This window comes from Chenopodium quinoa, unplaced genomic scaffold (assembly GCF_001683475.1).
Source record: "Chenopodium quinoa cultivar QQ74 unplaced genomic scaffold, ASM168347v1, whole genome shotgun sequence".
NCBI lineage: Eukaryota > Viridiplantae > Streptophyta > Magnoliopsida > Caryophyllales > Amaranthaceae > Chenopodium > Chenopodium quinoa.
The window spans coordinates 10,938,723-11,010,811 of NW_018744239.1; the positions used below are offsets into that span (position 1 = coordinate 10,938,723).

General features: G+C 36.1%; 2 protein-coding genes across 2 annotated transcripts; both read left to right on the top strand.

The window, feature by feature from the left end:
* Positions 1 to 21,758: 21,758 nt before the first annotated feature.
* Positions 21,759 to 46,955, top strand: LOC110694497 (uncharacterized protein At5g08430-like). The gene is made up of 11 exons (XM_021871681.1): positions 21,759 to 22,195; positions 25,335 to 25,414; positions 27,615 to 27,802; positions 29,099 to 30,001; positions 32,365 to 32,460; positions 35,769 to 35,828; positions 43,001 to 43,051; positions 44,352 to 44,422; positions 45,374 to 45,558; positions 46,271 to 46,362; positions 46,645 to 46,955. Exons 1-11 carry the CDS (start codon positions 22,098 to 22,100, stop codon positions 46,915 to 46,917), a joined length of 2,097 nt encoding a protein of 698 aa, XP_021727373.1. The 5' UTR covers positions 21,759 to 22,097; the 3' UTR covers positions 46,918 to 46,955.
* Positions 46,956 to 56,248: 9,293 nt separating this feature from the next.
* On the top strand, positions 56,249 to 58,656 carry LOC110694390. Its single transcript, XM_021871559.1, has 4 exons — positions 56,249 to 56,448; positions 56,650 to 56,773; positions 56,894 to 57,289; positions 58,549 to 58,656. The coding sequence occupies exons 1-4, from the start codon at positions 56,249 to 56,251 to the stop codon at positions 58,654 to 58,656; spliced, it is 828 nt and encodes a 275-aa protein (XP_021727251.1).
* Positions 58,657 to 72,089: the final 13,433 nt, after the last annotated feature.

A 72,089-nucleotide genomic window follows, 5' to 3' on the forward strand; every position in this document is an offset into this window, starting at 1 on the left:
CCCCAACAACACCGGCCAATGAGTTTGAGATCCGTCGTCCGAGTATTATAACGTTGATTAAGAGGGGACAATTTAGTGGAGCTAAGAATGGGAACCCTCTGAACCAACTCAAAGAGTTCGAGAAATATTGCAACACGATCAAGGTGAACGGAGTCTCACAAGAATTCATTCGCTAAAAGCTCTTTCCCTTCTCAATCATAGGGAGGGCTTTGGAATGGTTGGATAAGGAGGTGAAGCCAAATTTGTTGAGAACATGGGATGAGGTCACTAAGGAGTTACTGTCTAGGTTCTACTCCCAAAAGAAGACGGCGGAAGCTAGAGTTCTTATTCAAAGCTTCAAGTAAAAACCTAGCGAGAGTCTCTATGAAGCTTGGGGAGAGGTACAAGGATTACTAAGGAGAGTGCCCTCGTCATGGGATCCCAACTTATCAAGTAATTCAAATTTTCTATGGAGGCTTGAATCCCCAAGGAAAGTCATGCCTGGATGCGGGTGCCGAAGGCACCATAATGAATTGAACGGAAGAAGAAGTGGTTGACATCATTGAAGACGTGGTGAGAAAGTATATGGATTGGCAAGATGGTGTGAGAGAGAGTCAACAAGTAAGAGTAGCTCCACGGTTTATTCCATTGATCATCTAAATGTTGGGTTTCGTAGTGTCCGACATTACGCGGAATGAAACCCTCCCAAAATCCGCACACAAATTAAAGTAACTAAGCATGCATATTAATTAATTAACAATCACATAATCAATTAACAAGGAGAGAGAAAGAAGGAAAGAAGATCTTACCCTTGACACGTGCTTCGCTCTATCTAAGAGCTCGTACTTGAAAGCGTTACCTCCGTAAATGCGTAAGCCTCCACTGGCTCGTACCCTCGAGACCCGACCCGAACGGTCCCTACCCCGAAGCTTACTCGAGGCTAGACCAAGAAAACTTATAGGGAAAGGAGATCCCTAAAAAATTAAGGTATTCTCTTCTTGGAGATCCTTAAAAGTTCACAACTCAAGTGTCCCTTCCCAATCCCAAATGATTGGTATTTATAGGGAAGGGAGCCTTGAATTCCAATCTCCCATCAATGTAGGAAATTTGGTAAAATGCACCTTATTCAATTTGTTTTTAATTCATAAATCAAATTGTAATGCAAGTGAATCAACAAATGCCAAGTGTCAAGAGGTGAGCAATGGGGTAAGGTGAGGACCACAAGCAGGGAGGGGGGGGGGACCAACCTCCCCTTGCTCCCCAAGCAACCCACCAAAACCGGTCTCCTCTTGAGCATGTGCTGGCACACGCATGAGCTGGCTGGAAGCCTTCCTTGGCTGCCAAGGCTGCCTTGCTGGCGCCTAGCACCATGGCTGGGCCTGCCAGCCAGCCCACATATGCGTTCGCAAAGCAAGCAGGTCACGCACGCTATGCGGGCTACTGCTGCTGCGTTACTATGTTGGGCAGTGCCTAGCTGTTGTTGCGTGTGGCCGAGTGCGAAGCCCAGCATGCTAGCACGGCAGCGAGTGCGAGCAGCCCATCACGCATGTCGCGCTTACTAGCGGGCTGCTGCTAGGTGCATCCCTCGCTAGCGATGCCCAGCGTGCTATGCTAGCACCTGGTGCGATTCTTGCGAGGGTGATGCCCGCCCTTGCGCGCCAGCTGCTTGATGCCTTCGCCAAGGCCTTGGCTAGCCCAGCCATGCTTGCTGGTGGTAGTGTGCGTGCGACTAGGCGCACCAACCCCGCAAACATGCTCGGCCAGCAAGCCTAGCACACACATGCATGCTTAGCTTGTAGCATAGCCATGCGATGCAGTTCGTGCCCTATGCTAACCTAGCCTTCGCATGGCTAGGCCTGCGAAGATACAACTTAACTTGAACTTGTCATTTGCTTGATTTCTCATTTCGTCATATTCTAATTCGACTCAACTTACGACGCTCGGTTTCGATGCTCTAAGATCGATATCCGATGTCTTTGTTTGTAATACTCTAATGACTCATCTAATACTTCGGATTAATTCGTCGCCTCGGATCGGTTACTCGATTGGGGTGTGACCCGAAGCGGCCTCCAGCTAGGCATTCCGATCACTTGACCCCTCTGAATAATTAGCTTTCTAATAATTCCGAGCCCTCTATCGAAATAATACACTTGTTTGAAGGACACGATTCCTTTCAATCTCCCACTTGTCCTTCCGGACAAGTGCCCTGTCAATGTCTAGCCCATGTCCTATGTCACTTAATGTCTCTTCATGAACTTTAAGGTAAGATTCTTCGTCATCCTTATTACGTCCATAAGTGTTTCTTGATTTTTGAGTTCGATTGTCAATAAGCAGACACGACCATGCATTTTCACATTCTCGCTCTTCGAGAGACCTTGTAAACAACAAAGACATGTTCCCTATTGTTAATAGAGGGACATTCCCCATCTTGTATTGTTAGCATCCCTTACTAAGAGGACCTAGCCGCCCGAGGGTTACTGTTATAATCCCCATTTACGGTAGACGTTTGACAACATCAAAACGGACTAGTACTCAAACAAGAGAACTTACAAAATTCATGGTCGAGGAAAAAGGTTCCGATAGCTATAATGAGAAATATACTTATGATGATTTTAAATCTCTTTAAGTATTCTCATAGGTCGATCCGGTATAGTTCCAAACCAATACCTGTGCAAATGATTTATGACAATCATGTCCTTGTAGCACAAGAAACGGGGCTAAACCATACTATACACTAATCTCAAGTGGTCATTAATCGTCCATCATTTAAATAACCTTGATTAGGGATAATTTTCGATTAAAATATTCAACGTTCACTTAACAGGTATTCCATTATCCAAGACATTGTCTTGATACCCTGTTTTGAATATTCTTTGAAATCGAATGCACTCATTATTTAATTCTAAACCACAATTAAATAGAAATGGAGTGATAATAATTTTGTAGAAAATTAAATTACTCCAAAAACGAATGGTTCAACATTAAATCCTCGAATTTAATTAAAACACATGAACAGGGAAATCAAAGCCAATCTTCAACGTGCCTGATTCCCATTGCCTCAACGTGCTTGTTGTGCTTTACTTGAGGCAAAGGTTTAGTGAGTGGATCGGCTACATTGTCATCCATTCCAATCTTACAAATTCTGATTTCACCCTTGGACTTCCATTCCCTTATCAAGTGAATCGCCTCTTGACATGTTTGACCTTCTGATGTTCCCTTGGCTCCATGGCTTGAGCAATAACTGCATTGTTATCACAATAGAGGTCTATCGGACCCTTGATGGAGGGTACTGTTGGGTTTTGTAGCATCCAATACTACGTGGAATGAAACCCGCCCAAGACCTGCACACTAATTAAGGTAACTAAACATGCAATCACATAATTAAACAACAAAAGAGAGAGAAAGAGAAAAGACAATCTTACCCTCGACGCGTGCTTCGCTCGCTTACGAGCTCTTACTTCAAAGCTCTAGCCTCGCAAGTGCGTAGGCCTCCGACGGCTCGCAACCTCGACCCGACCCGAGCGGTCTTTATCCCGAAGGTTAGTTGGGACTTGACCAAAGAAAAATAGAGTATTACGAACTTAAAGGTTTTCTCACAATAGGGAGATGCCTTATTGAGTTCAACTCAAGTGCTTTTTCCCAAACCCAAAACTTGGGTACTTATAGGGAAAGGAGCCTTGATTTCGTATTACCCATCAATGAAAATTGCATTTTTCCCAATTTATTTTAATCTAAAAACAAATCTAAATGCAAAATAAATCAAAAAGCGCCAAGTGGAAAATGGTGAGCAAGAGTAGGTGAGGACCACCAAAGGGGGGACCAAAACACCACTTGCTCCCCAGCAAGGCCACCAAGAAAACGGTCTCTACTTTGATCGGGCTGGCCATGCACAGCTTGCTGCCAAGGCTGCCTAGCTGGCGCCTACCACCTTGGTTGTGCTAGCAGCCCAGCCCGCACACACAATGGCGCAACACGCAAGCCACGCAATGCGAGCTGCTGCTGCTGCTGCGTTGCGTTTTCTAGCGATGTGCGAGGCCCAGCTGCTGCTGCTTGGTGCTGCTACACTAGCAAGCACGCACAGCCATAGCACACGCACGCATAGCTTGCGATGCTTTGAGATGTGTTGTGCGATGTTCAGCATGCTACGATGGCTGGTGCTGCTATGCTAGAAAGCACGCACAACCATGTACGCATAGCCACAACACACACACGCATGGCATGCAGCTTGTGATGCTCGTGCTATGCGATGTGCGATGTGCGAGTGCTGGGCAATGCTTGGCACGGTAGCACGCATGCGGTTTGGGACCTCGCCAAGCATAGCACTAGCATGGCTAGGCCAATGTGATGCTACGGCTACGTCTCGTCAAATTCTAAATTCGACTTAACTTGCGACGCTCGGTTTCGACGCTCTAAGCTCGATTTCCAAGGTCTTTGTTTGTAATACTCTAATGACTCATCTAATCCTTCGGATTGATTTGTCGTCTCGGATCGGTTATTCGATTGGGGTGCGAACTGAAGGGTTTAGTCAAGATTAAGCTGCAATATTAATTATACATTAGTATTACTGATCGGAAGCGGCCTCCACCTAGGCATTCCGATCACTTGACCTCACTGAAGAATTAGCTTTCTAATAATTCCGAACCATATAATTGAATAATACACTTGTTCGAAGGACACCATTCCTTTAAATCTCCCACTTGTCCTTCCGGACAAGTGTACAATTAGTGTATAGCCCATTTCCTATGTCACTTAATGTCTCTTCATGAACTATAAGGTAAGATTCTTCGTCATCCTTATTACGTCCAGAAGTGTTTCTCGATTTCTGAGCTCGACTGTCAATATTCAGATGATTTCTAAAGTCCATCTAAGCACGACCATGCATTTTCACAGTCTCGCTCTTCGAGAGGCCTTGTAAACAACAAAGACATGTTCCCTATTGTTAATAGGGGGACATTCCTAGTCTTGTATTGTTAGCTTCCGTTATTAAGAGAACCTAGTCGCCCAAGTGTTGCAGTTATAATCCCCATTTACGGCGGATGTTTGACAACATCAAAACGGACTAGTACTCAAACAAGAGAACTTAGAATACTCACGGTCGAGGAAAAAGGTTCCGATAGCTATCATGAGAAAATACTTATGACAATTTTAAATCTCTTAAATTATTCTCATAGGTCGATCCGGTATAGTTCTAAACCAATACCCGTGCAAATGATATATGACAATCATGTCCTCGTAGCACAACAAACGGTGTTGTAAATCATACTACACACTAATCTCAAGTGGTCATTAATCGTCCATCATTTAAATGACCTTGATTAACGATAATTTTTTATTGAAATATTCAATGTTCACTTACCAGGTGTTTCTTTATCCAAGACATTGTCTTAATACCCTGCCTTGAATATTCTTCAAATCGAATGGACTCATTATTGCTCCAAAACCATATTAAATGGACTCACTACTTTTAAATGGACTCATTATTTAACTCTAAACCACAATTAAATAGAAATGGAGTAATGATAAATTTGCAGAAAATTTAATTGCTCCAAAACCGTATGATTCAACATAGTGTTTTACATTAAGACATCAAGTTTAATTAAAACACTTATATAGGGAAATCAAAGCCAATCTCCAACATGCTTGATTCTCATTACCTCAACGTGCTTATTGTGCTTCACTTGAGGTAAAGGTTTATTCAATGGATCGGCTACATTGTTGTCCGTTCCAATCTTACAAATTCTGATTTCACCCTCGGACTTCCATTCCCTTATCATGTGAAATCGCCTCTTGACATGTTTCACCTTCTGATGTTCCTTGGCTCCCAGGCCAGAGCAATAGCTCCATTGTTATCACAATAGAGGTCTATCGGACCCTTGATGGAGGGTACAACATCAAGTTAACTGATGAACTTACGAATCCAAACTGCCTCCTTAGCTGCTTCCGAAGCTGCCAAGTATTCGGCTTCAGTTGGAGAATCTACAGTGGTGCTTTTCTTAACACTCTTCCAGCTAAACGGTGCTCCATTTAGGAATAATATTTACTCTGACTGCGACTTGGAGTCGTCTCTGTCAGTCTAGAAGCTCGTGTCGGTATAACCTCTAACAACCAAATCATCACTACCACCATAAACCGGAAACTTATCCTTGTTCCTTTTCAGGTACTTTAGGATATTCTTGGCTGCAGTTCAATGCGCCTCTCCTAGGTCTGATTGGTATCGGCTCGTAGCACTCAAGGCATACGATACATCCGGCCTAGTACATATCATGGCATACATGATCGATCCAATAAGCGAAGCATATGGAATCTGAATCATCCTCTCTTGCTCATCAGGTGTCTGTGGACACTGCTTCTTACTGAGAGTTATTCCATGTGACATGGGTAGGTGCCCTCTCTCTTGGCCCCTTCCATGTTGAATCGTGCCAGTACCTTATCAATATAAGTACTTTGGCTCAATCCAATCATCCTTTTAGATCTATCCCTATAGATCTTGATGCCTAATATGTACTATGCCTCTCCCAAGTCTTTCATTGAAAAGCACTTTCCAAGCCAGCCCTTCACGGACTATAACAATTTAGTGTTGTTTCCAATGAGTAATATGTCATTGACATATAAGACGAGGAATGCGATGTCCCTCCCACTGACCTTCTTGCAAACACAAGACTCAGCTGGATTCTTGATGAAACCAAACTTACTAATGGCTTCATCGAATCGCAGATTCTAACTTCTGCTTGCCTGCTTTAGTCCATAAATGGACTTCTTAAGCTATCATACCTTCGCGGCGTTGCTTGGATCAACAAAACCTTCCGGCTGTGTCATGTGCACAGTTTCTTCCAAAATCCCATTAAGGAAGGCGGTTTTGACATCCATTTTCCATATTTCATAATCATAATATGCGACAATTGCTAGGATAATCCGGACGGACTTAAGCGGGCGACTGGCAAAAAGGTTTCATCGTAATCAACGCCGTGAATTTTCATGTAACCTTTTGCCACCAATCTAGCTTTGTATATAGACACATTTCCATCTTTGTCGGTTTTTAACTTAAATATCCATTTGCAACCGATAGGTTTGTAACCTTCGGGTAAATCAACCAAGTCCCAACTTGATTTTAAAACATGGAGTCCATCTCGGATTTCATGGCCTCTTGCCATTTTGAAGAGTCGGGGTTCATCATAGCTTGTTTGTACGTCGTTGGCTCATCTCCATCCATAACTAGGATGTCTTGATCTTCGGTTAAGACAACACCAAGGTATCTTTCTGGTTGAGATCTTGGCCGTTGCGACCTACGCACGGTAATAGGTTGAGCATTTGCATTGTTGGTTCGACTTTGCACATTGTCGGTTTGACTCTGACCTATGTCAACAGCTGCTTCTAAAGCACTTTGATTGTCATTTTTGTTAGGTTGACTTTGTTGCTCGTCCTCTCGAACTTCATTGAGTTCGATTTTTCTCCCACTTGTCATTTTAGAAAGGTGTTCCTTCTCCACAAAGACACCATCACGAGCAACAAACACTTTGTTCTCGGATTTGTTGTAGAAGTAATACCCCTTAGTTTCTTTTGGGTATCCCACTTAGAAACACTTGTTTGATTTTGGGTGAAGTTTGTTAGAAATTAATCTCTTGACATATGCTTCACAACCCCAAATCTTAAGAAAAGACAACCGTGGAGGTTTCTTCGTCCATAATTCATATGGAGTCTTTTCGACAGCTTTTGACGGAGCTCGGTTCAGAGTTAGTGCCGCGGTTAGAAGTGTGTGTCCCCAGAAAGAGATAGGAAGTTCACTAAGACCCATCATTGATCGGACCATGTATAACAAGGTTTGATTCCTCCTTTCGGACACTCCGTTCCATTGTGGAGTTCCAGGAGGTGTTAACTTTGAAAGAATACCATTTTCTTTCAAGTGATCGTCGAAATCGTGGCTCAAATACTCGCCACCTCGATCCGATCGAAGTGCTTTGATTTTCTTGCCAAGCTGATTTTCCACTTCACTCTGAAACTCTTTGAATTTCTCAAAGGATTAAGATTTGTTTGACAGAAGGTAGACATAACCATATCTACTATAGTCGTCCGAGAAGGTGATGAAATATTGATAACCTTGCCTTGCGAGTGTACTCATTGGTCCACATACATCCATATGTATAAGACCCAATAAGTCACTAGCCCTTTCTCCTAACTTGGAGAATGGTTGCTTTATCATCTTGCCTAATAGACATCCTTTGCAATTTTCAAACTACTCTAAGCCGAATGAGTCAAGAATACCTTCGTGAAGAAGTTTCTTGATGCGTTTGATGTTAATGTGGCTAAGACGACAATGCCACAAGTAGGTTTGATTCGACTCAATGGTCTTAGCTCTTTTGGCGATATCATCAATATTTGTCTAATCATATGAAAAATATTCAATTTTCATAGAACATATAAGCAAGACATTTCAAAACAACCATTGTTATAGTCTTTGTGATCTATGTAAACCCGGTGTCCAACACCATAGATCAAAATATGTTTAAAAGCATGATAAACTAGGATTAGTTAATTACAAGCCATAGACAAAAATGTGCCTACAAGCACGACCGAAAGACCATCTTTATCGTCCGCTCGTAGCTACACATCCACTTGTGAATCCCTCTCACTTGGTTCCTTAAAAGGGAACATAAAGTGAGTTATACATGGTATCCAATACCTATGAATAGCTTTATACATAAGTGTTAAGGAAGATACCTGAGGTAGATGAAACATTCCACTCCTCCTCATCCTTTCAGAAGATCATGCATTCCCTCTTATAGTGGCCTTGCCCACCACAATAGAAGCATCGCATCTTCGCTTTGTTCTTGAACTCCCTCTTCCTTGCTCTTAAAGGCCTTTTGGTTGCTCCATAGGAGGTGGCTTAGTGAAGCAGTTGCACCACCTCTCTTAAAGAGCGTGTCTCCTTTCCCGCAGCTATATGCGCCCTAAGTGCATCATAGCCCGAGTGGAGTGTGGCAAGAAAGATATCACCCGCCATCACATCCTCCAATGGGATTCCGAGAAGCTCCATGTGCTTGAAGAGCCTAGTCATTCTAAGCACATGAGGTCGGAGGGCATACCGGGTCTCAATTTGGTATTGTAGACCCTTGACCAAAGCCGGCCCCTCTCCTTAGCAAGATAACCTTCTTCCGGTGGCTTTATCTTCATGTTCGAGAGTGACCTAGTCACATCAAACACGAGTCCATCATAGTTGCCATTGAGACTCTTGGTGACTCTCACATTGACAACGTCCTCAAGCTCTTTCAGTAACATGTCCGGAAAATAGAAGGAGAAATTTTCCTTCCATTCTTCCGGGATGGAATTAGCTATTAGTCGTGAGACTTTCTTGCAATCGAAAGACCATGCATCATGAGCATCATCGCTCATGCTTCCCTTAGAGAAGAAGCTTCGAATGGGAGTATCAAGGATGTACTCCATGGAACAATTCCGAAGAGTTTTCCGGAGTTCCTCTTCCCATTCCTTGAAGTTGACCAAGTTAAGGCTAAAAGCCAACTTGTTGGAGAGTTCCGGGTACATAGAATTTGAGTTATTTGCAGACATGTTTCTACAATTGAAAGAATTTGAAATGAAAAACCATTCATAAACCAATAAGCTTGAAATTTAAAGCATACATGCAAATTTTCAATCTTTTTGAGCGTTTTATCCATGCATTAATATTAGTCCCTTTTAGGCGAGAATAAAACGATTCCGAGATCCCAAAAATCAAAAAGTGATTAAGCATCCTTTGGCTTGTCTTCACACTTAATATTTTAAGGTAAGCAATCCAATTGCTAATAGCTCTAAGCTACTCTTGGTTCGATAAAACGTCGCATCTAATGCTTCCATGACATTTTATCTCCATTGCCACGACATCTAAGGACTCCTTACTGATATCGTTGAGCTTAACCAAGACCAACTTGTATGCCTAGTATACCATACGTTCCTAGGAAAGTAGTGATGCCTAGGTTTAGCGTAGCCCATCACTATGCGCATTAGGTCGGTAAGTGTTGTTCTTGGAATGACAAATTCTTAGCTCAATTTTATAAGGACCTAGGGTTTCTATGATGGTTGATTTAAGTGGACTTAATTAATCATCGCAACGTTTGAAATCCTAAACATGCTTCTATCATACCATTCAATCATATATAAACACAATTAAATATTTAGAACAAAAGTAAAAGATGCATTTAGCAACTAGCATGACCCCTTGAGTCTTCAAATCTCCATGGATCTTTGATGCAATTTCTTGGCTTGTCTTCTTAGAAACGTCGTCTTTGAGAGATCTCCACCAAATATGCAACTACTAGTTACTATGACTAGCATTAATCTAAATATTAAGGTCCAAAAATACGCAACGGCACGCAGACCGTATTTAGATTTACAAAAATACATAAAGGATCGCAATCCGTATTTACTATCCTAGTCGGGCCACACTAGTTGCCATTTTCACAAAACCTGTGATACAATGTATACATTCCATTCATCCATTCACTGTGTGTGAATGGCCCATGCATTTTACAACGAAAACAAGTAACAATGCTTAACACGCGCAAACTAGTAACAAACTTAGGTGGTTAATCTGATTAACACGCCTAATTAAAACTAGTCAAAGTTGTTAACCGATTATGTGATTAATATGCAATAAATTAGCTCAAGTGATTAACGAACTCCCACTAAATTCTGCATCCAACTTAATTAATCCAATTAATTAAGCCAGTTAACCCATATTTTGCCAAATTATTTTGCAGGTGCCGGAGGAATCGAGGCCTAGCCTTGTTAAAATAATTAAATAAATAATTAAAATGGCCCCAAATAATGCAAAGTTATAGCCCACCAAATGGCCGAGTGCCTAGCATCCAAGCCATGGGGCTAGGCTTGCTAGGCACCAAGGCCTTTGTCTATGCGTGCCTAGGGTGTTGGCCTGCCCAGCCAGCAGCGCACCCCACGCCTGTTGGCACCAGCAGCCTCGCAGCATGCTACGCATGCTCGCATGCTGCTGGCGCTGGCAGCTTGTGGGTGGCCTGCTAGCATTGCTGGCTTGCTGCCCCTTGTGGCGCACCAAAAACCGCAGCCTATGCACACACTACACACTTGCGCATCAACGAGGCAAGGCAGCCCACAGACGCACCTTGGCAGCCACATATGGGCTGGGTGAGCAGCCCGGCTAGCCTAAGGGTGTGTTTTGGGCGGTTTTGCCTCTATTTGCGTGCACTGATTTTAATCCCGATTTGTGTGTGGCATAAAATTGATTCTAAATTTATTTTAGAACCAACAATGAGCAAGAATGAAAATATAACAAGTCTAAATTAAATAAATTCAATTTTTTATAGTGCACAAACCAAAATTATTTAAGAACCATTCTTTAAATCAATTTTCGGTTCATCATGATGCTACAAAAATGAAGGGCTATACTCACAATTAATTTAACCATACATAAATTAATAATGAGATTTGAAAAAATTAAAGAGGTTCGAAAAATAAACCCATTCATCTAATGAAAAATTTCCAACACTAACTTGTGTATAATTGAAAATTTACATCTTCCATTATGAAGATTAATTAAATTTCAATCACAAGTTTTGAACTTTAGGACTTTAATCAACTAAAAAATGATTAAATCCAAAAATTAGTTCAACATGGAATTTAGAAATCAAAGTTCCAACCAAATAAACAATTAAAGATTGGATCTTTAACATATTAGGGACTTCAAAATTACACATTCACCATAAACATTCACACTTGAAGCAATTAACTTATTAAATTGTGAAATTTCAAGTTTATGTGAAAAATGAGCTTACCAAATCAAGCACCAATTATGACTTCATAAACATGCTTAATAATGTTTATTATTGCAGTAGATTAGTGATGCAACCATACATTTAATCTACCTTTAACATGCCATAATTAATCAAGGTTTATAGATTTAAAATTTTTTGTCAAAAACGAAAAACCCCTCAAAAAACATGTTTTTGGGTGGATTTTGGCTTTTGGACAGCCTTCAAAGAGGGTCAAAAACGATTTAAAACATCGATTCCACCCAAAATTCACTATTTTTGGGACGAAATCTGGGTTCGATGGCCAAAATTAGTATAAATATGAGATTAAAACTAATTAAAACGAGCTCCTAATCTAATTAGAAAGCAAAACCAGAAATTTAAATCCATTTTTAATCACCTCAATTAATTATTAGTTACAGTAATTAAAGTGAGTGCGGCTCCGATACCGCTGTTGGGTTTCGTAGCGTCCAACACTAAGCGGAATGAAATCCACCCAAGACTCGCACACTACTTAAGGTAACTAAACATGCAATCACATAATTAAACAACAAAAGAGAGAGAAAGAGAAAAAACAATCTTACCCTTGATGCGTGATTCACTCGCTTACGAGCTCTTAATTGAAGCTCTAGCCTTACAAGTGCGTAGGCCTCCGACGGCTTGCACCCTCGACTCGACCCGAGCGGTCTTTATCCCGAAGGTTAGTCGGGACTTGACCAAAGAAAAACTAGAGTATTACAAACTTAAAGGTTTTCTCACAATAGGGAGATGCCTTATTGAGTTCAACTCAAGTGCTTTTTCCCAAACCCAAAACTTGGGTATTTATAGGGAAGGGAGCCTTGATTTCCCATTCCCCATTAACGTGGGAGAATTGCATTTTTCCCAATTTATTTTAATCTAAAAACAAATTAAAATGAAAAATGAGTGGCAAATGGTAAGCAAGAGTAGGCGAGGACCACTAAAAGGGGACCAAAACACCACTTGCTCCCCAAGCAAGACCACCAAGAAAACAGTCCGCACTTTGACCGGGCTGGCCTCTCACAACTGGCTGGCTGCCTGCCTTGGCTGCCAAGGCTGCCTAGCTGGCGCCTGGCACCTTGGTTGTGCCAACAGCCCAGCCCGCACACGCAATGGCGCATTACACAAGCCACGCAATGCAGGCTGCTGTTGCTGCTGCGTTGCGTGTGCTAGCGATGGGCGAGGCCCAGCTGCTGCTGCTTGGTGCTGCTACGCTAGCAAGCACGCACAACCACAGCACACGCACACATAGCTTGCGATGCTGCGAGCTGTGCTGTACGATGCCCAACATGATGCGATGACCGATGCTGCTATGCTAGCAAGCACGCACAACCATGCACGCATTGCCACAGCACACACACGCAGCTTGCGATGCTCGTGTTGTGCGATGTGCGAGTGTTAGGCAATGCTTGGCACGCTAGCACTCATGCGGTTTGGGATGCTCGTACTTGTCGCTTGCTTGATTCTACGTCTCGTCGAATTCTAAATTCAACTTGACTTTCGACGCTTGGTTTTGACGCTCTAAGCTCGATATCCGACGTCTTTTTTCGTAATACTCTAATGACTCATCTAATCCTTCGGATTGATTCGTTGTCTTGGATTGGTTATTTGATTGGGGTGCGGCCCGAAGGGTTCAGTTAAGATTAAGCTGTAATATTAATTATACATTAATATTACTGATCGAGCGGCCTCCACCTAGGCATTCCGATCACTTAACCTCACTAAAGAATTATTCCAAACCCTCTATCGGAATAATACACTTGTTAGAAGGACACCATTTCTTTGACTAAATGCCATCAACAATTTGGCATCACAAATCTCAAATCTAGGAAAAGAGATTACTTCCATCAAAGCCAAGTTGGAGAGTGCTTCTTCACAAGCACCTATTCTTCCCTCCCAAATTAAGGGGAGAGGTACATCTTTTAACCTTACTCCTCATTCCTTTTCTAATAATATGCCTAGTGGATGCTTGTTTTGTGATGTGTGTGGGTCTTATGACCATGATTCTTCTTCTTGTCCTAGTGCTTTTAATGATGCATGCAATGATTTTGATGGTTGTGAAAGTGAACAAGTGAAATTTGTGCCTAATGACCATGGACCTCGTTTTGATAATCAACGCAATCATGGGCAAAGGAATTACCAAAACCAAGGGGTAATTTTAAAAATTATAACCAAGGTGGAGGTTATAGAAACCAAGGAAATCAAGATTTCCGAGGAAACTATAACAACCAACATGGTTATGGTACTTAAAACTACCACAACCAAGGGTATGGGAACCACAACCAAGGTTATGGGAACCAAAACCAAGGTAGGGGTAATTGGAACGATCAAGGAAGGGGCAACTTCCAAAGAAACTCACAAAGTGGCCCTCCTCTCGGGTTCGTTCCAAAGACTCATGCTCAATATGATAATTCCTTTGCACCAAATTCACCATCTTGGTCTACCTTGGAAAAAGTTATTCAAAACTAAACCAAGTTGCTTACTACATACATAGGTGTGAGTGACAACAAGTTCAATGAGATGATGACCCACAACAAAATGCTTGAGAACCAAATCACCCAACTAGTCAATGCTTTGAAAGACTATGCTAGTCCTTCTTCTCTACCTTCACAAGGTCTTAACCTAAGAAACCGGTGTATTCTATCACCACTAGAAGTGGCAAGATCCTAGAGGAGAGTGTTTCTAAGAGGAGTCAAGAGAAAGAGAGGGTGAGTGATTCATTTGATGATGATGATGAGCATGATAAGTGTAGCAAGAAGAGCGAGAGTTTTAATGAGAAGACTAAGGAGAAAGAGAGAGTGCAAGATGAGGTTATCAAATCCAAACTTCCTTACCCCCAAAAATTCTTGAGACATAAAATGGATGAGCAATTTGGGAAATTTATTGATATGCTTAAGGAGATTCATCTTTCTATTCCTTTCACCGACGCTTTGACACAAATGCCAAACTATTCCAAGTTCCTTAAGGACTTTTTGAGTAGCAAGAGAGAGTGCAACATGGTTGACTCGGTGAGTGTTGGGGAGTATTGTAGTGCTTTTATCCAAAATGACCTACCCCCAAATATGACAGATCCGGGAAACTTTTCTTTCCCTTGCAATATCAATGAAAAATTGTTCCAAAATGCACTTTGTGATGTAGGTGCTAGTGTTAGCATCATGCCATACTCCGTCTTCAAGAAGCTTATGCTAGGTGAGCTACTTCCTACCACCATGACCCTTAAATTGGCCGACTGTTCTATTAAGTTCCCTAAGGGTAGGATTGAGGATGTTCCCCTCAAGATAGGTGAGTTTACAATTCCCGTTGATTTCATTGTGCTTGAGATTGCGAAAGATGACAATATACCCATCATCTTAGGGAGACCATTCTTAGCCACTTCGGGTGCTTTGATTGATGTGAAAGGTGGCACTATAAATTTGTGTGTTGGTAATGATAAGGCGAGTTTCAAGCTCAAGTCAATGCATGAGTCTTTATCTTACGTGCAAGGAATCATGTGTATCGATTCACTTCCTTAAAATGACAATGCTTGCACATTTGTGTCCTCTACTAATGACATTCTTTTAGCTTGTGATGATGCTCTTATAAGTATTGATAGCAAGATGGTTAGTGAAGATGCCAAGAAGCTCTCAAGGTTTAAGGATGAGGATAATTTTGAAATGCCTTCATGATTTGAGCTTTCTTTGAAGGATTATGAGGATGGCTTTTTAAGTGTGGATGGCGTGGAGTTTCTAGCTCCTAAGAAGAAGAAATCGAGAAAGAGAAAGATAATTTCAAAGAAGAAGAAGAAATTGAAGACCAATGTCTTTGGTTCAATTCAAGCGTTTCCCCATGATGAGTCTTGTGATATGATTGTGCCTAAGATTGGCAATGATTTTGTTCCCTCCACCACTTTAGACAAGGTGATCTTCTTTGACCCTCCGTGATTCGGAGGAAGGGTCAAGCTAGGGACCTTAAACTAGCACTTCCTAGGAGGCAACCCGACCCTATAACTTTTCTCTTTTCATTTTTCTTTTACTTTATTTTCTCTTTTCTTTACTTTGTTTTATTTTGAAGTTACTAACATGTGTTTTGTGTATAGTTCATTTTGTTTTCTTTTTCTAATCTTGTCTTGTAGATCAAGCTTAGCTTTCTTGGAGCTACATGGAGGTGTAAGCTTTCTTTTACTTCTTTTTTTTGCTTAGCTTGGATCGCTTGGTGAGATCTTTCTCTTTTCCTCTCTTTGCATAGTATAGGTTTAGATTAGGACGAGTTGAATGGTTCAAGGTTGTTTACTTTCAACTCCTTGAGGGTGTTTGGGCCCATTGACGATGTAGTCGCATGGCCATTTGTTTGTCGATTGGGATTTATATGATTTTGCATGCACCTTTGAACTCTTATTCTCCTTCTCTTCTTCTTTTCTTTTCTTTTCTTTCTTTTTCTTTTCTTTCTTTATTTTTGGTTAACCATGAAAATTCCAAAAAAGATTTTTGTTTGAGGCAAAGTTTTGTATTTCTTGTTGTGTTTTCTTTTGTTTTGGACATAATACCATTTGGACTTGTATATTTGGATGTTTGCCTTCCTAAATGTTAACGGTGTGCACGGTTTGAGAGTATGCTTGGTTGATTATAGAATAGAGTATGCTAAGGTAGTGTGTTTAGAACTTTTGGGACCTTGAAGCCCTAGTCTAGTTGTTTGTGGTAAGAAGGTGTTGCTTCCTATAGTTGATTTGAAGCTTATAATGAGTTATTGCTACAACCATGTGAGGTTATTTCTTCTAACCTTTCACCTATATTGCATGAGAGGCACATGGATCCTTGGCTACCTCTTACTTTATCTAAAACTTGACTTTTATCTCCCGAGATCGCAACCGAACCATTTGGGAAGGACAACGACATCTTTTCGGGGTGGTTATTTTTCTTTTCTATGTTTAGTTCTTATATTTTTGGTTTTGGGTTTACATTGCCTCTTTAATAGCCATTTGAGCCTTTACCTTCTTTTCTAGCCATATATCTAACTCTCTTACCTTTTGTTTCATTTTTGTTTCCAAGCTTGGTTTTAGTGAAGCATGAGGTCATTAGTTTGGTGATTTATGGGAGTATATGTATGGTTTTTGGTTCTATTGACTAAGCAAGCATGTGTTGTATATAGTATGTGAATAAAGGAAAATGCAAGTTGAAAAAAAAGCCGTCCATAGTCAAAAGAGGCGAGGATAAAGTGATGAAGTGAAAAAAAAGAGAAACAAAGTAATGCAATTGCAAATGCTTTGAAAAAGAGAGAAAAAAAACAGAGAAAAATGAAAAGCACAAAAATATTTTGATGTAGGTGTGATCTCCCTAGTTTAGAGCATTGAGGACAATACTCCATTTAAGCTTAGGGGAAGCGTGTCTACGCTTTTTGTATATAGTTTTGTGATGTTTCTTTGAATAAGCTTGGAAGTGTTGGTATTTTTATTTAAATTTTGGTGATAACTTGATTATGGGACTAAGAATTGGCCATTCTTTTGCTTCACAATTAGGTACACCACCAAATTTCAAATTTTAGCCTAACTTTACCCTTTTTGCCCATGCGTTACAAACCTTCAAAGATCTTTTGACCCGGATGGTTGAGTCACAAGTCGGTGGAGGGAGATAGAAGTCAAGCCTATGGAGCGGGTTTGCATAGTCAAGATGTCGAGTAGCCCTAAATCTCTTTTTTTTTCGGTTCCTTCGAGGAATCATTGAGATGATCGTTAAAGGTGGATTTGAAACTAGTAGGGAGGACGCGGTAAGATTGTTTGAGATGAAGGTGAATTGTGTCTTATAAGTTCTCTATGCTTAGCATCTTTTATGTTTCAATCAACCTTGGATATCTTGAAATGTGCACTCCCTTACTTGTTTAGAGAGATTTGCATCCATTTGTGCTTGAACATTTGCAAAAGTCCATTTCATTAGCATGTGTTTTCCCTTTTTCTTATTTTTCATTCTATTTTCAAGCTTTGCCTCGTTTTATTTTGAGAGTTATGGGTTAAGCTCTTTAGGATACCCTTATGAGAGCATCACTCGTCCTCTAGGGCGTTATAGGGGTTCAAAATGGCTTGTCACTAGAAAAAAGGTTGACCGTGATTCCTACATTAGTGATTTAGTGTATATTCTCATCTCTTTTTCTCTCTTTTCTTTTTTTTGAATAAGCCCTTCATTTTCCTTGCTTGCTTTTGTTTTGCTCGAGAACGAGCAAAAGTTAGCTTGGGGGAATTTGATGAGTGTCATTTATGGCACTCAAATGGTGATATTTTATGATGTTTTTTTTATTTCTTTTTATAGTTTTCTCTCCCTCTTTTTGCTTAGTTTTGATATTTTGTTCCTTAGTTTGTCTTTTCTTTGCTTATTTCGTATTTTCTCCTATTTTTGTAGATTTTCTCGCGTTTCTCCTTCAATTGCTCTACTTTCTTGATTTGTAGGTGTAAGGTAAAGCCCGAGACCCATCACGATGATTTTTCGGGTTGAAAAAGGCTCAAAGTGCAAGGTGGAAGCTCATACACAACTCACAAGGCAAGGAAAGGCTAGCTCCAAGACTTGGTGATTACGCTCTCATGCAACGCTTGTATGAAATTATGGTGTTGAACCCACCGTAAACTCCATTGCGGGACTACCACACCTAGTGTGGATCACGAGGAGCGCACCATTCACATGAAGCACGCACCGAAGAAGTGTCCTGCTCCAAGTGCGTGGACGCGCAGGAATTGGATCGTCGCGCCATGACAAGGCTGTCGTGCCACGGCAAGATCTGTCCCGCCACGGCAACTCCTGCCGCACCACGTCAGTCTTGGTTTGTGCGGGCGCGCCACTCTGAGTCCTGATTCCGTACCCTGATTATCGCGGGCGCGCAAGCTCGTGAGAGGGCGCGCCTGGCTGGGTCTATTTCAGGATATTTGCCTTATTTCCTTTGTAGTTAGTTATACTATAAATAGCTTTTCTCCTTTTTCTTCATTAAGCATTTTTTTAGAGTTATTTAGTTCTTAGATTTTAGAGAGAGAAACACTTGGATTCTTGATTTGTACTTCAAATTTGCTCTATTCAAGCTTGGATTTCCTTCATTCAATGATAATTAGTGAGATTTTCTTCCCTTAATTCTTCTTTATTGCTTTAATTTTTTCTTTGATTCATGAATGATTGTTTGATTTGTTGATTTGTGGTTAGTAGCTTGATTGTTTTGAATTTCTTCTTGATTAGTTGAATATGATGATTATTATGATTTACTTAGCTTTGTTCTTCAAATTCAACATGCTTAGTGAGTAGATTCTTTGCTAGGGTGAAGGGGAAGCATGCATGAATGATGGATAATTGCTAATTTTGGGATTTTGATTGATTAAATGTTGTAATTAAATTGATTAGTAGATTTGTGCATGTGTTTGGCTTGATAGGAGTGATCAACCTTGATTTCCAAGCAAGATTGCATTGTAGTTCCTAATGACATGACCACTTGATTTAGGGATTGCATTTATTGATTGATTTTGAATTGTTATTCTCTTTGATTAGTCATTCATAAAGGAAACCTAGTTTGACTTCTAGGAGATAACCTTTTGAACTCTTTCAACTGGGATTACTACTAGTCCTTGCAATGTTTTGATTGATTTGATTTCCCCCAATTGGCACTTCTATCTTGATTGCATGTGGATCCTAATCCCTAGTGTTTTGATATTGCATTTCTCTAGTGATACCATAGCTTACATAACAAACACCTCTCTTAGCTTTGAAATAGCTTGACCCTAGACTCTAGCAACCTTTCCCCCATTCCTCGTGGACCGACCCTTGACTTACCCCTATACTCGTGTTTAGGATTAGTCGAGTGTTTACAAATTTTGTTGATAGAGTATTAAGCATATAACGACATGTTTAAACCCTCTATCATATACACCAATTGAAACAAGGGCTTCTCAGTTTAACCACCGAGATGAAATTACCTCCTGTTCATAGAGGTTGAATAATCGCTCCCGTTGTTGTTCAGATGTAATGACGATCGTTGGACAATGGTCCTTGAGTTGCAGAGATTCGTCAATTTGTGGCCTTGAACCTGAACTATCCTCACCTCGTTGAATTCTTGACCGTTTGCTTGCCATGATAATTGTGGGTCTGAATTTATTTTGTTTCAAAAACAAGAATTTTTTTTTATAAAATATAGTATGAGTCAAGTTATATGACATTTCCATTTTAAGAATATTAGTCAAGCAAATAGAAACAGAGAAAGTATTTGTATATATATTTTCCCACATTATTACTGTTAAAAACTAAATTTATGACATAAGACCAAAAAAACAAAAAAAAAAAAAAAAAACTCGGAAAAAAAACTAGTTATTATGGGGCGCGCGTTAACCGTCTTAGTAATGAAAAGAGTACTCTTTTCGCGTTTTAATAAGTATGACATTTCCTTTTTTTTTAATAAAACTATATTTTAATATTATATATTTTTCTTTTTATGGTCCCTATCCAAACTCACTATTATTATTATTATTATTATTATTATTATTATTATTATTATTATTATTATTATTATTATTATTATTATTATTATTATTATTATTATTATTATTATTATTATTATTATTATTATTTCTTTTTTCTCACATTTATTATTTTTCAATAAATTATTAAATCTATTATTATTTTTATATTTTTTTAATACTTTAAGTACCCCATTTACCCTTTTATTTTATTCAATTTTCCCTTATTTAGCTTGGATGAAGTATTATTCCATTGAAAGTTAGTTGACGCCTTGACGGGTCCAGCTACTACTCATAGAAGACAAATAAGGAGTATAACTTTATCGGCTTAAGAGCATCTTTATTGGTGAACCCAAATAAATGGTTCATGGGTCACTATCGCCATTTCTCTCTCATCCACATCAACCCAACAAACCATTTACAATATTCACTCTTAACAATGAACACTAAACAATGGTTCATCATCAATACTCCCTACCCCACCTTATTTTATTTTTGTAAATATAATTTTTTTTGTTTCATAATTATAATTTATTAACCCGATGTCAATGTAATTAATTGACGTATTTAATATTTTAATCATGATTACTAATTAAGAAATTATCGCATTTTTTTATCAGCTTTTTAAAAAACTAATTCTTGTGATTAATATTTTTTAAACAACAACGCAGCTAATTTTAATTAACAAAAAAAAAGAGGTACAAATCGTGATTACAGTTCTACAACTATAATCTAGTACATTTTATTTAAAAAAAAAACTACACATCGTTTTGTAAGATGTCCTTAGGGATAACCATTTGTTGTAAACCTAGTTGCCTAAGTTTTCGTTGTTACCAAATTTATTCCATATATGTTCGACCAAGTCGTTTTTTAGCTACAAATGAGTCTGTTGATCCTCAATCTCTGTTCAACGAGACAAGTATAAGCCGATATCCACAATACGATCAGTACGGCACTCGGTAGTGTCCTCATTAGCGTTGCCTCTAGCATTCATAAACTCATTGGTATTAACGTTATTTTGATACGTCTCTCGTTCATCTTCAACGATCATATTATGTATTATGATGCAGGCGAGCATGATATTGTGGAGTATGTCGGTATCCCACGCCAAAGACGGCTTTTTAATAATGGCAAAACGAGCTTGAAGGATCATATTTTGACCCAATTTTTTTTTCTTCTTTCTATTTGTTTTGGGGTTGGTATTAGCATCCATAATTATAATTTATATTTGGAAAAAATAAAAATTTAATAATAATAATAATAACGACAATAATAATAAAAATAATAATAATAACGATAATAATAATAAAGGAAATAATAATAATAACGATAATAATAATAAAAATGATAATAATAACTATGATAATAATAATAATAATAATAATATTAATAATAATAATATTGGTAATTATAGAGGGGATTTTTGAAGAGAAAAATATAGTAGAAAGAAATGGATTTTCAAAGTTGAAGAAAGTATAGCAATATGGGTGTCTATTTATAGAGGGGAAAAAAATAGAGCCGTTGGTAATTTTTTTTTTATTTGTGTTTTGTAAAATATATCCGTTGCAAAATTACAACGGATTTATTCAGCAGCAATCGACCCCACAACCATTCACTATGAACAATTATAGAGATCACCATTAAGCCACCCATTCACTTGTTGACTCATTGTGAACTATTTTTTTGTTCACCCAAGGCTACCCTAAATACCTTTTCTGAAACAAATAAAAAAAAAAACAAAAAGAGCTTTTTCTCATCCTTTCTGAGTGTGACAACAGCTGTTGAACCTTTTTATTGCCAACACCATTAAGCATTTACGCACTTGCACCAACGTCATCATCGCCGGTCTTTAATACCACATTCCGCCGGTGAAAATGGTGAGGAAGAATCGCAGGAGGAAAAAAGAAGAAGTATCTGAAGATTGGTGTTTTGTTTGCAAAGAAGGTGGAAATCTCATTCTTTGTGAACACAAGTAAGTTTCTTTAACACTTTTTTTTTTTTTTTTTAAAATGAAATTGTTTAAATACCCATTTTTTTTGATTGATTTTGTAAACCCACATTTTAAATTGTATCTTTTGTTGATAATTTGATATAATCAAGGTTTTTCAATAATATAATAATGGGTATGTTTAGAACGTGTTCTATTTTAATGTTGTTTAAGAATGGAGGAACCCCATATCATCCTATTGGCGTGAGATATGGTGTGTATAATAAGTGCTTCATTTATGGCGTTTTATAATGTTTATAATTTTTTTGCAAGTGTTGAACTGTTAAGTCAGCTGGTATAGGCTAGGTAATACCCAGTAGTGTGGGTTTACAAAGCTTGTTGACTATAATATTGATTCCGTATTACACTATTAGTCACTCTGTCTCATAATATAATGCGAGTTTTTGTACGACGATTAATGGTAGAGGAGGGAGTGTGTAATCACTGCCTTTTAAAAAGTATTCTAATAGTGTTTGGATAACTATATCCTCTAAAATATTTATCTATTTGCCCTCATCAATGTTAATTGCTTTTTTAACTCTTAAAAATAGTGTGCGGAGGTTTATACCCTAAAAATATTTGTTTACATATTTTCGTTGATTAATGTAGCCAAAGTATCTTGGACATGACTAGGTATGGCGCGCATTAGCCACCCTAAAAGTGGGCTCCTCTGGTTTTTTTTTTCTTTTACCCCTCAAGCTTTTTGCCTCAGTTTGACTAAAGCGTGGAGTTTTGACCAATAATATATTTTATTAGAAAAATGTATAATTTATTAAAAGCTAATATTTGAGTACCTATATCGGCTATATGACTATCTTTGATCACATATACTCTGTATTAAGCATAAACATTGATCAAATTAGTGTATGTAAATACTCTCTCCGTTCTCATATAATATAATTGACACAAAGTTTAAGAAAATTTTGAGTGGGGTAGTTTTATTGAATTGTTTTATAGTAAAGTGAAGTTAGTTAAATTCTATTTTATTCATAGAAATAGTGTAAGTGGTGGGCCATTGCGCAAATGGAAGAGGGTGGGGGAATTTTTAAATATGAACCCCTAAAGTGGTGAGCCATTGTACAAGATAGAAAAACAATTAAATATTAGTGGGTCCTTGTCATTTTTAGTAATGGGTTAATTATCTAGGAACGGATGAAAATGGAAAGTGTGTTAATTATTCAAGGGAGTAGTACAAGAAATTTAATTGGAGCACTTAAAAATGAACCACAGGGAGTATGGGAAAAGTTATGAAAAGGTAATCCGTAACTTATGATATATAATGAAGCTTTAAATATACGAGTTACTTATATGGGAAATAGAATAAAAAAAGGTAAATAATGGCTTGAAAATTTGGGTAATTGTAGATACTTTATATGGGAAAGGTTAAAAGTAGGTGGATTATGATAAAATTATGTAAGATAAAAAAAGAAACATTAGTATATGGAAAACTAATCAGGAAATACATACACTATATTATAAGACAAACAGAGTAACTTTTACATGTAACCATGTAAGCTGCTAGATCAAATCAGTCGGGTCAAATTAATTTCGGGTCATATCAAGTCAGGGTTCATGTGATAGAATTATGAGAAAGAGAATGTTGAAAAACTTAAAGGTAATGAGAGAAAGTTTGATTATATTGATGTGCTCTATGAGTATATATAGTACATGAGTAAGCAATAGAAACCTATTATAAGATACATACAAATATTAACAAATTTAACAAATAACAATGATAGGCAACCATTATTATCCATCACATTATGTTAGGTTGCTTACCCTTTCAGGTATGGGCAAACTAGGGTTTTATCATGTCAGTGTTCAGGTAAGTTGGATGATTATCGGGCCAAATAATCTTTAAATCGGGTCATTCTTGGTTTTGTTTCAAGTCCATCTACTAAAACCTATATATTTACGCCTTCCATAATTCGATCAAGCATTGTGAACATGCTATTGAGCTTATATATAATTGCGAACAAGAGGTATATGATCGAACAACTTGTATTAATATGTTGGTAAGCCATAGTAACTTTTATTAATAAAGCAATTCTACAATTTATTATGCTTATCAACTTAAACTCAAAAAAAACTTGTTTTGATTTGGGTAAAAATAATAGGTTGAGTGGACATTTGACTCCATTTTCACTTTGGGTTTGGTCTATAGCACGTTGGGTTAACAATGATGTGTCAAATACATTGGGTTACGGTTTACCATGGATTGGATCAATTATAGGTTGTGTGGGGCTATAGTCAGTATTGGGTTCTATATGGCTAGGGTGCAAATCTGGGTTAAAATGGTGACTAGTTTCACCCCATTGCTTGAGTCATTGCCGATTTGGTACTCGATAGCTCTACATGTTCTCCCTTTTTTTATTAGTCTCATTTGGATTATTTGGAATCTTGTGAAATTGCTATGCAAATGAAAATAAATACTTCAACGCATTTTCTTTTCTCTAAATTATAGTCAAGTGATACAAATTAGATGATGCACACGAGTGATCGTTATACTCAATAAATTGCATCCTTCATGTGTACTTGAAAACATTTTTTTGGTTTGAACTTTATATTCTTCGGATTTGAATTATTTGTTCTTTTACTCAGTGGTTTTTCATTATGACCTATATTCTTTTTACGGTAGATAAACATGTTTTTTTGGGTTAGAGTTATATATTCTTTGAGTATGAAGTATATATATTTTTAAAATATGTTCCTTGGGTTTGAAGTATATGTCTTATAGTCTTATTCCTTGTGTTATATGTTCTTATACATTGTGTTCTTTGGGATGAGGTATGTGTTCTTTTATTTATGTTCCTTGTATATTGTGTTTATGTTGTTTTGAGTATTGGGTATTGATTTGTGCGCGTGTAATGTTGTTGAATGGGTTATCACTTTAAAATGGGTGCACAATGAGCATTTTGCATCCGGTTACCATGTGGCTTAACACTTTCTTGAATTTTATAGCAATAGCATTACAATGTAAATTCTGTGTGGATAAAATTAAATTGGAATGCCGCTATCATTATGGATTACCATGCATGTTTATTTTCCATACCTTTCTGATGATTTTGTCTTGATTGTAATTTCTCAAGTTAATGACTCTAAATTATTGAATATTTTCCTTTAGGGATTGCTTAAAAGCATATCATCCTCAGTGTGTTGGAAAGGATGATTCAATTCTGGACTGTGATGAGAGTTTCAGATGTGGTAAAGAACTTTCTCTTTACTCAGTGAAAGAAGTATCTTTTCTTTCTTTCCATGTGTTGTGTGACAGGACAATTCACACATTTTCAGCTGCTGAGTAAAATTTGCATGAACTATGTTGTTGACAGAAAAAACAAATAAATTTGACTTTTAGTAACTTGGGATTAACATCTGCTACAACATTGGTATATTTTCAAGAAATACAGTCAATTGTGAAAACAGTACTCCTTTCATTTCTTACATGTAGGTTAAATTGAATCCATCATATCAAAGCCTTGTGTTCATAGTATAAATATTTTCATAATATGTTTGTGTGTTTTTATTATTTTATTTTAATTTCAAAATATCATCAATATATATTTTGACCAACCTTAAAAGGGTGTCAGTGTGTTCAAAGGGTTTGAAAGATAATCAGAGGAGAAATGCTTAGACATCTGGGAATTTTATTTTTTTTGACTTTCTTCACTAGTTTTTTTTATATAGCCATCTGCAAAAATTTCCTGTCATAGTTTTTCCATACTTTCCACCTTTACTTGGAAAGCTAAGTGTTGAGTGTTTTGACACTGAATTGAGCGGCACATTGTTTCTTGAGCAGTTAGAACACAATCCAAGGATGGATCAAATCTGTGCTCAAGTAGGCTCAAGCAAAACTTTTGATAAAAAGAGGCCCTGTTGGTTACAAGAGCGAGGCATTAGGATTCTTGGTTGTGTTAAGATAGACAAGTGGGACCAATGACGAGAATTAATAATTTAAAGAGAGACAAATGCAAGGGGGATCAACGTTGAGGAAATATCAACAACATTTTTCTTTTTTCTATGGTAGAAGGCTTTAATTTTCATTCATTATACATTGGTTCTTAAAGAGTTTCATTTTGAAAATTGAAATTATTCTTATTGAACACTAAAACCGCATTGCATCTAAGCTAGAACTAGGCCACACGTAAGAGACGACACGTAGGAGGTACACAACAAGTATGCCTATAGGGCCTAAAAAGCATAAAGAAGCATTAAAAGAGGACGTATTCTAAAACTAAGGTTCAGAAAGTGGTTAAGCTTTTGTGTGTAGGTTTCTAGTTTGGAGAAAGTCAATACTCTTGTGACTTTATAGGGTTTAGGGGCCAAAAAGACGTTACATCCTACTTTAGGCTTATCATATTTGCTTGTGGGGGAGGCAAGAAGTCACTTCTTCTTGCATTTGTTAGGCACTACTAATGGGCGAAGGGTGTATTTAATATATGAGATTAAGGAGGCGAAATGGGTTAAAAAAAATATACATATATATGCATGCCCTTGGCGAATAGGAAAATTATTCCTTATCTCTAAGCCAACTCTCTATTTAAGTGATGATTGTTCAGAGCACCCTTTAATTCTCATTAGCTTTATTCTAAGGGCTCATGGTTTTCTTTCTGATGTATTTATGTTTAGTGATAGATGTAAATGAAACCTCTCCGGTAAAAAGGTAGAGACCCTTTCTTTAAACTTCACAAAACCTTCATTTTAAAACTTTTAAGTGACTCAAAGAAGGTCTTCTGCTGCAAAAACAACAGCCAGGTTCCTTTAATGGCAGGAGCAGACAAAGACAAAGTTTGAAGGGGAGAGGGAGGAGCGAGTGACATTTAAACTTATAACATGTGGCCTTCCTTATTGGTAGGTTGAGAATTGTGGTTATCATGGGTCTGTATTGTTGATCTTTTGGCACAAAAAATGTAGCTCTTCACATAATAAAGGATAAGTTAAGGAAGCTTAGTAAAAGTTGTGTTTCTGAAAAGGCTAGACAGAGTGTGACTAATCTTACTATTTTCGTGTTGGTCTGCATGTTCTCCATGGAAGCATTCTAAACTATTATCTTGCTCAAGTCTTTCTTCTTTCTTGTTTGTTTTTGTCAATAGAATGCACAATTTTCTTAAACAAAATTTGAAATACATCAGGAGTAAAATAGGTTATCACTAGAATAAAGAGTGGAAGATTAAAGTTTAAAACACTAATTATTGTGCCTGTTTGAAAGTCACAATAGATTAAACCCATTTAAGATGATGAGTTTCATAGTTGAATCTCAAGTAGACAGATTCAAGTGTTATTTATCTGCCTTTTTGTGGGGCCACTCATTTTACTAACGTTGAGGGTTTGCGGAGTTTTTAGTTATGCATCTGCATTTGTCCATGATTTGATATAATTTATCTATTGATGATACCCTGCTTTATAGATTGGCATTTCTGCTTCAATTGTAAGAAAGCTGCAAAATTCCACTGCTTTTGCTGTCCACATGCTGTTTGTGGACAGTGTATGGGTGAAGCAGAATTCGTTTTGGTCCGAGGCATCAAAGGATTTTGCTGCAATTGTCTAAAGTTTTCCTTGCTATGGGAAGAAAAAAAGGATGTCGACTCAGATGGGGTATGTTTGCTTTTTGTAGATACATATAAATTTTGTTTCTGAATTATTTTCATTATATTAAGGGGTAATGCAGGATTTTCGGCATTTGTGCTTCTCTTTTCTCTAATTATTAATAGAATAGTTAACTGTGGTCTGGTATTCGATTCTCATCTAGCTACATAATCAAATCTGGTGTATTCTGGAATCCTGGATAGTAAAAAGGATCATAGACAGCTGTTTTATCAAGGTGTCTATGAGGGTCTGCTGATGACATTATTTTACAATTCTATGTGCTATTTTGTCGTGAGTAGCAAGAATGATACTATTTTTGTTTTTATTAAATTGCAACACTTTTACTTCTTTTTGTGTACATAACTAATTTTGATCATAATTTTGTACTAATATGTAGAAAATAAATGTTATCTAATATGTTGTTGGATTGTTCTCAATGTATTTATGAACAGAGTATCAATACAAATTTTGCTTTACTAATAGGCAATTAAAGGTTTTAATGGTTAAAGTTGATGGCAAGCTTGGAAGCCAAAGTATCGCAACTGAATATTAAGGAAGTGAATAGAATGAAATGACCATGATATTAAGTTGTCTTTTAATTTCATCCTCTGTTACTATTCTGTTTTTATAATCAGTCATGAGGTTTTGTTTGCTATGTAAAGTGATAGGTTGAAATTTGTTGCAAAAAGTCTCATCTTTGCACATATCCTCTTTGCCACATAGAGTTTGCAACATGGTTTTGAACTTCCCCGAAGTGGTTTTTGGGAAGGGGAGGGGCACTATTGCTCCTAATCAACTATCAGAGAGGTTGTGATCTCTATGGGATTCCTGACTCCCAAAGGTGTTTGAATCTGAAAGATACTTTAGTATTATGGTATTTCCTTCACTAACGCAATATTTTTGTTTTTTCAATAAGGCTAAATGCTAAGACTCTAGTCACAAGGTTTGTATGACTGAGGATAAAGTGTGAAGAAAGAACCCTTGCTGTTTTGGAGATAGCTCTCAGTCTTATTAAGAATTATCTAGTAACGACTGGCTTAGGCAGTGGCTGTGGTTTACAGGGAGGGAGGATAGGTGGATATGTTAAATTTCTTTGATGAGGGATTTAAATTCCAACATAACATTCTTGCTTCTTTCTGTCTCTTCCCAACCGGGAAATGGAATGGTGTATACTATAGCGAGGAGTTCAGCTACTGGACGCCGAAATTGATTTTGGAATTTATTAACATTTTCTAAAAAAGGAACGGTTAATCATAAGTTTTTGGTCTTGCTACTGTTTTACTAGAAGTTTTGCTTATTTTCCAGGAGAAGGTAGATTTTACAGAGAGAGGGACATGTGAATTTCTCTTTATGGATTATTGGGAAATCATCAAGAAAAGTGAGGGTTTGAGATTGGAAGATCTCCAAAAGGCACGGTCATTGTTGAAAAAAGGCAGAAACTACAGATACTTGGATGATAGAGACGAGTTTGCAAATAGTGATCAAGATCTGAAATTGAATAGTTTTGAGGACTGGGAATGGGAGACTATAGAAGATTATAGTCCTTCAAAGAAAGCGAAAAATGAAAAAAGAAAGCCTTCCGTGAGAAGCAAAGTCTCTATGCAGTCAAGGGAGAAGGCAAAATCCAAAAAAAAGGAGTTTATAGGCTGGGCTTCTAAACCACTTTTACATTTTCTTGCTAACTTAGGTGTTGATGCAAGCACTGAATTGTCACATTACGATGTAGTAGACATTGTTACCAAGTATGCAAATGAAAAAAGGCTCTTTGATCCGAAGAAAAAAAAAACAATTGTTTGTGACCCAAACTTAGTATCACTGCTGGGGCAAAAAAGGGTGAATAAACATAGAATATATGACCTTTTAGACACCCATCTAGCTGCTAACCAAGAAGAATCATCAGATGATTTTTCATGCAGCTCAAAAGAAGAAGAGAAATCCTTAAGGTTATGTAAAAAGAAGAATGAAAGAAATCCAGGTGGACCTCAGTATAGGGAGAAATTGATTTCAAGGGGTGGCATGGCATCGATTGTTCCAGAAAATATCAAACTTGTGTACTTGAAGCGGAGCCTGGTGGAAGAGCTAGTGAAGAAATCTGATACTTTTTACACCAAAATATCTGGTAGCTTTGTACGGGTCGAGTCAGATCCAGATGACTATATGCAAAAAAATCGTCATCAGCTTGTGCAAGTCACTGGTAAGCATCAGATAGCTTTTTATAATACAAAATCTGTACTCTCAGATTAGTAGTTTGCTCAAGAGGAAGCATAGGTTGTTTACTGGATTATAATCTTATTATTGTTTCTTTTCATTATCTTTTTAGCCGGTATTTGATACAACACAGGAAGTCTCATATAAATATATACTTCCTCCGTTCTAGTAACATTGCAACAACTGGACTTTTACACTATTTATCACGCTTGTTTGACCACATATTATGATTTATACGTAACGTAATATATAGTCATGTGAGGTTTTGTTAGATTCGTCTCGTACAATAATTTCACAATATCGACTTTTTATAATTTTTACTCTTATATAATTATAGATATTTAGCATATAAAATGTGCTTTGGGATTCGTAATTTCATCTTTGTTGCAATATTTGTGGAACAGAGGAAGTATACTGAAACATAGAGCTTAACTTTAGTTTCTAAGTTGTAGGTTCATGTACTTTTTCTGGGTTGATTGGCATTTTGCTTGTCAGAATTGATTGCTATGTGACACTGATATAGATTTTGCAAAACTCTTCATTGATGTGAAAGGAAATTCTCTAATGTGCTAGAAGTTTATAGTGAGCTTTAATGTGATAGTTTTTTTGGTAAGCCTCATAAGTTTTTTGATGATAGGGCAAGGGTCATGCTCTTTATATCTTCATTGTCCTCTTACTTCTCAATGCTATCGTTCCCTACTGAGATGTAATGGTACAAAATACATATCATGATCCATTTCCTTCGTCTTGGGCCCTAGACTTTAATTTTCTGTTAAATGAAGGATCCTAATTTCTTCCTCAAACTCTGTATAAGCCCTTTTCTTGTTAAAATGATCAGCTTTCAGCGTTGCTATTTTACATGATTTTACTCTCATAAATGAGACACACGGTAATTGGTCCATTTAAAAGGAAGGTTTTTTTTTTTTTTTTTTTTTTTTGGGGGGGGGGGGGAGGTGGGGGGACCTTAAGCACTTGCTTGTTGTCGATTTTGGTATATATGAAGTTAGTTATTGTACTTGGTTTTCTTAAAACATTGACAGGTTCATTATTATTGTGGTGTATTTCACCTCAAGTAGACTATATTTCTTGATTGTATTGCGTTGCTGTAAGATTAATTTATTACAAGCCACCTAAACTTATTTTTAATCATATAATGAAGTGACCTCTTGGAAGTTTATGCCCAAAAATGACCTTATATGACCAACTTACTTTCATGGTAATTTTTACAAATGGATATCGCCTTTTTGCTCATCATTGATCATTTATAGAGTTGCTGGAAGCAAGAACCTTCTCTTCATTCTGCCTTTTGCATCCTCATGGGAAAAGCTGTATGAGACTGGATTTTGTTCGTTGTTGATATTTCCGATTATATCTTTGTATTCCTAGTTATTTTATCATCCGAAACGCATTTAGGTATGCATAATTTCATTCGGTATACTTTTGGTTTCCTAAGAGTTATTTCATTACATGAAACACTTCTAGTTTTTATCAATAATTAGAAGTTCACAGAGGGAAAAGTGTAACTGATGTGAAGGAAATAATTGCCGAATTATGTATTTTTTGGCAAGAATTCGTCATGAGCTGGCTTTAGTATTTGAGTTTTGCTAAGTCGGGTAGTTTTTTGTAAAATTAGATTGAGATGGTTGTTTGAAAAGCACCATATTTCAAACATTGTTCCTGATGAAATACTCTCATCAAAAAGCAAAAATCATGTTATGGTGTATATTACTAGCTCATCTAGCTGTATCATCTTATATTAAGTCCAATGAAAGAATGTATATAGAGTTCAAAGAGCATATTGTGATGAATTAAACTGATACTATTAGTGTTTGCTACTCATCTTCTTGTATAGTTATTACATGTTTTGATTCTTTTGTGAGTCTTTTGAACTCTGAAAAATGTTTCTATACCCTTGCAACTGTTCAAGGGTAAGGCTGTGTAGTATACCATTGCACGTACAATATCGTTTGTATCCATATTGTGTGGTTGTTTTTGTATTCTCAAAATTTTCTCGCATGCTCAGCAACCTTAAGCAGTATTGACATTTGGAACTGTGTATGATGATTTCTTGTGTGGTTGAATATCATCATGTATATAATCATCTTACATCTATCCTCGCCTTAAAGGGGGAGGGGGAGAAGAGGGGGGAACTGTGTATAATGATGTTTTGTTTGGTTGAGTATTATCATGCATATGATCATCTTACATCTATGCTTGCCTTAAAGGGGGAGGGAAAGGGCGGTACTATAAAGTATCAAATGGAGATTACATGCCTTTACATCTCAACCAGATAGTCATTGACTTCTTAGATCTCTTATGACTAACTCATTTGTATTTATTGTCAACTTTCAGACATCAAAGAGCAACGACGAGAAGAGAATATGGAAATTATCTTGCATGTTTCAAATGTGCCATTAGATATTAGCATCCATATGTTGTCTGAAAGTGACTTCACCAAGGTATTCTTTTTTTTTTTTTTTCTTTGTTTGTTTTTGACAAAGATTTCTATAATTGAAAAGCATGATTACAACCTAAACTAAGTAAGGAAAGCAAGATTACACGATAGAACATTGGGGGTCGGACCATACAACTTCCTACAATTAGGAAACCAAGTATACTCAGTGGGATATGATGCTATTCTTTTAGAGCCGCTTAACCTGCAAAACAAAGAGTTAGAAAAAAAACCCAAGGGGAGGCCTACTTTGTAGAGTGGCATATTTCCTTTTAAACCTGGATGGGGAGACAAGACAAAACCCAACAATATTTTAGAGGAAAACGTTGTTGGGTAAACGGAAGTCTGCAGAGGGGAAGAAACCGGCGTAAGTGGTAGGAGTGTTAACGTAGCTTCTCATGATGACTCGTGGCTTGCCATACCTATGGCTGGATCTTCTTGCATCAAATCTGGAGTTGTTTCACACCTATCGTGCCCTTCCAAAGGGGGGTGACTAAACTCCATTGGTGTAGAAACTTCTTGAGTTTCACCACTATCCATCTTCTTTAAAGGATTGGCTACTCGGATGGTAATGAAATTCTTTTGGAGAGAAAAATAGTATTGTACTGTTCACCTGTTAGAATTCACTCCATACATTGTTGGAGTGAGATGCAAATAGGAATCAATTCGCTTCTGGCTTGAGAACCGACCGAAAACTTCACCTGTCAGATTTGGGTTTTTTGTTTCTGAAATTCCCTTCTGGACACAATTGTTATCAATAACGTTGGGCCTAAGATCTTGGTCAGTAGGGTTGACTTTACCCTCCAAATCCAAATAATTGCCATAACATTCTTTTCCATGTGGTGTTGTCTTTCACACCTATACACAAACATGACCATCACCACAACCATCTCCTTCCTTTCTTTTCCCCTTTTTTCCTAACTTCCTACCATTATCTTCCTTCCCATAAAGAACATAATTTCTGAACTTCTCATCTTCCCTTGTTACTGCAAGTGCCTCATCAACGAACTCCGGAGACCATCCCAATAAGGATATCACCTCCTTTAGTTTTTGTTGGAACTCACTGTTATTGGGATCTATTTTTAGGGCTTGTGCAAGATCCATGAAAGCTAAGGTAGGTTTATTAAGTTCTAACGCTGCAATGGCTCTTCTGAAGTAAACTTTCACATTAGTAGTATCAAAACACAAAACCGCTGAACATAATTGACACACTCTATCATAGTCTTTCACCTTGAAGCACCCAAGTTCAGATTAAGAGACACAGCTATGCCCGAAAACATTAATTTATCCTCATCACTACAACCCGAAGCAAAGGACAACATCTTAAGATCAAGAGAGTATTTTGCAATAGCAGACCCTATTTGATTTTGCTTGTAGAACATGTTTCCCTCATCTTTTAAACTCTTAACAAAATTGAGAATACCAAAAGGATTCTCCAACTGCCCAACTATAAACTCCAACCCATGAGAAGAGACATCATTCTCTTCAACATGTGAAATACACAACATCCCCCTTAGTTCCTCAAAGCTATCCATAAAAACTTACTTGTAAAACAAACAGATTAAAACACCAAAGACAAAGCTAAAACTAAACCACTAGGCTTTCCCTTAAGTACACAAAAGTATTGACCATACCAAGAAGATGAGAAAGCCGGCGATGAAGGAAACCTGTACTCCGCTTCGTCTTCACCAAAGGGACAAAAGAGGTAACTGGTGGCTTAAAGAAGACGCTGAACTACCTAGCAAACCTGTGAACCTTGATACAAGTCGCCAGAGGAGACCGAAGAAAAATCCCCCAATTGAAACCCTAACCTAACAAACGAAGACCAACCACCGAAGGACTCCCTCGAGAACAACGAACCTATAGAGCACCTGGTTGCAGTAGAAACCTACTCCTGCCCAAACCCAAAATAGGAAATGGCAAACCAGGTTGAAGGGGAAGCTAGCTCGCCGGCGACGGCAGTAGAAATGGGCAAGAAAGCCGGTCGCCGGCGAGCTGTAAACGGTGGGGTTAGTGGGTTGGCGGTGGGATAAGATGAAGGGTTGGCAGTGGAAGGATAAACTTGCACTTATAGAGAGAGGAAGAACTTTCTGTGAGCTATCTCTTTACTTCAATGCAGGGTATCTATAACCAAGGTATTCAATATGGTTATAACTACTCTTCTATTGTAATTGTTATGTGCATGTTGTTCCAAGACATTGATTTTTGAAAGTTTTTATTTATTTTTTATTTTATTTTGTTTTGTGATATACTCCCTACATCAGTTCATCACACACAAATTGCCCCAATGTCCCATTGATTTTGCTCCATACCACACATGACATAAAGGACCATTATCTTACTCTCACGTATATTATTTTGGTCCCACCCCAATTTTCTTACACATCAACTCTTAAAATGTTAAGATTGGGACCTTTTTTTTTTTTTTTTTTTTTTGGGGGGGGGGGCTGGTGGTGGTGGTTTGATATGTTTCTCAATGTATCAGCCTAAAACCTATTTTGGTGGTGGTTTTTTTGGATCATGAGTTCGCAATTTAAGTCCCCTAGGATGATGTGAACTTTCATGGTTTCACCAATCACATTTTCATGTGGATTAAACTATCATTCTGATAATCTGGTTATGCCATACATAATCCTTTATGGTTGGATTGGGATGTTGCGTTTAAGGTGTGCTTATAAATAGAATTTTCAGTTGAATAGCCAAGACCTAGCTTTCATGACACATGCATGCCTTGGACATGTCTTACACATTTTCTCTCTAATGGGAATTGTACTTAATATTATAAAACGGAGAGAATGATAAAAGAAAAGGGAAGAAGGGAGATGAATAACGTAGAGCACATATGCACATGCACACGCACATACACATATGTTAGTAAACGAAACGAACATGCACACGTGCAAAGCAGTAATACAAATTGAAAGTGCATACGCAAGCACACCTGCGAGTGTGCACAAACAAACGCGCGCACACACAGACTTATTTTCCGTTATTTAATTTTGAATTCTAATGACTATTTTTAGCAATGGTGCGAATAACATAATATAAATATAGCGAGAAAATTGGGCGAAAAGGGAAGGGAGAAGAAAAATGTAGAACGTAAAAGAATGTATATTGGGGTTCTTGAACTAACTCTTGAATGAGCTCTTGAAGGAGAGTGAATATTTACATCTAGTTTTATTCTAACAGTAGGGTTTTTAACTAGCACTTGGGTTTTTAACAGTAGTCTTATATGTAATATCTTTATGTTTTTAACTGTAGTCTTATATGTAATATCTTTAACAGTAGTCTTACATGTAATATCTTTATACGTAGGAAGAGTGTGACCAACTACGCCAACAAATGAATGATGGACTACATAAAAGGCTTACTGTGGTAAGTTCTCAGTATTAGAATATTTCCCTTAAGGTGTCTCATTGATGTACAGCAATATATACAAGATACATAGCCTAATATTAGGCATAAACTAAGGAGCTAAATATATCTACAACACCAAAAATAATAACAGAATGTATATACATATATATCTTAACACACCCTCGCATTCGAAACAGGAGGTAGATGGACGCTGGCTGTCTCGGAAATTGTTAAAAAGAAACCCGCAGAAGCCCCTTATCAAAAATAGCGACGATCTGATATCGTGATGGCACATGAAGAACACGAATCTGACCACGTGCAACCTTTTTCCGTACAAAATTGAATATCCATTTGGATATGCTTGGTACGTTGATGTTGTACCAGGTTCGATAAATAGATTGCACTCCCATTGTCACAATAAACTAGTGTAGCCTTTTTAGTGCAACTCTAAAAGCAAATTTCGTAATCAATAGGGTTCAGATACTACATTTGCCATGCCTCTATATTCGGCCTGTACACTAGACCGTGAGAGGGTAGGTTGCTTCTTAGAAGACGAAGCCACCAAATTATCACCCAAAAATACACAATAACCAAAAGTAGATCGTCTCGTATCCGGCAACCACTCCAATCAGCATTAGTATAAGAAATAAGAGATGATATCGAAGATGAATAAAGATGGAGATCATGAGTAAGTGTACCTTGAATATACCGGATAATACATTTGAGAGCTTGCATATGGTCAACTCTTATTCACCAGATTTTTACTTATCTTAACTTTTCTGAACTTACTAAACTTTACTTGACTTCCCTTATATGAACTTATCTAAACTTATTACACCTTATGAATACTTTTTGACACTTATTTGACCTTATTAGCGCTTATAAGACCTTATTAGATATTATTTGCCATTCTTAGAACTTATTGTATAAATATGAGTATATAACAATGTATTAAAAGCAATAGTATATGAAAATAATAGCATTTTTATTATTTCAATAATAAAAAAAACATCTAAAGTGTATGTAGCAATAACACCATATATAATTCTAATCTTTTAAAAGTTCGTATCGTCATCTTCTGTCATCACTTCCTTCTTCAGTATCATCCTCTACGACACCTCCAACCGACTCCCATTTATCTTTTGTTATTTTTTTTTTTCGAATACGGTTCATAGCTTTTTTCCTTGGTGTATCATACATATTATAATATGCTCTAGTCTCTATTTCTTTAACCTCTTGAAAAATTAGTATCTCTAATTCATATAGATGGATGAAATTGTAAAGCGTAAATGTTGCAACAATGATATACAATTGAAATGCTTCATCCATTGCTGGCATCATCTTTAAGATCTTCCATCTATTCTTTAATACGTCGAAATATCTTTCAATTATTGTACGTAATGAGGAGTGTCAATAATTATAATGCTCTAAGTTTCCAACAGGTGGACCCTTTTCTTCAAAATTTGGCATATGATATCCAAAAGTATTTGGATATGCTCAGTCAACTAAAATTAAGTGGATGGGGGAATTTCTTGGTAACATCACTAACAATGTGTCCAAACTGTCGTGTCGGAAAATTTTAAGATACTTGTATGTTTTTATAAAGAAAATCTAACTTACCGGTAAATAACAACAAAAGATAATGAAATTTTTTAAAGTTATTCATTTACATCTGTACAAAATTAACTCATTTAAGGATTTAAAAAAAAGGAAGAGCTAAGAAAGAGAAGGGGGCAACGGGGTCCACAAATTTTATTGGCCTTCTCTATGTGACTATATTGGCTATCCCATTACACTACCTTCATCTTCCTTCTTCAACATTTTGTCATCTTCCTCCATTAAAGAAGCCTTAAAAGCTTCAATTAAACTTAAAATTATAAACAAAAAAATAAATTAATTGTTTCTCAAGAAACCAGAAGGTAACTTATATTATCCTGCTATAAAATATGATAGATATCTACGATAAGCGAATCGACACCCCCACCCAGGCGGTGTCGAGCGTCATGTCGCGCATCGTGTCGAGTTGACACGCGATACTCTTGGTTAGGGAGGGTGTCGGTGGAACACAACTATAAAGTTTAAGAAGTGGAAATAAGGTGAGGTGAACTTTTATTTTGAACTTATTAACCCTAAACTTTTCTAAACTTATTCAACCTGAAATAAGTAAACATAAGGTGAACAATACAAGCCCGTAGGCACACTTGTTGGACAACATATGAGATATTAGGTCGAGTGAAAGTAAGATATTGAAGAACCCCAACAAGACTCCTATATCGGGTGGGATCCTCATAAGGAGCACTAGAAGTAGCACTAACCTTCTCCTTTGTCAACAGGAGTAGGAGAGGATTTGCAAGAAGACATGCTAGCCGCTTAACTATTTGTTCAGCATACTTGCGTTGTGAAAGAAACATATGACCCTTATGTTGGGTCACTGCAATGCCAAGAAAATAATTCAAAGGACCAAGATCCTTAATAGCAAATTCCGTGCTAAGAAGGTTCATGATAGAGACATGGAGAACATTAGAAGAGACAGTAAAAATTATATCATCAACATAAAGCAAAATATAAGCCATATCAGATTTTTTGCAATAAATAAACAATAAGTTGTCACATTTGCAATTTGAGAAACCAAGAGAAATGACATAATCTGCAAACCGCTTATACCAAGTTTGAGGTGCCTATTTTAAACCATATAGTGACTTACGCAAAAGATATACATAGTGCGGATGACTACGATGTCGGTACCCCAATGGTTAATGAACATATACTATTTCCTGAAGCTAAAAGCATTTTTCACATCCAAATGATGAATGGGCCATGCTTTCGAAAGAGAGAGAGAAAGAACTGTGCGAATCGTACTGGCTTGGGGCTAAATGTTTCGCCACAATCAATGCCAACATGTTGAGTCTTCCTATCACCTACAAGACGAGCTTTATGCCTCTCAAAAACACTATTAAATTTTTCTTTTAAGCAAAAATCCACATAGAACAAATAACATTCACATTAGGTGGACGGGGCATTAAATCCCACGCCGCGTTACAAGGTTCGCGGTATGTAGCCACAAATCACGAAGTGAGTCGCGTGTATCGGAACACGAAACAAACGCGACTTGGGTCGCTGGGGTTCGCGATCTGGACCGCTGAAGGAGGCGACTCTGGTAGCAGCTAAGCGGTTATTCTTCTTATGCAACGTCCAATGTTTCTTCCCGATATTTCCTATGCAATTTCTCTCTCTTCTTATTTTATATCTTAGGAGTAGTTTTTTCTCTCTCCTCTCTCCTGTTTTACATAGTAGTAATAGTAAGATTTAAGTCTATAATGATATTTTTATTTTTATTTATTATTTATTTATTTGTACTACATAGGGTGGCGGCTAGGGTTCTATTCCAAATGGGCTTAAATCTTTGGGCTTTTTATTATACAAGTATATACTTATGTACTCTATTTTCTTAAGCAATCCACCGACCCACATAAATTCAAGCTAGGATCGATACAACTACGTTTTATAGAGTAGTATTTTCCAAATCAAAATCTTATTAATAAAAATCACCCATATATTTTATTAATTTATTTATTTCGTACCCATCGTACCGGATTCATCATGGGTACCGTGCCGCATATCCGTTTCCGTACCACGTTTCGAATCGAATCGCGTACCTTGTAACATTGTTCCCACGTCTTATTTTTAATAAGAGCATCATATTCATCATCCATGTCCAATTCGGGTCACGAAGAGCCTCTACTGGATTATGAGGTAAGGGAAATCTCGTAACCATAGCTTGCATAGCATATTTTTTATTTGGCTTGAAATTACCATTTTGGCTCCATGTCACAATTTTGGGCTGCTGGATGTGAGTAGATGAGAATGGTGAATGTTGGGCTTGAAGTATTTGAATGGAAGTTAGTAGAGTGAGTTGTAGGTTGGGAGAGTTTTGTGGCTTTGGAGGAGTAGGTGAATTAGTGGGATCTGGGCCACTAGGTGAGATACGGACAGTAGGAGAAGTAGGGGGGGTCGCTGGCTGGGGTTCCCTATAGGAGGAGGTGGACCAGCTTGTGTTTGGTCGTCAACAGGTAGGAGTAGACACCTCAGCGAGTTGGGCTGGTTGACACTGGACTGTTAGTGGGTAGATTTTGTAATTGGTGAAGATTGTAAGGAGAAAGATCATCACCCAAAAAATCATACATATGAGGGGAGAGGGTGTGTAGTTGGGCAAATGAGAAAACATGCTCATGAAATAGAACGTGACGACAAATATTTTATTTGAAGATAAGTCATAACATTTGTAGCCGCGATGATTCGGAGGGTAACCCAAAGATACACAAGGAGTCGATCGGGGTTGTAACTTATTAATGGTGGTGGAAGGAATGAGTGGAAAACACAAGCACCTAAAGACCTGAATGTGAGAATAGGGTGGAATCCTTCGGTATAAAATTTGAAGAGGAGATAGATTACCCAAAACCTTGCTTGGAAGGATATTAAGAAGATAAGTAGCCATTTGTAATGCATGATGCCAAAAGGAAGGAGGGAGGCATGTGCTAAAAGAGTACGAATGATATTATTTGTAGTTTGGATCTTTCTTTCAGCTTTACCATTTGTGGAGAAGTATGGGAACAAGAAAGACGGAATGTCATACCATTGGTTTTACAAAAATCCCAAAACACATCATTGTCAAATTCCCTTCTAGTGTCACATTGCGCACTTTAATATTACGTTCAAATTGAGTGAGAATGTGGACTTTAAAAGCTAAGAATTTGTCAAACACATCGGATATTCTAGCCAACGGAAAAGCCCATAGGAAATTAAAGAAATCATCCTATAAAAAGACATACTTCCTCCGTTTTTTAAGAGTTGCAATACACACTTTTTCACGATATTTAAGAAAAGCAGGGTTCATATGAATTAATGTACTTTTAAAATGGGGTGAGAGGTTGTTAGGAGTATAATTTAGTGGGTCATGTGCTTTAAATAAGGGAAATAGCACAACTTTTCCCTAAAATAACTTTTGTGTTGCAAGTATTGTGACATTTCCAATTTAGGGAAGTAATGCAAGTATTAAAAAACGGAGGAAGTAATATTTAATGTCCCGCTGAACTCAAAACAGGTGACGACCAAAGATCACTACGAATAATATCAAAAGACATAGTAGTACTTGAATTACAAGAAACAAATGACAACTTAATATGTTTTCCAAACACACAAGACCGACAAATGCTAAAATTAGAAATACAATTACAATCAATGCTTTTATTGAGCCTAAGAGCATCTAAAACTGGAGCACCCGGATTTCCCAGGCGATCATGCCAAAGAGTAGGAGAGATGCGGAAGAGCTTGATTGTTTGTGGAAGTGGAAAAAGGATAAAGGTCACCCCGATTATCACTTGTAATTACTGGTCTCCCCTTCATAATAGAGATAAGAATTTTAATAATTTAAGAGCATGAAGGACATTATTTAGAGACAATGGGGGATTAGGGGAAGGCAAAGAAGTGTGATCGTAACCATGAATTGGAGTAGTATGACCATTTCCTACAATAATACATCTAGGATGATTGGTCAAATTAAAATAAGACGAGATATTATCATTGGACGATGTCATGTAAGATGTTGCTCTAGTGTCCTTTTCAAGAAGGTGGGGTGAGTGACAGTGTACATAGCTGCGGCAATTCCTGATTGGGCATAGGATGTGGGCTGCTCATTTGGAGATGCCACAAAGGCCTGTTGTCACAGGCATGGAACAAGGAGACCGGCGGCTGTTGGTGCTTGTTATTAGGTGTTGGACCATAGGCCCATCCTTGAGTTGGATATGGGCAAGGAGGAGAAGCCCATTAAGGAAACCAACCCCAAGGAGGATAACCAAAATTCGAACCTGTGTTGCTGACCGAACCTCTGTTGTTACGTAGCATCAAGAGTCGACCATATTTCCTTTTCATACTTAGTCGAGGGAACCTTCTCTTTGCCCTTGGCAGGAGGAATGATATGATGAAGGACCTTGTGAGAACGTGCGGTGATTTTGGAGAGTTTCTCCCATGTGGAGTATTGAACAATCTCCATTTCAAGAGTGATGGAGATATGGTTCTGAATGTTTGAAACCGCAAGAGCCGTATGGAAAGAACTCTTATTATCTGACATGGTGGAGAAGCAGAAAAGATGAAGAAAAAGGTTAATGGAGAAGAAGAAGAAGAAGAAGAAGAAGAAGAAGAAGAAGAAGAAGAAGAAGAAGAAGAAGAAGAAGGCTAGGGTGCTTATGAAAGGAGAAAGATCATTTTTCCCTAGAAATCTGATACCATATTAGGATATTTTCCTCAATGTTTCTCATTGATGTACAGCACTATATATATATATATATATATATATATATATATATATATATATATATATATATATATATATATATACACACACACACACTCAGTAATAGTAGTTTTTTTCTCTCCTATATTCCCTATGTGTCAATGTGTGAACAGTTTGATATTTTATATTAGATGTTTACGAGTTTGTTAAAATTAAACATTGTCATTGCATTTATGGAGTAGATTTTTTTTATTTGAATGAATGATTAAGACTTTCATGGACTGACATGATTTGGGAAGAATTTTGAAGACCTATAAAGAATACAAGCTTTCTACTTAATTCTTGTAATGTGATTACAAAGTGCTAACATCTTCTTTTCTCGGCTCTCCTGTTCGTTCTCTATTTGATAATTCTACATTTGACAATATTTTTCATTCTACAATTGAAGTACAAATTTAGGATGATCTATGACTAATAACAGGTATATAGTCTCACTTTTGATACAAGAGGAAGAATTTTGATAATTGTAAAAATAAGTCCACAAAAGGAGTCCTATAACAGTTTAGAACTTTTTGATAAAAAAACCTTTCATGGATTCTATGATTTATTATCTCCACTGATATGGATCTTTATATAGAAACCTATTTCTATAAAGGTGGATACAAAATATTTCTTGTCCTAAATGTTGGAATTCATGGTTGACTTAATCTCAGAATAGACTTTACAGAACCATGTTACTTTCTTTCTATGTCTTCTATATGGTTTGTTAATGCTTTGTATTCCACATTTAATTTTTAAAGTTGTCTTATACATGTACCTTTTTTTTTACTTCTATTGTCCTTGAGTATACTAAAGAGATTTGAAATATTGTATGTAGTAACACCTATTTTTTCCTATAAAGGTGGAGCTTGAGCACAAGGCAAGGGAATTGCGCGAAGACATCATCAAGCATGTATGGTTTCCTACCTTTTCCATTTGTAACTTATTTAATCTCTTTTCATGCATCCACTTATGATTAGATTAATCACAAACTAATATAACTAAATCTGAATATGTTTTCACGATATGTTTATTTTTCTACTTCAAATTTCCATGTATGTTTTGTGGAGAGCTAGCTGCTTTTCACGATACGTTTATCTTTCTACTTCAAATTTCCATGTATGTTTTGTGGAGAGCTAGCTGCAAATTTGGTGTGGCAATGCTGATTTTTACTTTAAAATCATTATTGACAAAATGTTTCTTCTTAAGTACACTTGTTAAATCCTTGTCGACTATTCAATAATCCAAAAGCATGGAATTTTTTCATTAAAGAGCTGAGTTTATCACATGGATTTTATTTTAATTTTTAATTTTTTTCCCCTTCCAAAAAATAATCACTTTGATTAAGTACATGTATCCAACGTGAACACTCCAAGTAGTATAGCAAATAATACAAAGCTATATAAGGAAGGTAGTGTCACACTATCACCCATTTACAAAAGGAGAGCTAAGAACTGCAAATCCTACTACCCTTAAGCTATCATTGAGAAATTTATCTGCAATACCAATACATGTCAATTATTCCCTTTGTCCCATAATATAATGCCTATTTCTACCTATATGGTCAAACTTTTTAAACTTTGACCAAATATTCTCATTAATATAAACAAACATATAGTTATGTGAGATATTGTTAGATTCGTCTCAATGTGTAGTATTATAATATCACTTTTTATATTTTTTGTTAATATGTAATTAAAGATATTGATGTTCAAAAGTATGTCTTCAAGATCTTCCAAATTGAAATAGGCACTATATTATACAATTGTCTCAAAAGGAACTTGAAACCTTGACGATGGAAAATGCCTCCATAAATCCTTTGTTTTCTTTGCTTTCGGACTGCACTACTAAATTGTCGACAGAATCATTTAGCTTACCTTTAGAGAACTTCTCCTTCAAATATAGTGACTTTTTTTCTTTCACTTTATAATCTAAACTACAAGCTCATGAGCTTAACGTAAATAAGGCTAATGATAAGTTTAGAGGGAAAGAACCCAAGGGTAAAAACTAAATAATAATTATTAACGACTTGCTATGAAAGAGTTTCTTTTTTTTTTTTTAGTGCGTATGCCTTTATCAGATTGTCTTATAATATACACGCCATTACAAGAAATACAAAATTGAACAATATTTTCATCTATACTTCATATCATCCTTCTTTTAATTGTTTTTTTTTTCCAACCCCTATTGAACAAACCTCTTGTTTTGTCCAGTGGATTGTGAAGGAACGTGCGTTATTGAAGAATTTAATTGACAAGGCAAATGAGAAAGGATGGAGAAAAGAGTATCCTTTGTGGCTTTGATCATTTCTGTTGTGTAATGAGCTTATCATCTGTTTTAACTATAGGACAATTGAACTCTGGTGCTTGCAAAAGTTAATACTTCCCCTTGATATGTTGGACTTTTGACACTATTTACAAATTTTACTTCAACTAACTTTTGTGATTTATAAATACGAAAAAACAATCACGTGGGATCTTTTTAGTTTCATCTCAATGTGTATTTCAAAATATCAACTTTTTATAGTTTTTACTTTTTGATAATTAGAGATATTTACGATTACAGAATGTCTATTGGAAAACGTGATAAAAGTACGTGTCAGCTAATTTGGAACGGCGGAGATAGTTTCGGAAGACTGTTATTTGATTTATAGTAAACATCCTTGATTTATATTCAGTAAGTGGTCAAACTTTGCAAACATTGATGAATCAACTATAAGTTTGCTTTGTTAGATGAGAAACATGTTTGTATTTTAAATTTATTTATTGCCATCCAAACCCTTTTGCATATCTTTTTTATCCTATTCGGGTTGGATTGGAATTTTGTAGAAATTGATCTCACTCGATTGAACACTTGAGATGATCAGTGATTGACACCTATTTCTTATGTTGTGGTGTCATCTTCTCCTGTTGTCATTCTGAAGTTTTTTCTGCAAATTATTTTATCAGGTTTTTTATAGGAGCAGTGCAATTATTTTTAAGTAACTGCTTGTTCAACTAAGCATCAACAGCTAACTGAACTAAGCAGGTGCACATGGTCACATAGATATTAAATGTTACCTCCAAAAGTGGGTGTCAAAGGTGGCTTATTAGTTATAAAAGCATAGGAAATTGAAGTTAGCTGACTTGATGATACAAAGGTGTTGGCTCTGTCAGTTTCCCAAACCTTAGGTAAAATCTGATTAATTCTCGTCTTTCTTCTGTCTTCTGTCATTGCAACCTTAACAGCCGATTAGTCTTGCGGAGTATACTGAAAAAAGAAGGCGGCTTGAATGTCCATCAGAGCAATTACAACTAATACAGAATATTCCAGAAGTAATAGCTGATGATGTAGACCTTGAAACATGTTCCGTTAGTGCAATTGAAAGCAGGAAAAGAACTTTTTCTTCTGGCATAAATCTAAATGGAGTAGATGCTGCAGGTTAGCACTCATCTCTGCCTTTCTTATTCTCTCTTTCCCACTAGAAAGATCTTTTGCTTACACCTGAGTATTCATCTGTTCAATCTGTAAATATTAGGTTAAAATATTATGTGACATAAAAATGGAAGAATAACTACTTTTAGAATATTCCTTTTACAATTTTCATCTTTTATGTCATTTCTAGGTACATTGCATAAGTGAACTGTGTAGATCAATGAAAAAATACCAGTATAATAAATTTTAATCCAGCTGTTTTGCACTTAGCTTTAACATTTTTATCTATTGTTGAGACTTGAGAGTTGAGAGCTACCAGTTGTTCTGAAATTGCATATGCTTTGAGTTTGAATTCAGGTGGTACCAATAACAAATATTGTGATTTCTGTTTGCCCATATATACTAGTTTCTTATCATGCATGTATTTGGTTTAAGTACACAACTATCATAAATAAACCTGTCTTTTTTTGTTCGGGTGCTAGATTGACAGATAAACTACTTTGGATCCTGTTGTGTGTGGGGAAATATATAAGGTTCATTCAGTTGTCCTGTTTTCAAGATAACTTGTGTCTACTAGATTTCTCATTGCAATACAGTAGCACAATGTCGGGGAATAGTTTGTTGTTTATTATTTATTTATTTATTTTTTTTTTCTTAGCATGTAAAAAAGAGAATCCTGTTGTGTCATCTTACAAAGGAGAAGAGCTCCATTCTGCAGCAGCTCAAAGTGAACATGATCCTAATACAGAGATGGAAAGTGAAGGATCAGATCACTTTGAATATCAAACAGATGCAGAGCAAAATTCTGGAGTGGTGCAAGGATCAAATCACTTTGAATATCAAACAGATGCAGAACAAAATTCTGGGGTGGTGCAAGGATCAAATCACTTTGAATTTCAGACGGATGTGAAACAAAAAATGGTTTTGCAAAAATCAGACCACTTGGTATCTCGAACAGATGTGGAACAAAACACTGGAGAAGTGCAAGGATCAGATCAATTTGAACTTCAGACAGATGTGGACCAAAAACCTGGGGTGGTACAAGGATCAGATCACTTAAATTATAAGAAAGAAGTGGAACTAAAGACGGAGGTGGTGCAGATCATTGATTTAAGTGATGATGATGATGAGCAAGAAAAGAAGAAACTCAGAAGGCATGCAGCTACAGAAAAAGACCCTGATGAATGGTATTGCATAGGTCCATGCGGAGACGTTAGGGGACCCTATAAAATGTCCTTGCTCAAGCAATGGAATGAACTATCTGCTACCTATGCTTCAAGATTCAAAGTTTGGAAGATAGGCCAGAGTGAAAAAGATAGAGTGCCTTTGCCAGATGCCTGTCGCTTAGTCTCTATAACGAAGTAATACAGTATTTTGCGAATGGGCTGCACATAGATTGGGAACTTTTCTTGTTGCTTAACCATGCTCCAGAATCATGTGATTTTCTACTAACCTCTTGGTGCAAGTTTTTGCTCTAACTCTAATATGGTGATAACTCAAAACTTTAGTATGTATATCATTAGGTTAACAAAAGTAAATACTAATGTAGCTTCTGGTAGAAAACTCAGATCAATTAATCCAAGGGGCTCACACAAGGATTATTTTGGATTCTGTTAGACTTTTTTTTTTTTTCTGATTTGTGATTTTTGTCCATTGTAAAATGCACTACAATCAAGTTACGTACGGAGTAAGCCGCTTCCCCTCCTTTTTCTCTCCTTTCTCTTCCTCCTCAAAAACCCTTACAAGATTTTGTTGTTCCAGGGGCTACCACCAACCTTTTGGTTGATGGTAAGCCCTTAGATTTCTTGTTTTCCTTCTAAAATAGATCGAAAGGCCCCTCGTGGAAGGTTTTTTAAATACCAATGGAAAAGAGGGTATTCATTAATGTCAAATCTCATCTACAACAATTGTAGTTTTGCCCAATTATCATATTATTTGACTGAATTTCTATTGTATTTGCTAGTTTTGATTTATATGTTAGATGTTTTATGACTCTTCTATCAATAAATTAATTTTAATTCAAAAAAATGTATAGAGTATGTAATCCCCCGTACTTTTAAATATTTTATAAATGAAATTTTATTTTATTTATAATATTTATTAGTATTTTTCCAGAATTTATTTTAAGAGTTTCAAATTATTAAATATTTTTGGGTTGATTAACTATTTTATTACATAAGGATTTTTTGTATTCATTCTACAATTTATGCCCATGCAAAATAAAAGGCCAATCCATTTTTATGACTTAATTGGCCCATTATTTTCATGAGGCCCAACTTTACCCTACAACTCTCTCATATAAATACACCATGAATCCCCAAATTTTCCCCCACAAAAAAACGTTAGTCTTTTTTTCTTTCCCCTTTATTTTCTTTATTTTCTTTTATTTTGTTTTTCCTTTTTTTCTTCTTTCTTTCTTTCTCCTTTTCATACGTGTGTCATTACTCACTGTTGTCCCCACTTGCTGCCCAGACCGCAGGCCACCTGACCCAGGCGCCGCTGCCACCTAGCCGGTATCCACCCCCCTTCCTCCTCCTTTGTTTTCTTTTTTTTTCTTTTTTTTATTTTGCTTAAAAAATTATTAATTTGTTTTGGGTTTTGGTTTTTGTTGTTTGAAATTAGTTTATTTAGTATCAAAACAATATTTTTGATGGTTTAAACTATAAATTTTAGATTATAAGTGTTGATTTAATTTTTCAGATCTTATGATTTATAAACGTAGGGTTTTAATATATTTTAATTGGGATTTTAGGGTTCTTATAAGCAAGTATATTGGGGCTTTTGCACCTTATGAAATTCTAATGATTAATTAAGCATAAAAACATGTTTTAAAGGGAGTTTTAGTGAGTTTTAATCAAATTTATATTGCTGCAAATTAGTTTGGATATTAATATTTGATTATTGGTTGTTTTTTAGGAGGTGATTATTCCCTAGGAGACTTTTAAGTGATTTAAAGTGGCACAAAGAATTTTTTATCCGAGGTATGTACATGTCTATTTCGTTGTAAGTAGTATCATGTTTAGGTACCAAAAGGAAAGAACTTAGTTTCATGTTTAGAGAACTCTTGGATGGAAATTGTTTGGTTAAACATTGAATTAATTCATGTGCTTATGTTTATGAGACATGTTTTGGTAAATTGATTATGTTTATATGGAATTGTGGATGCAAACATGTTGAATTGGATTATTAATTGTTTGTATGAAATGTTGATACAAGCATATCTTTATTATATTGGATTGGTTTGTTAACCACATTTGGATTATTGAAGGATTGGAATTGAATGGTTTAAGAGGAATGAATTTATTAATTATTCTATGAGGTTATTATTATTTTATTTATTACTCAAGCATGACTTGTTAGTATGTTGAGTAAAGGTGGATTAAGCCGAAATGGCTAGGTGGGTTGACTATGTTCAACAATTTTGGTAATTTGGAATTTAAAAGAATTAAAGGTCAATTTGTGATGTGATCATCATTGTCCTAAATAAGATTAACAGTGAATTATATGTATGATTATAATGTATGGTTTACTTGAATGAGTCGGCTATTAATTAAACTTGAAATCACGTAAAGTGAAACATGGATGAGCAATAAAACTCTGGAAAGTGTGCACTTCTGGAGTGTTGACAATTATGGGTTGGGGTACACGGTGGTAGCCCGTGGCCCGAGGCTTGTTTGATCAACATGTTTTCTTTTGTTTTGGTATTTACATTTTTATTTTATAATGAAAGTTAGATGAGATCCTAGACTAACTTTGTGAGAATGGAGTCACGCCTATTCTTACATCGCGCTATATTTTTATTTTAAATGGTCGTTTGGGACCAATGGACAACCTCGTCTATTGCTTACTCCAAACTAAATTAATTAAATTAAATATAAAGAGTCAAGTGTTTGGAGTTGGTTAGTGAGTATGTTGAATTGATTGAACTATTTTAGTGTGGAGTCTTGGTTAATGAATTCATGTTGAATGTTATTTGCTTTAATTAGTTGAGCATGTTAGGTTTGCTGCGTTGTAGCTTGTATGTACTCAGCTTTGCTTATTGCATGCTTTTGTGTGTTTTCTTTTGGTCATGGCCTTTGCCTTTCAATGACCCTGTGATGATCCAATTATTACACTTGTATTATTGGGGAGCAGTATTGCACAGGTTAGCTTGATGATGTGAAGTTTAGGGATTTGGCAAACGCATTGTCAAGGGATTAGTGTGATTGAGAGTATTCGTTCCTTGTGTTGAACTTATTTATGTTTTACTATTTCGTTCATGCTTTAGATTTTGAATATTGGTTTGGTTTTAAATAAGGGCCTTTATGGTTCCAATTTGTAAGCTTTGACTTATGGGTTTTCTTTATTATATTATTTTAAAAACTTAAGTTTGGTTTTTCCACTGCGATACTTTGATAAAGCCTTAATGTTTTAACATGTGGCGGTAACATGCCAATGGTTCTCCTATATTTTATTTACAATAAGTGGTTTGGAAAAGGGGAAATTATTAGGGTGTTACAAAGTGGTATCCAGGAGCTTTGGTTAGATTTTTAATTACCATTAAAGCCAATTTTAAAGTTTTTAGGCGCCTAACGTTTTAAATCTAATGAGTTTTATTTTAACTACTTTATTTAAAGTTAATTAAATTTTTTGAAAATTATTTTATTTAATAAATTTAATTCGGCATTTATTATAAAAAAATGGATTTTTCGTGTTTTATATATATATTGTGTTATTTAATTATTTTGAAATAAGATGAATATAATAATTTATTTTATTCTTATAACTTGCGTGCTTATTTTATTTTATCGGTGAGATTTGGGTAGTATTAGAAAGGGCGTATAGGATAGATTATTTCTTTCTATATGCATTGTAATTAATTATTTTGTGCTTTTATTCTTGTATGAAGTGATTATGCAAGTTATTTAATTGTGTATGTTTATGTAATGGTGCAAACTTGAGTGTGATCACCTAGTATCATGTTTAAGGATTAAAGCATGTAATATGGAATGGTATGTGATGATTTGTGGTATGTGATATGTGTAAATAAACATTATGTGGAGCATGTAATTATGTGACTAATAATATGTGTTTATTTAATTATGTTATTTACTTGATTTTGGTGGGGATTGAATCAAGGGAATTATTTTATTTAATTTTCTTATGCGTAGGAATGATTAAAATTTAATAATCATTTCCTTTAAAAGTGACTTATTAGGGGCGATTGTGTGGCCTTGTTCACCTTTCTACCTTAATGTATTTTATGTTCATGAATGTGGTGTGTTATGCAAGTAGAGTACTTTTGTGTCGACGTTGGCCTAAGAGTGTGTTATACTTCCAGGCAGAGGAGGATGGCTAACAACGATGCTTTAGCGGATGCCATTAGGCTACTAGGTGAGAACTTGAACCAAAATCGCAATGATAATCCTGATCCCGCTGGTGAGATGTTTAAGAAGCTTGCTCAGGTCAAGCCACTATACTTTAAGGGAGGTGGAGACCCAACTTTTATGGAGAAATGGGTTAGGGATAAGATCTTTGTTGCTTTGAATTACCCTGAGAATATGAGACTAGATGAAGCTGTCATGTATTTGACGGAAGAGGCAGATATTTGGTGGAGGGATAATGGAGATGTGATTCGTGCTGAGGCTAATTTTGGTTAGGAGACTTTCAAGACCAAACTTAGGGAGAAGTTCTATCCACCATAAGGCTCAGGAGTTCATCAATCTGCAAATGAACAATATGTCGATTACTGATTACTATAACAGGTTTATGAACTTATCAAGGTTTGCTCCTAAAGTAGTGCCTACTGAGGAGTCGAAGGCTTAAAGATTTGAGCAAGGTTTGACTAAGCAGTTACAGAAGGACTTGGCTGGAAATACCTTTAAGACTCTTGATAAGGTTTATGGAAGAGCAACACACCTGTATAGTCTGAATGTCAAGAGTGCGCCTGAGAGTGGAAATGTTGGAGAAAAGCGAAGGGATTTTGGGAATTCGAGTCACCAAGGTAACTTCAAGAAGCTAAGGAACGAGAATTTCCATAATAGAAATTTTCATAATAATGGAGGATCATCTAGACCTATTGGCCAAGCTGAGAGGCATTACAATTGCAAGAGGTGTGGAAAGGATCATCCTGGAAAGGATTGCGATGAAAACTTGGTTGTGTGTAGGTTCTGTAACAAGAAGGGCCATAAGGAGTTGAGTGTTTTTCCAAATTGAAGCAACAAGGAAATGGGACCAAGTTTACTCCAACAAGCAATCAAGGAGGGAATTCGAATGTGTTAGGTTTTACAGTAATCCAAATAACAAAGAACTACTTAAAATTGTGGGAACAAAACCTAAACAGTGTATAATTAATATCAAATTATAAAACAATCCAAATACTAATCAAAGTATTACAATCCAAGCACCAAATATACTATGTAATTCAGAAATTACAAAAGAAAACACTAATGTGAAAAATTCTATACTTGCCTCAACTCCAAGCCTTCACCAAGAATATGAACATGAGAATGTTAATGACCACTTGAGTCTCAATCCTTGATACATTGTCTTAGGCGTGTAAACACTTTCCTAAAGAGGTTAATTTCCCCCACAACGGTGCTTGGGTTCAATCCGGAAATCCTCTTTGAGATACAAAAGACAGCAATTTCGTTCTTTGCACTAAGAATCGAAATAAAGATGACAAATTCACAAATTTGGTTAAATTATTAGAGTTTTTCTCACAAAAGTTGCAAGAAATTTGAGAGAAAATGTGGAGAAAATACTTTTTTGGGAAATGAAGAATAATCTTCTGTAACTTTTTCTCACGAAACTTGTCTTTTAATAAAAGACATAACCGTCAAGAAAAACCGCAAAACAAGGAGGCGTGGGCGCTCCACCAGGAGGCGCAGGCGCGCCACCAGGTGGAGCGGGCGCTCCTCACAATATCTGCAAAAAATCACAAAAAGGCAGTGAGGGGCGCGGTTTAGGCACGACCAGCAGCGCGGGCGCGCCATCCTCACCCTTCCAATTTGCAAATTTCCAGAGAGGTGCGCGGTTTAGGCGCGCTCTCTGCGCGGTTACGCCTAACTTGCGCAGGCGCTCCTTCATGGTTCGCGAGAGCGCAACCATCAACACTCTAAATATTCAACAATCCTCCCCCATTTAGAGTGTTCCTTTAAAACATTCTCCACTTCTAACAATTAAACCACATCTCATGCATCAATGCCAATGTCCCTAGGGATTGAATTGACACCTAGTACAACACACTTAACGATGATTATATCCCATGATTTCCATACGGATTGAATCACACGGATATATCCAACCATTCGAAGGTGAAGTACACACAAGAGAAATCGAATTTATCATCACTTGACACTTTTATACAACCATGTGTCCGTATCCTTCATAAGTTCATCAAAGTCTATATGTCCATCTAGACTTCTTGAAGCAGCTAAACTTCGAACTCATATAGGCAGGTTCTCATATACGTAATAGTGCCCTTGTGATAAGACACCTTCATTTAGAGCTTCTCAACTCTAAATCTTTGAGAACTTTAAATAGACGCTACTTAACACATCACAAGTAACATAGCAATATGGGTCATCAAATATTGCTATCAAACAACAAAAATGCAATTCAACCACATTGAATCTAAGACTTGATGTTTCTTCAAGCATTAGATTGGGTTTTACAAATTCGTGTTTTTGGACATAAACCCATTCCATTCATAGAAAATATGATGGAATGTCTTGGCATTGCCTTTGTAAAGCAATCTGCCAAATTTAACTTTGCTGGAACATAGTCAAGACTTATGACCCCATCATTGATAAGCTCTTTCACTAGGCTATGCCTTAGTGAAATATGCCGAGACTTACCATTGCACACTTGACTATAAGCCTTTATCAACGCCGAATTGGAATCACAATGGATTGCCACTGGTGGCATTGACTTTGGCAATAAAGGCAACTCTATCATGTGATTTGCAAATTGCACCTAAACTGCGCCCCTCACTGCCTTTTGTGATTTTTTGCAGATATTGGAGGAGCGCTCGCTCCTAATATAGGAGCGCCCGCTCCTCCTGGTGGTGCGTCCGGAAATTTCCATAGAGGTGCGCGGTTTAGGAATCTCATGATAGAGTTGCCTTTATTTCTACTCAGCCATCCTCACCCTTCTAATTTGCAAATTTCCAGAGAGGTGCGCGGTTTAGGCGCGCTTTCTGCGCGGCTGCGCCTAACTTGCGCGGGCGCTTCTTCATGGTTCGCGAGCGCGCAACCATCAACACTCTAAATTTTTAACAGAATGGTCATAATGGGAATGCAAAGAACGAAAATGTTGGCAACAACAACTCTGGGAATCAAGGAAAAAATGTCACTCCAGGTCGTTTGTTTGTAATGAGCAAGAAGGAAGCTGAAAGGCCTTCTGATGTTGTCACTGGTAACTTTTCTATTCATTTTATTTCTGTTAAAGCTTTGTTTGATTCTAGAGCCACCTATTCTTTTATTTCTAGTTCTGTTGTGAAACAACTAGGACTAGTTGAACCGAACTCGATTGACTTGCCTATTAAGATTTTACTTTTGAGGATTGGAGAAACTGATTTTCCATCTAATCTTATAGAATTTGAGTTAGGTGACCTTAATGTTATATTGGGAATGGATTTGTTGGCTACTTATAAAGCTAAGATTGATTGTGAGATACAGAAGGTTTATTTATGGAGTCCTTTGAGAAAGACTGTATCTTATAGATGTTTTGGGAAACCAAAAGGTATTGGGATTATTTCTGTAATAAAGTTAACAAAACTTGTGAGAAAGGGGTATCCTTTGTTCTTTTATTGTGTGCAAGACTTGGAAATGAGTAATAAGGTGAATGTGGAAGATGTGCCAATTATGAATGAGTTTTTGGATGTATTTCCTGATAAGATTTCCAGGATGCCACCAACGAGGGAAGTGGAGTTTTGCAATAGATTTGGTTCCTAGAACAACATCGATTTCTAAGGCACCATATAGAATGGCACTTGCTGAGATAGGGGAGTTGAAAGTGCAATTGCAAGAATGATTGGATAAGGGATATATTAGGCCAAGTGCATCTCCTTGGGGAGCACCCGTTTTGTTTGTTAAGAAGAAAGATGGGAACATGAGATTGTGCATTGATTATAGAGAATTGAATAATGTAATGATAAAGGATAAGTACCCACTGCTCAGGATCGATGATTTGTTTGATCAATTGAAGGGAGCAAGGTGCGTTTTCCAAGATTGATTTACGTTCGGGGTACCATCAACTAAGAGTTGCTGATAAGGATATACCTAAGACTGCTTTTAGGACTAGATATGGGCACTATGAGTTTACAGTCACGTCTTTTGGGTTGACCACTGCACCTGCAATCTTTATAGATTTGATGAATCGAGTATTCCATGAGTATTTGGATAAGTTTGTGGTTGTTTTTATTGATGATATTTTGGTATACTCGAAAAGTGAGGAAGAACATAAGGAGCATTTGAGGACTATGCTGAGAAATCTTAGAGACAATAAGTTGTATGCTAAGTTTTCGAAGTGCAAGTTTTGGTTAAAGAAGGTTGCATTTTTGGGATTATGTGTTTAAAAAAGGTGTTTCTATGGATCCAGCAAAGATTCAAGCTGTGAGTGAGTGGCCTACACCTAAGAACGTGTCTGACATAAGGAGTTTCTTGGGACTAGCTGGCTATTACAGAAGGTTTGTGAAGGATTCTTCAAAGATTGCTAGACCCTTAACTACCTTGATGAAGAAAGAAAGTAATTTTGAATGGGATGAGAAGTGTGAACAAGCCTTTCAAGCTCTTAAAGCGCGTTTAACAACTGCACCTGTTTTAGCCTTACATGATGGGAGTGATGGGTTTGAAGTATATAGTGATGCTTCAAAGAATGGATTAGGGTGTGTGTTGCAACAAAATGGGAAGGTGATAGCTTATGCTTCTCCCCAACTCAAATCTCATGAAGTTAATTACCCTACACATGATCTTAAGCTTGTGGCTATAGTGTTTGCATTGAAGATTTGGAGGCATTATTTGTATGGAGTAAGGTGTAAGATCTTTACGGATCATAAGAGTCTCAAGTATATTTTCACTCAGACAAATCTCAATATGAGACAGAGGCGTTGGTTGGAGTTGTTCAATGACTATAACGTAAACATACAATACCATGAAGGTAAAGAAAATGTTGTTGCGGATGCCTTGAGTAGGAAATCAAGTCATGGTATGAATGCTTTAATCGTGCTTAACGAGTTATGTGAAGATATGAAATGTTTGAACTTGGAGGTTGTAAACTATGGTGAAGTAGAAGCAAAGTTGAGTGCTATTTCACTTGGGAGTTCATTGTTGGATGAAATAAAAGAGAGTCAGAAAGGTGATGAAGGAATCCAATCGATTTAGGAGAAAATGAGCCAAGGGAAAAATGAAGATTTCAAGATCCATGATGATGGAAGTTTGAGTTACAAAGAAAGGTGGTGCGTACCAAAAAAGTGTGAGGATTTAAAGATAAAAATCATGGAAGAAAGCCATAATACTCCATATTTTGTGCACCCGGGAGGGGACAATTGTACAAGGACTTGAAAGAGTTGTACTGGTTGCCAAACATGAAGAAGGAAGTAAATGAGTTTGTGAGTAAATGCTTGACTTGTCAAAAGGTCAAGATTGATCACAAGAGGCCTATGGGAAAGGTCCAACCTTTGAAGATTCCATGTTGGAAATAGGACTCAATATCCATGGATTTTGTCACAGGATTGCCTAGACCCAAAAGTGGCAATGACACAATTTGCGTGATTGCAGATCGACTTACAAAGTCTGCGGTGTTTATTCCAATAAAGGAAACTTGGAAAAAGAAACAATTGGCAAAGGTGTATGTGAAGAATGTAGTTCGACTACACGGAGTGCCTAAGAACATCATCTCCGATCGAGATTCAAGGTACTTGTCCAAATTTTGGCAAAAGGTGTAAGCCAACTTGGGAACAACATTGAAAATGAGTACTGCGTTCCACCCAACAATGGATGGACAAAATGAAAGGACCAATCAAACCATGGAAGATATGCTAAGGGTGTGTGCCTTGGATTTTCAAGGTACTTGGGAGGATCATTTGGATTTGATTGAGTTTTATTACAATAATAGCTACCATGCTAGCATTGTCATGGCACCTTTTGAAGCATTATATGGTCGGAAGTGTAGAAGTCCTGTATGTTGGAATGACTACAGTGAGAATCTTGTCTTAGGAACAGAGTATATTGAGGAAATGGTGAATAAAGTGAAGTTGATTCGCTCGAGAATTCAAGCTGCATAAGATAGGTACAAAAGCTACGCCGATTTGAAAAGGCGAGATGATGAGTTTAATGTAGGTGATAAAGTCTTTTTGAAGGTTTCGCCTACAAAAGGAGTGATGAGATTTGGAAAGAAGGGCAAATTGAGTGCCAAGTATGTAAGTCCTTATGAAATTTTGGAACGTGTTGGCAAGGTTTCTTATAAATTGGCATTACCTACGGAATTTGAGAAAATGCATGATGTGTTTCATATCTCTCAAATGAAAAAGTATGTTCCTGATCCTAAGCACGTGCTACAACCTGAATCGATTCAGTTAGATGAGACTTTGACTTATGAGGAAAAGCCTGTGAAAATTTTGGATTATAAGGTGCGTAGTACACGCAATAAGGATGTGAGAATTGTTAAAGTTATTTGGTCAAACCAAGAGTATGAGGAGGCTACTTGGGAGGCCGAGGATGATATAAGAAAGAGATACCCTGAGTTATTTAATGAGGTGAGTTACGAGGGCGTAACTCTTGTTCTTTAATGGGGGTAGAATGCATGTAATTTCGCGCTTTTTGCCCTATTTTATGCTACTTTGTGGTGTTTTATGCTTTTCATAGCTATTTTATTGTTTGCGTATCTAGTAAAGACGTAATTTGGGATGGTGATAAGGTATTAGTGTTGATAGTAAGACACAATTGGAATTCCATCCAGCAACATAATATTGAAAATTTTAAATGGTTTTATGCAAATATTTTGCACTTTAAGAGATTTTGTGCTGAGTTTCGGGACAAAACTTCGTTTAAGAGGGGTAGTTTGTAATCCCTCGTATTTTTAAATATTTTATAAATGAAATTTTATTTTATTTATAATATTTATTGGTATTTTTCCTGAATTTATTTTATAAGTTTCAAATTATTATTTTTAGGTTGATAAACTATTTTATTACATAAGGAATTTTATGTGTTCATTCTACAATTTATGCCCATACAAAACAAAAAGCCAATCCATTTTAATAACTTGATTGACCCATTATTTTCATGAGGCCCAATTTTACCCTACAACTCTCTCCTATAAATACACCATAAATCCCCAAATTTCCCCCCACACAAAAAGGTTAGTCTTTATTTCTTTTCCCTTTATTTTCTTTTTCTTTTATTTTTTTTCTTTTCTTTTTCCTTTTTTTTCTTTTCTGTTTTTTTCTTCCTTTCTTTCTCCTTTTCCTACGTGAGTCATTACTCACTGCAATCCCCACTTGTTGCCGACCACCTGCTGCCCTACTGCCGGCCACCTAACCCAGGCGCCGCTGCCACCCAGCCGTTTTAAGTTGACTTTGTTTGATTGTACTTTCGTTTGGTTTGCCTTTTGAGTTGACATGTTTTGAATGGTTTTTAAAGTGAGTCTTCCGTTGTGTGTCTTTGATAATTGCCTCAGCCGTTTTCATGGTGGCATTAATGTCTTAGATTTTCTTATTTCGTATTTTAAAAGAGCAAAGTAGGTATTTTAAAGGTAAGGAATTTCTAGGGTGTTACAAATTGGGTCTCTTGATGTAATAGTTGCCTTTTCCTCTTTTAGGTGTTCTCATGTTGCCACGTGTCATCTTCCTTTTGGGACACGTATCACATTTTTATTAGGCCATGTGTCACCATAGGATTGGACCACGTGGTGAGGTAGTATTTTTACCCTAAACAATCACTATATTAGAATTATGCCATAGTAATATTAGTTTGGATCAAATTGAATATTGTTTGTATGTCAATTGGATTGCAGATTAATACTTGTCGCAATAAGAATCGAGTAGAGGCCAATACAGACGAAATTGTCTCATTGGCTCAATTTCGTACCATCATCCCCGATCCTCTAGTCGTGGTTCATTGACTATATGGAGTTAGCAATCTCGTGGATTGTGAATGGGGTGTAACTTTCACGGATTAATATTCGCGGTTGCCTACTTGCCTTTGTCCCTTTTATAGTTACCATGAACAGTTTACATGTTTCTTACAAACTTGTTGGCGCTTCTTTACTTTAGCCCTTGTCCCTATCGTATATGTTAATCAAACCTCCTACGATTGCTAAGTATTTTCACCTATGCTAAAGTAGATGCACTTCGAGCGACGCCTACATGTACCATGTAAAATTAATTTTGATTAATTTGGTCATTTACATTATATAATCTCGAGCTCAAAGTGCGTCCCACAAGACTGTGTTACAAGTATTTGAAAACAAAGCTTAATTCATTCCAATCATCAATTCACCACAAATAATCCATACTTCACAAATCAATCACCAACATCAATCCAATCAACAATTCCGACCGATACATATCATGATACTACCTTGGAATTAATTAAACAAAGCCTACCATGCTACTACACACTTAAATAATTACCGATTACGCGAACGTACCTCGAATATGATCTCAAAATCGCCACGACTACACAAAATCACTCATTTGGAAGTCTCCTACAACCCAAAATTATAAAGAGACATTAATACCTATTCATAATAAATTTCTAGCAATATATACACTCTTTAAATCATTTTTAAAGCTTCTAAAACATGCTGAAAATTAATTTAAACCACGTACTTTTATTCCCAATTAATGGGTAATAAAAAATCCTTTCAAGAAACATAATTCTAGCCTTTATATAAAAATTCCAGCATTATAAAAACTCACAAACTTGCTGTAAAAACATTAATTTCAATAGTTATAATCAACTACAATCAAATTCCATCAATAAACAATAATTTAGAAATCTAGGGTTTTCAATTTGGGGTTTTTTATTCAAAAACCAGATCTGAAAATTATATACATATTAATCATTATTAAAACATCATAAAATCATCACACACACCCAAAATCAATAATTAATCAAGGTTGCATTATAAAAATCAATAAGTTTTTGCAGTTAATTTTGAACAGCCACAGCACAGCAACGATCAAAATGACAAAGACTGGCCAACTTCTATTTTCTATCACCCTTAATTCTATGTTTTCGGTTAGAATCCTCTCTCATTGCACACAGTTCTATGTTACCTCTATCTACACTTCCGACCCACTGCCGTCAACCCACGCTAAGTAGAGAAATTATTCAATTTACAAAGTGTATGTAATTCTAGATTCCATTTTAATTTTTCTGGTTTTTGTTAGTTTTGTTTGGATAATTAAAATTGCCATATTTGAAAATTATTTATTTGTGGCTGGTGATTATTATTAATTTTTCCTATTCAAAATTTGACAATTTGGGGGTTTTGGGAAACTACTGAAAAAACAAAAAAGAAAAATAGAGTGGGTTCATCTTATTTAGTTCTTTGGAAATTATAATTTAATGGGTTTCTATTGAATTTTGATAAAATGAGTTTAATTAGTGCTTAGAAAAAAGATAATTGAACTACTAAAACTTAGTTTGGTCTTTATTCTCTGACTAGTTTTGTGCTTGTCGTTTGATGACGGAGTTGAGGCCTTTAGAGTAGTTGCAATCATCTAAATAACAAGGAGTATTCCATTGTTTAATGCTTTATTTGAGTATTTCATTGTTTAATGCTTGATTTGAGTAGTTGGTTTAAAGGTATCTAAGTATTGTTGATGTTTTCATTGGATCTTTTGTTATGGTTAGATGTATATATGCATCACAAATGCATTTTGGTTATTTCTCATTTAGAGATCGTATTTCAATTCATCTTGTGTACAAGGTACAACACGAGAGTTCTTTGCTCCCATCACATTCAACGCAGATGTTAAATTGACATTAACTTGAACTCGGGTCATTTCTTGTTTTTTTGGTATTAAAACTTGGCTGCAATTGACTATTTCTCTGTTTAGACTTGGTGCTTGTATTCCTTAATTTGACAATTTATTTGGATATAAGAATATGATAACTGAACTTTCTAACTTGTCACTCACCTCAAGAAAGATTAAAGTATCTACAGTGTGACATATCATACACCAATACAAGAGATGATAATGTTGCACCAAGCACTTTAAAAATTAGGAAAACATGTCTCTATAAGCTATATAAATAGGAGCATCAGCAACACCTTGATGAACTAAAGGTTTAATTTCACAACACCTGAAATCATATCTAAATGAAAATATCTGTCCTTTTTTAATTTTTTTGGGAATGTATTGAAACTTAAATACAAGGGGAATATTTTGTACTTGTGCTTGAATACTAAAAATTTCTGTATGAATTTTGGCTGACAATGGAGGTTTGATATCTAATGAACCCATAGTTCCAATAAAATTTATTGTAGGTAAAGGTTAGACCTCTCATCATTTGCATTGCCTTGTTTCTTCAGAATATGCATCTGCAAGCATGTTAATTCTGTAAGTTATCCATAGATTTTTTGTATAATAAATCAACTAAGGGTCCGACAAAAAACTCATGCCCTTGAAAAATCATAGAGCAATTTTCCTTCAAAATTAAGAAAAGGTTATAATGCTTAGAAGTACTAGTACTTGCTAGAAGATACTTGAATTTCTGAATAAGTGATCTCTGGCTTGTAATGATTATAGATACCTAATGCAAAAATCTTAAGATTTATGACCCACTAACCAGTTGAATTTTTTTCCTATGTTTGTTAATAACTTAATATACTTTTTACTGTTAACAATTTCAAATTTTGTTTGGCAAGGGAGTAAATGCAGATAATGTTGTTACTATGGCAGTACGAGCATGTCATACCAAAGCTATGATGTAATAAAAGTTGCTGCCATCCTTGGAATGGTCTCTAACTCAAATGAGGTTAAAAAAATAATATGATACGTATTTTTGCTTGTTTTTTAGTGACTATTATGCTGAAACTTTTTAATGTAATATCCCTTTCAAATTCAAGCTTAGGCTAGCATTCAGGAAGCAATTTACGTGCCACCTAATCTATTTATATTACACCCCTTTCACATTCAGGCTTTGGCTAGCATTCAGGAAGTAACTTACCTAACATTCACAAATTCTGCACTAGTGCTCCTCAGCAGGCACTTCTCTACAATGTATTTTGTCATCTCATTTTGTTAAAGTTTTAATTAGTTCTCATATCTTAATTCTGTTACATAACAAGAAAGAGATAAATATAAGAGAGCGTGTTGTGGTACACAAGTTCAGACAACGAGGGTCACATTTATGAGCTGTAGTATATCATGTAACATTCTGGCCTTGTTCTTCTGTTGAGACTTATACCAATTTCTTAGTTGAGCTCCATGAAACTATACATGAAGTTACTGATGAGATGAAGGATCTAGGGATGCCTGGAAATTAATTGGAATCATTCCACTTTACGATACTCCCAGGAGTGATAGTGCTGACGAAATAGCAAGGGCTTTTGATCTTGGTATAATAGCATCAAAATGCTAGCAGGTTAGCCGTATTTAGAGTACATTTAATTGCGTTCAGCTGTACAAATAATTTAATATATATATAGGTAATATAGGCAGTGTTTTGGATTTTATTCCAAACTTGATAATTTTCTAATATGACTTGTGAGTAATGTTAAACTCTACAAAATCCTAAAAAGTAAGGAAACAAATTTGTACAAGAATACAACTAAACTGAATAGAAAATCAGTCATAGTTGAACATAAGGTCTGCATGAAAAAATAGGGATCATTATAATATTCTCATTCTTGCTAGCATTATCATTAAGGATACTCAATATGCACTCTTGTGCTCCATTTTTGTATGATTTGTGTTTCCTTCAAAATTTGAAGGGCCAAGTATGTCCTCTTTGATTTTAGTTTTTGTTTGAACTTGGGAATCCAATACCTCTAATTCTTACTATTAACTTTGTTTTATCAACTATCGTTTACTTATCGTCTATTGTCGAAGAGTAAACTTGCTAATTATGTAGTTGTTTGTGCATCTATCCCAATCATTATACATTTCATACACTTGAAAATTTCCTCTTTTTAAAGGGCGTTCTAAATAGCTCATCAATTGTAAGTTCCACTTTTTAATGCATTCTTGAAGTTTTAGTATTGCACAAATTATTTATTGTTATTATCAGTACTTATAAGTCCATTTTTTTTTCCATGATTCCTTAATTAATCATGTTTAAGGGAACCTATAGTATGATATCTTGGTTGTGATGATTAAATAACATCTCTCTTTATCCTAAAGAGTATTTTGTTAAAAACGTTGTAGGATCTAGATATGAATCATATATAAAATCTTGATATTATGCACTACATACTGATGCTACAAGTAACACAAACAACTATATTTTAAACAACTATATTTTCTGATACTTATTAAATATGGTAATTTATCAATTCTTTTATAATTTCTTTAGTGCAAAAGTCAATCTCCTAGTTATGACAGATCACCTCATTCATTTATGAAAATTATTATGGCAGTTCCTAACTTATATTGATATATAGTGTCTATCTTATGTATGTATATATGTTATACCTATTTGACAATCTTTGATGGTTCATGACATCTATTTTAATATGCTTCAGAGACCAAGTATGAAATTATCCAACAATTGCAAGTCAGGAAACGCTTATGTGGAGTAGTGACATGTAGATCTTCAAATCTTATCTTCTTAGGGCCTCCTTTTAATGTCATCGTGAGAGCTGTGTTAATATGTCAAGAGATGTTAATATCTTATAGAAGATAAAAGATTCCTGCTTGTGTTTTTGTCATACTATCAGCTCTAAACTATTGTTAGAATTATGTTTTGACGCAATAAACATGTAGTTCTAAGTGATGTTTACTTGTAATTTATTTTCCTAAGTACGACATTTTGTATGTACTCTTAATTTTTAATGAAAATTCCCTTTGTTGTCATATTTTTTTTTATAAAATCATGTGTGTGTGTGTATGCATATATATATATTATACACGAAATATGTAGGTTCATATGTAATAATAATAATAATATATGAATTGTCGTTGCATTAGGTGCTAATTAAATATGGGACATATACCGTTGTATTAGCTTCATCTGTTGCATTCGGTGTCAATTTTATCATAATTATTAATCAATAATCTATTGCCACGGATAATTTATGTCGTTGTATCAGGTATTGAGCTAATGCAATGGATCATAGATGCCATGGCATTAGGTGTCATATACCGTTGCATTAGACCTACTACAACGCCAGCAGATCAGATGCCACGGTACATGGTCGTTGCATTAGGCCTAATGCCACAGATTTTGACGCCTAATGCAATGGATTTGGGGGTTGCAATAGGTCAAAAATGTAGGAGTGTACATATGTTCATACTCTAGGTGTATACGTTTCAAGAGTTTTGGTGCGTAACCTCTTTCACTTTACATTAGTTACATATTGGACCTGGTGATAACTCTCAATCAACAAATAACCAACATACATAATTCATTCAAGCAATCAAAACATACCAATTTAATTCTTGAATAATTAGTGATCACAAATAATTTAATGTTGAACTCTTTTTAAACTATCTCGGTGTAGAAACACCTTAAGCGCATAATACACCACAAATCCTATCCCTCGGTGTTTAGAACACCTTAAGTGTACATAGGCACTGAAATATAATTTAATCCTTGTGTACTTAGACACTTTCTAGCTCAATTCCCATGCTTATAGCATCAATAAAAATTATATGAACCATAAAAAAGTCCCATTTTATTATTCCAAACCAAATTAAACATTTAGTTTAATCAAACAAGCTTTTAAACATGCCTATAATCAAAGTATGGTCCATATACATTATTCCAACATCATAAATTCCAACAATAATTCATTTCAGATAAATCATGCCTCATAAACCAATCATCAAAACCAATCCAACTTCACAAAACCAATCCAACTTCGCAAAATCAATCCAAATCAACAATTCCAATTAATTTCTAGCATGATACTAATTTGGAATTAATTAAATAAATTATCCTAACATGCTTCTACATGCTTTAGTAAATACCGAGTGCACGAACGTACCTTGAATACGATCTTAAAATCTCCACGACTACACGAAATCACTCACTTGGGAGTCTCCTACAACCCACAAACATCAAGTGACATAAATACCTCTTCTTATTAAAACACGGATGCGCCCCTTAACTTGTCGATTAAGTCATCAATTCTTGGCAATAGGTACTTGTTCTTTATAGTGACTTTATTCAACTCCCTATGGTCGACACACAGCCTCATACTTCCATCCTTCTTCTTAACAAACAACATTGGAGCTTTCCAAGGCGATGCACTTGGTTTAATGTATCTCTTTTCTAGTAAATCCTGCAGTTGATCCTTTAGCTCACTCATATCTAATGGCACATCCTTAAAAATTTTGGTACACTATACTACCCCTCCCGTAGGAATAACTATAGGTACATCTATAACATCTACGGTTTTTAAGCAATGCAATAGCTTTAGAACAATGGCTTTAGAAATAAAAGAAAAAGTTGCACCATAATCAAATAAAAATTTAACAGGAATAAAGTTAATAGAAAAGGTACCAAATAATCACATCCCTTATTGCATCAGCTTCATGCCTACTCATCACATTGAGCTTTTTTGGAGTTCCTCCCTTCACTTGATTATTCCCACTATTGTTGTTCTTACCCCCATTCTGTTGTGTCCCTTTGTTTCCATTATAGTTATTATTCCGTTGGAAGTTTCTCTGTGCATTCCCAGCATTGTTATTATTCTGTCCATTTTGATTGGAGTCCTTGGAAAAACACTCAAATTCCCCATGCCCCAACTTGTTACAAGTTCTGCAAGTCACCAAGTTACCATCACAATCCCTACCAGGGTGACCTCTCCTACACCTTTTACGGAAATAACACCTCTGTGTCTTGTTGTTTCCCTGGTTAGAGTTTCAAACACCTCCATTAAATTTCTGTCCACCTTGACGATTGTTGTTGTTGAAGTCATTGTTGTTATGTTAGTTGTTATTGTTGTGGGTGAACTTCTGCTTCTTGAAATCGTTCTGGTTGCCCTGATGATTCCCAGAGCCTTGTCCTGTCTCCTTTCTCTTCTTCTTCCCTTATGTCTTAGCTAATTCCTTCTTTTTCTTCAACTACAAAGCGTAGAGCTATGCAGACCTTCCATAGACCTCATCCAAAGTATCAAACACCTGTCCACACAGCTTATGTTGAAGATCAGTGGTCAATCCACTCTAAAACGTCCTAGCTTTTGCCTTTTCTGTAGCAACATATTCCTTAGCAAACCTCTACAATTCAATGAACTTCGTGTAGTACTCGGTCACTGACATTTCCCCCATTGCTAAGTTAGAGAACGCTTCAGCTTTTTGTTTCTGCAGAAAAATGGGGTAAAACTTATCCCTAACCTTCTCCTGAAATATAGTCAATTTAAACCCGACAGTGCCTTAATAGTCGCTTCATTTTGCTGCCACCAAAGATCAACTTCACCCCTCAGATAGTAAGTGGCACAACTGACTTTCGAGGTTTCTGGGCATCCCACTACCCTGAACAACTTTTCAAACTCCCTTAACCAATTCTCTAACACAATAGGGTCAGGTTCACCTTGGTAAGTTGGTGGTTTTCTTTGAGCAACCTTTTTAAATAGTTCTCCGTGAGAGTCCCTATTAGTAGCTAAGTTTCTAGCCAACTGTTGAGCTACTACAGCTTGTTGCCTCACTAAACTCACTTCCTCCATTGCTATTATCACCACTACCACCTGCCATCGTACACCTCCTGAATTAAAACAAAAGGGGTATCTTATTAAATAAGGTTATGGTTAGCTCTCAGAAATAAACACTCGTCCTATTAACTTACACCAAGAATACACACATATCATTTAAACTACCAATTTGAGGTTGCAAAAATTTACAACTCTCAACCTGTAGCTTGGTCAACACATTATTGATTGCTAACCAACCATTCATTTAATTAAGCACAACAGTAATAAATAACATGATTCCCAGATATTGAAATGGAACATTGGAATGTTGGAGTAAGAAATGAATCATTGGGGTGGTGTAGTAAGAAATGAATTATTTGGCAAAGAAATGAATATGAATTTAATGAATGAGGAAATGACTAAAAATAATATGAGTTCGAATAACCTACGCAAATCAATAGGTTTATTGGCTTACTGTGGCCATTCCACTTATTGCTATACTAGAAGAGAAATAATTATAACTGCGGAAATGAAAACTAGAAATCCTATAAAGAGATGGAACTAAAAAAATATAATCCTTTCGGACATTATCCGACTTGTCTTTCAATTATTTGTAGCTTCCAGGATCGAACTCAGGGTCATCGTCATCTTCCATTAGCTCAGGTGTCTTAGGCTCCTCTTTAACTTGAACAAACTCCTTTTCTCCTTTAACATTAGAAGAAATGTAAATAATGACTGGTGTTGGGGTGGATTTGGATTAGGTGTAATACCCTGTATTTTTATACGTATATTAATTTAAAACATTATTTTATGAAGTATTTAAATAATTCAAAATGAATTATTTGTGGTATTTTTATAAATTAAAAAGGTTTATCTTAATTAAAAGTACAATTTTTATTTATTTAATTATTTTAGAAACATTTTATTTTTATTATTTGTAAATTTTAGGGCATAATTATTATATAAAAAGTGTGTTTTAAGGTCAATGGAATATAATTTTAAAGAAAGTCAATTACTAGTTTGAATAGGAGAAGGAATCATTAAGGGTAGAAAGGGGATTTTAGTTAGGAGGGTTTTGAGAGAGGGTATAAATACCCATCATATGAGCAAATTAGAATTTTCCCATGGTGGAGATTACCCAAAGGTAAACTCTCTTTCTTTCTCCTCTTATTTTCTCTCTCTCCTTAATTTTTCCCTCTCCCTCACAACACTCACACGCACACACCAACGTCGCCTGCCGCCACCACCACTTCCTATCGGCCGACGGCCACCGCCAGCAGTAGCAGCCACCGGTGTGGAGGGTGGCCGCAACCCCCTCCTGTGCGTGTGGTTGTGTGTTTTAATAAAAAACACTCTCTCTCTCTCTCTATCTATATATATCTCTCTCTCTCTCTCTTTTGTTTTAAATTAATCCAACCTTGATTAATTATTGATTTTGGGTGTGTGTGATGATTTTATGATGTTTTAATAATGATTAATATGTATATAATTTTTAGATTTGGATTTTGAATTAAAAAGCCCCAAATTGAAAACCCTAGGTTTCTAAATTAATGTTTATTGATGGAATTTGATTGTAGTTGATTAAAACTATTTAAATTAATGTTTTTAAACAAAATTACAGCAAGTTTATGAGTTTTTTATAATGATGGAATTTTAATATAAAGGCTAGAATTATGTTTCTTGAAAGAATTTTTAATTACCCATTAATTGGGATAAAAAGTAGGTGGTTTAAATTAATTTTCAGCATGTTTTAGAAAGTTTAAAAGTGATTTAAAGAGTGCATATATTGCTTGAAATTTATTATGAATAGGTAATAATGTCTCTTTGTAATTTTGGGTTGTAGGAGACTTCCTAGTGAGTGATTTTGTGTAGTCGTGGCAATTTGGAGATCATATCCGAGGTACGTTCGCGTACTTGGTAATTATTTAAGTGTGTAGAAGCATGCTAGGCTTTGTTTAATTAATTCTAAGGTAGTATCATGATAGGTATTTCTTGGAATTGTTGATTGGACTGATGTTGGTGATTGATTTGTGAAGTATAGATTATTTATGGTGAATTATGTTTGGAATTAATTATGTTGGCATGTTGATTATGAACCACACTTTTATTATTGGCATGATTGAGAGCATGTTTAATTAAACTAAATGTTTAATTTCGTTTAGAATATAAAAAGGGAATTTTATGATGGTTCATATAATTTTTATTGATGCTTTAAGCATGGGATGAGCTATTAAGTGTCTTAGTACACAAGAATAAAATATATTACGGTGTCTAGTGCACTTAAGGTGTTCCAAACACCGAGGATAGGATTTGCGGTACTTTATGTGCTTAAGGTGTTATTTAACGCTGAGGTAGTCTTAAAAGGGTTCAACATTAAATTAAATGTGGTCACTAATTATTCAAGAATTAAATTAGTATGTTTGATTGCTTGAATGATTATTATTATGATTGATTGTGTTATGGTTTGAGAGTCATCACCAAGTCTAACACTACACGAAAAGAGCAAATTGGCAACGGTTCAAACCCCCCTAAAGGCAACGATTTTGAACCGTTGCGTATTTGAGGGTTGCCAAATCCCAAAATAATTGGCAACGGTTCAAAACCGTTGCCAACTCAAGCAATTGGCAACGGTTAACCGTTGCCAAATACAATGGCGCCCTTTTTTTTGTTTTTAAAAATAATTGGCAACGGTTAACCGTTGCCAATTGCTTGAGTTGGCAACGGTTAACTGTTGCCAAATACAATGGCGCCCTTTTTTTAAAAAAAATATTGGCAACGGTTAACCGTTGCCATTGACCTGTATATTTTTCTTTTTTTGGCTACAATATTATTAATATTATAATATTAATAATAATAATTAATATTATTATAATATTAATATTAAAAATAATAATTATTATTATTATAATATTAATATTAATAATAATAATTATTAATATTATAATAGTAATAATAATAATTATTATGATAATAGTAACAATAATTAGTATTATTAATAACAAAACATAAATAATAATAACAATCGCAAGAGATGATATTAATTAGAAAAATGTTTCATGTTACCTACAAACAAATTTTAATTAGTTATAATAATGTATAGTACATAATTAGTAAGCTTAGGCTAGGATTGATGAAGTAGCTAGCTAAGCTAGTAAACGATATTTACAAATTAAATGTGATGTAGGTCGCCAACATCTCTCGAATTACATGGAGTTCCTCGCTCGTGTATGGCTGTCCCGTTTGCCCCTTGCAAAACTTAGAATACACAAAACGTGAGTTAGTAGAATGAAGTGAATTAATAATAATTGGGGTTAGTTAGTAGGAATGATCTGAACAAAACTTGGAATAATACACAAAACTTAAGTGAACTCATACTTACTCATAAAAATAACATGACATTATTACTTAGTTATATGTGAATAAGGAATGAAATTACAAGAAAATAGCAATATGAGGGTTTAGGTCGCATTTTCGATCAAAATAGCCCAAGTAAGGCCATTTTGGCTTCTAGGATGCCTATTTTCTATAATTCTTGTATATTGAAATCATAACTAGTTAAAACATGTCATTATCACTTAGTCATAGGTGACTAATGCTTGAGATTACAAGAAAATAGCAAGTAAGTGGTTTTGGAACGCAATTTCAACCAAAATGGCTCAAGCAAGGCCATTTTGGCTTTTAGGATGCCTATTTTCTATATTTCATTTGTATTGAACTCATAACTAGTTAAAACATGTCATAATAACTTAGTTATAGGTGACTAATGCTCGAGATTACAAGAAAAGAGCAAGTAAGTGGTTTTGGAACGCAATTTCAACCAAAATGGCTCAAGTAAGGCCATTTTGGCTTTTAGGATGCCTATTTTCTATATTTCATGTGTATTGAACTCATAACTAGTTAAAACATGTCATAATAACTTATTTATAGGTGACTAATGCTTGAGATTACTAGAAAAGAGCAAGTAAGTGGTTTTGGAACGCAATTTCAACCAAAATGGCTCAAGTAAGGCCATTTTGGCTTTTAGGATGCCTATTTTCTATATTTCATGTGTATTGAACTCATAACTAGTTAAAACATGTCATAATCACTTAGTTATAGATGACTAATGCTTGAGATTACAAGAAAAGAGCAAGTAAGTGGTCTTGGAACGCAATTTCAACCAAAATGGCTCAAGTAAGGCCATTTTGGCTACTAGGATGCCTATTTTCTATATTTCTTGTCTATTGACCTCATAACTAGTTAAAACATGTCATAATCACATAGTTATAGGTGACTAATGCTTGAGATTACAAGAAAAGAGCAAATAAGTGGTCTTGGAACGCAATTTCAACCAAAATGGCATACCTCTTCAAGCTGACGTGTGTCTGTACAATGACTCATCACTATGTCATACATGAATCTCATCACGTATAGGCCACAGTCAACTCCGTTTTCCTATTGTGCGCACTAGCATGAGGAACAAAGCACATGAATCAAAATGCATAGCAAATAAGCAACATCTTAAGCATTGTAAAGTAAGAAAATCACAACATCATAGGTGAAATACCTTGGGTGCTTTCCATGTAGGACCTCGAGGAGATCGAGGATTTATCTTCTTCATGGTACTAAAAAAATCAAAGTAATAAGTTCAAATTTGACTAGTATAATCAATACATATGAGTTAAGATATGAAAATGAATAACAAGGAGTGAAACAAACTAGATACTTACTTTTGCATTATGGACCACACGAGGCGCTTTCTTACTTGAGGTAACCGAGCAGAATCAAAGTAGAAGATTGTGTTACTAGAAACACAAATCACAAGTAGGGTCCAATGATAACTACACACGAGAAAAACAAATCAATAGTTAGCCTATTACAACAAATAAACTGGAAAAACAAATGAACTTGACTAGCATAATCAGACGTACTCCTCATAATATGGGACGAATATAAACTTGTCTCCCGCACTCACTGATTGCCTGATACCCCGTTCAGCATAGTACAACACGTCAGAGGAGTTGCCTAAGATTCTAGCAGTGGACATCTGCTCAGGGCACAACCACCCAACTTGACAAGGAGATTCAAGCTCCCATATTTGCTCCTGGAGTGCTCTGCATGCATGATAACAAAATGTTAATCAAAAACCAAACGGCAAACACCACTAAACTGAATAACATAAATTGAGTACCAGTTGAATTACCTTATGGATATTTGAATGAGGGAAATGTTAAGCATTGCACCACTTAGAAATTCCTTCACATCTTCTTTGAATAGCCATGTCGTTGCATCATCATCGTAGTGGAACATTTCCTTAGGAAGTTGAATTTGGATGGGGTTGTCATTTGGCAACACGCAAACATGGTTGTGCAAATAAGCTAACTTCGGAGATAGCGATTGAAGCACTGTGTCTTCAACTAATGGAGTAGCTTGCGTAGCTGAACCTCGTGAAGGGCTCTTCATCGACGCTTTTCCACTCACCGAGCCATGTTCACTCCTCTTCTTTGGCCCCTCCACCCTCTTCTTTGGAGTTTGGCTTTTCCTCGATGGCTAATAAGACAAATTACACAAATTGTTAGAAAAGATTTTCATCCAACTCTTGGGAAGAAAAGATTAAAGCGTGAAATCTAAATCTTAATTACCTGGTTCATCAACCGTATCCAAGCAGATGGCCATTGCACAAAACTACCTTTTGCTGCCCAGAGTGTAGTGAACTCATCCTCCTCCACGGGCACAGGTATTAAGATGTCCTCGAACCCGAGAACCACATA

Excerpts from the sequence above, each read along its gene's own strand:
- LOC110694497 (XM_021871681.1), top strand. The coding sequence starts at position 22,098 with ATGGTGAGGAAGAATCGCAGGAGGAAAAAAGAAGAAGTATCTGAAGAT. Across the intron at positions 43,052-44,351 it reads GCGAAGACATCATCAAGCAT|TGGATTGTGAAGGAACGTGC; the intron begins GTATGGTTTCCT and ends TGTTTTGTCCAG. Across the intron at positions 44,423-45,373 it reads GAGAAAGGATGGAGAAAAGA|TCTTGCGGAGTATACTGAAA; the intron begins GTATCCTTTGTG and ends ACAGCCGATTAG.
- LOC110694390 (XM_021871559.1), top strand. The coding sequence starts at position 56,249 with ATGGATTTTGTCACAGGATTGCCTAGACCCAAAAGTGGCAATGACACA. Across the intron at positions 56,449-56,649 it reads ATCTCCGATCGAGATTCAAG|CTACCATGCTAGCATTGTCA; the intron begins GTACTTGTCCAA and ends TTACAATAATAG. Across the intron at positions 56,774-56,893 it reads CAGAGTATATTGAGGAAATG|GTTTCGCCTACAAAAGGAGT; the intron begins GTGAATAAAGTG and ends GTCTTTTTGAAG.